This window comes from Silene latifolia, chromosome 1 (genome assembly GCF_048544455.1).
Source record: "Silene latifolia isolate original U9 population chromosome 1, ASM4854445v1, whole genome shotgun sequence".
Lineage (NCBI taxonomy): Eukaryota > Viridiplantae > Streptophyta > Magnoliopsida > Caryophyllales > Caryophyllaceae > Silene > Silene latifolia.
In genome coordinates this window covers 28,600,236-28,672,324 of record NC_133526.1, presented here as the reverse complement: position 1 = coordinate 28,672,324, position 72,089 = coordinate 28,600,236, and the positions used below count along the sequence as shown (strand labels likewise).

Genomic DNA, 72,089 nt, shown 5'->3' with positions numbered 1-72,089 from the left:
AATTTATTTAAAATGATTTTACAATTTAATTGGTAAAACGGCAATTTTTACGATTTAATTCTAAACCAAACCATAAAAATTGAAATAACTTAAAATAAAACTTTGTACATTTTGGAACAATTTCCAGGTGATAAAAATTCAAAAATTTTCGAGCCCAAAAATTAAATCAATATTTATTGCAAAATAACCATTGTTTACCAATTTTTATCAAATAAAAATCAATAAACTATCTAAATTAATCACATTAACTTAACGTAACTACTTATCTCATAAATAGAACATGCATATGGTATTTCTAAATAAATATGCAAAAAATTAACATGAAACCCAATTTAATTAACTCTTAATTAATTTTAATGCATTTTTATTCGATTTTATGCTATTTTAAGTTATTAAAAATGGAAAAATATATAAAAAAAATCAAATTTTCGTCCCATATCATCCTAAGACCAGATTATTTATATGCAAGACCATATTATGTGATAAAAATAATTTTAGTAACATAATATCAATTTTATTAATTTATCTCATAAATTACTAAAATCGTCTTAAGACAACATGCATGTATATAACAATGCTCTGATACCACTTGTTAGTTATTTAGACCAAATTAATACTCATATTATGATATCAAAATTACAAATTAATTTTAGGTGGTCTAAATCTACATGCATGCAAAGCAAAATATAAAAGAGATGGTATTAAACCATCTTAAGACAAAAATTTCTTACATTGTTATAAGGCAAAATGGGCACAACTCAAGGACTCCTTCCTTGATGTTGTTCTTGTGCTAATGAAATAAGGATGATCCTCCAACACCTTAATTACCAAAGTAGGTAATCTCCTAAGGTGGCACCCAAGATAAACCCAAAATACTACTAAAATACTAACTAGGTAAATGTAGTAGTAACCTTATTTATTTGTATATTTGATGTACTAATTAATATTATTACCTTGATAATATTATTAGTTTACTTTTATATGTGTTTATTGTAAAAGGATGAACAAAATAAGAATAAAAATATGGTCTATTGATGGTGTATATGAACCATCCACAACAAGCACACAAAGACCAATTTTTCTTCAAATTTCCAATCTTAGAAATGATGGAAGGACTTAGGTATATATAGGCATGCAAATGTATACAATTCACATACAAATGCTAGTGAGAAATGCCTACCTTTTCCACTCACAATGAGTGTATTAGTAGTGTATCAAAATCTGTCCAAATGGTCCCCTCCGGGTCCATTTCGATTTTTGACATTTGGCCCACAAATGCTTATAAGTCTTATATTTAATTATCTGACATAATTAAATATTAATTTGATTATTTAACACTTAAATAATATAAATTAACTACCAATGACTACTTAACTATTAAGTAATCGTAAGACTATTTTATCAACATACACAATATTATCCCAATTAGCTAATTTTACAACCTCTTGTAAAATATAAATAGCTAATTAATTCCACCTCAAAACATATACACATATCGCATAAAATTAGTTAATTAACAATTAATTAATAAATTCTAAATTCTAAATTTATTACTTAAATATCACATAAGTAAATAATAAATCTTCTCTGCCCGAGTTCGTAACCCGTCATCGAATAGTACTTTTACGTGACTAATTAAAAGTCAAATAATACAAGGAATTAATTATCTCGTATCTCATACAAAAAATTAATTCAATCTATTTGGGTGTCATCCTATAGGTGTGACCTAAAGGGATCAGCTGATCACCGCCATCACACGACAGTAATGTCAAACTCTAGTCAGCCAATCATTACCGATTAACGATGACCAGCTGACAAATAAAAAGATAATTCCATGATATTCCTTTTACGAGATTTAATATTTAAACACACTTATTATGGAGGACACTACTCCAATAGTAATTATGAACCACATCACTAGTCGACGTAGTTGCTTCCATCTTTTATTTAGGATACTCTATCCATAAAAGGCTGAAGCCAAGAATCGCGTGAAAGTGGAGCAGCTGGTGGTGGTATATTTGTTTGTTGAGTTGGTGTTGTAGTCGACATTCTGCGAATATATTACTACAAACAAAATAAGAAAGGAAATATTAACATTTATCGTAAAATTAACTTGATAAAATTTTAAACATGTTTTAATATGCATTTATATAATGATCCCTACTGAATTATATAAATGATTCCAAGATCTGTTTTTAATTAATTTTCGGAAACGGTGAGCCGATACATCCCAATTTTAGTTAAACTTAGTGAGTCAACGTTTGACTGATTCTACACCTAGAACTCATGGTCGAAAAACTTCTTAAATTTATCTATAGCCCCGTAACTGAGACTCGTCTCTGCATCCCGTTGAGAGCAACCAAATTTGACATGTAATAACAATTGTTACCCCACTTACCCAACGTAAAAAGGTTACACCTAGCTAGGGCGAACGTGCTCCTAATGAAGAAGGGATTCATAGGTGCTACTAATTGGTAAGGCTAATCTCAAATATAATTAATGTGAGAGACCTTCTCAATCAATCATCTATCACCTTTAACTGAACTAAAATAATTAATTCTAAATAATCATAAATTGACAACACTCGTATAAAACGATAAAATGCATGTTATGATGATTTGGCATGAATGCATAGAAATATCATGAAAAACAATAAATCCTAATATGGTCACCTAGTTAATCTAATTAACTAGACTATTAAACTTCGGAAACTAACTCCTTGGTCCCTCGAGTCTTCATTGGAACAGCCTACAAGGAACCACAGTCTTTTGGATTTCGGAACTCCTTTCCAAAATACCCGTCTTTAGGAAACTCTGTCTTCGAGAAAACTAGAACAATTAAATAACTAATATAATCAAATTACATAGCTACTCCTATTATACAATAATTTAAATAAAAAATTTAAACTATCAATTAATTACAAATTGGCGATACGAGGTCACATCTAATTTACAAAACAATCGATATATTCTTTCATTACGGTATTATCGATTTGTAACTATGGACATATTAGGTAAAATTACATTATTAACATAAATTAAACACATTCATCAACATGAATAAAAAGATGCAATAAATGAAATATCTCATGCCAAATCGTCCTAGTTTACCAACAACGATCATGTGAGCTCGGTTTTGCGAGATTGTGCAATTTTTTTTAACTATTATAAATATACTATTTCATCTTAAAAATTTTTTAAGGTAAACCAATCTTACTAATCTCGTCTAACTCTAAACTACCTTAGAATTTATATCCAATAAAAATAAATAATTTTATTAGTATTTAACAGTAAAAAACCATTATTTACCAATTTATATCCAATAAAAATCAATAAACTAATAAAATTAATCAAATTAATTTTGAAAATTCTAGTTATTATAAGTAAAACGTGTATGTAAGTATTTGTAAATAAAGATACTCAAAATTAACATGCAATATAATTTTATTAGTATTTAACTAAAATTAATGCATTTTAACTTGGTTTTAATTGGTAATATGTAAATATATGCTATAAAATTTCGAAAAAATCAAAATTTGGACTCAAATCATTTTCGGACCAGATTATTACATGCAAATTTATATTTTGTGATAAAACCAATTTTAACGTCCAAATACTCATTTTATTAATTTATCTCATAAAGCGATAAAATCGCCTTAAAACAACATGCATGTGAATAAAAATGCTCTGATACCATTTGTTAAAGTGTAAGACCTCCTTGTTACCCAACCAAGGTAATTTGGAGATGTTACCATCTCGGTTTCCCGAGGCGGTGAAATCGGAGTTGCAATTAAGAAACAATTAATATAAATAAAGTATTTAGTGGGTTACATAACCATGAATGAATAAATGAAATAAACGATATTACTCATGACTACTTAACTACTCTAATGAGATTACACTCGGCTCCAAGTCTAAAGCTCATCCCGTCTCCCACGTGACACCAACTCAACCTGTACACAACCTGCTCCCCATATGATCGGAAATATCATATGGATTGACACATGCCACTCCGGAAATAGGTGACAATTACACAGACACACAACACGCCAGTTTCAATACTTTAATATGAGACACAACATAGTAAATAAATATGCAGCATGCTAAAATGTAATTGAGATACAAATGCCGTGGCGGTACCGGGATACGCCTAAACATACCCAAATCCATCGGTGTTAGGGACACGCCCACGACACCACACCACACCATAATTTACTGGGACACGCCCAGACATACCGGGCCTGTAAACCAACCGGATCCCCAGCCAGACGTCGTGTCTAACCCACATGAGGCCCTCCTAACTCAAGGCATTAATATGGACATCCCCCATGGAGCGGGAAGCTCCAAGAGGCGACCCAAGCGTAAGCTCCTCAACAACCAAGTATCCCTACCAAAGACCTCCAACACAAGACAACCATAACTACATATGACAAATGGGAAACAACACAAAACATATGACCAATTCATGAATTCAATTTCAACATGTTATGAATTATAATCCCTCAAATACAAACATGATATACCAACCGGCTCATAAATGCAATAGTGAGGAAAGAGACACACAAATATGCATAAAAAAATATTAAAACCGAGTAGGATAAACCTACCTTTTCACATTCTTCATAAGCTACTCGATTCCGACTTGATTCCGTCTGATAAAACTGTCTCATCCTAAAAAAATCATACAATACTATCACAATGCATTCTACACTACCATAATATGAAACCCTTTATTATTATTCACTAATTACCCATATTACATAAGTTAATTACTAATTAATCTCCCCCTAATAAAACCCTAAGATTGAGATTAACATAAGACAAAGGAGAAAGATGAGATTTCGACTTACAAAGGTAGATCGGGAATTAGGAGGGATATTCCATCTTCAATCCAAGCTTGAAAGCCATGGGAGAGGTTTAGGGAGCATTTAGAGAGAGAGAGGAGTGTTTTAGAGTAAGAAGGAAGGAGAAGAAGAATGAATGAATAAGGGGTTTTGATAATGTGTAATCCCGAAATATCAGTTATCGGGTACTGCACAGTGTCATTCGACCGAGTGACTGGTTCACTTGATCGAGTGACTCGGTCCACTAGAAGTCTACTAGGTCTAGTGTAGGTTTTACTTGGTCTAGTGAATGGTCATCCTTCACATCCGAGTAGACGTTGGTCTCCTCACGTGTCCCGAGGTTATTTGTGGGTCCCAAAATATCCGGGTATTACATTAAGACCCTAATTAGACTCCTCTAATTAAATGTAAATTACAAATTAATTTTATTTAAGGTGTTCTTAAGTACATGCATGCATACTAGATGCTAAAATTAGTAAGATTTAAGATGTGTTCCTTACATTGCTGATAAAATGGAAATCTAAGGGAACGACACATGACTCCTTCCTTTGTTTTTCTTGAGCTTAATTAAATAATGTATGATCCTCCTTCAACCCAAAGTCACCAAAGTAGATGACCTCCTTTTAGTGGCACCCAAGACTTTACCCAAATAATCATAAAACTACTAACTAGATAATTTTAGAATTTACTAGAATAATACAACAAATATTATTACTATGATAATATTTGATGATTAATAATATATGTGAATTTGATTTTAGGTTTTGATGTTGAAGCTTAAGAAGAAAATTAGAACAATTTTATTTTTTCTTCTTTTCTCTTTACATGGCTCCAAGGGAATTTTGGGATAATTTTGCCACACTAAAAATTACCCTAAATGAATTGAGTAAGTAAGGTATATATAGACCACCAACTGTAAAGAAATGAAGAACAAAAGATAGTGGGGAGTCCCTAAACACGTGAAGATAATAATCGTCTCATATGTGGCGGCTCAATGGAGTCTTTCAAGTCCATTTTGATTTCTGACATTTGTCTTACAAATGCTTATAATTCTAATATTTAATTATCATATATAATTAAATATTTATTTGATTATTTAACACTTAAATAATACAAACGACTGACTAATGTACACTTACCTCTTAAGTGACATTTTACTATTTTATCAATATAAAACGTGTCTTATAAAACCCTCTTAGCTAGTTTTACAACTCCTTGTAAACTTAGTTAGTTAATTACCCCCGTCTCACAATATATACACCTACTTCAAATATTTAGTGAATTAACCTTTTAATTACTAAATCTCGTCCTATTTAATTATATTATTATATTAAAACAAGATATAAAATTTTATTACTCAATGATTATATAATTGAATAATAAATTTACCTGGCCTGAGTTCTAAACTCGTCTCAAAACTCAAATTCCCTTGGCCAACTATTAGTCTTATTATTCCAGTAGCTAATTAAATTTTATTTTATACAAATAATTAACTTTTCCATTTGGGTTTCATCCTATAAGTGTGACCAAAAGGGATCAGTTGAACGTCGCCGTCAAACGACACTAACGTTTAACTCTAGTCAGCTGAGTGTTACCAATATACGTTGATCAACTAACGAGTATAAAACAAATATTATATCCCTAACATTCCTTTTATGAGATTTATTATGTAGACGCACTATTGTGGAGGACACCTACTCTAACAACGGGCGGACCATGTCCACAGATTGACGACTCCGTTGGGGAAAACTGGGATACTTGTGTCTTTGTGATCTTTAGATTGTGAAACTCGAACGAGGTCGGGTTTAAAGTGCATTAATTGATACTACGGTCATAAGTCGGGTTCCTTGTTCCGGCCGACAACCTAACCTTTATCGACCATTTGGCTCGTCTCGTTGGCTTGAGTTTTGTTTTCTCATCCCCGCGTTCGACTCCTGATTACGTCAAGCATACTGTTGACATTACACTCTTTTATTTCGTCAAAGAGCTTTCACTTCTTACATGAATGAGGGTAGGGCACCAACCTTACACATTTTGTTTGGATTGGCATCCCTCTCGAAAATCGGGTATTGATCGCTTGGAGTGTAACCACCCTTATCAAACCAAAATCCGTGTCAGCAAGATTGATAATATAATGCGAGTTCTTATGTGCTATGTGATCATAGGTCCTTCTGTGTCATTTTTAAACTTACAAAAACACCTTTTCACGCCGTTATAATGGCTATTTCAATCATCGGTCTTTTGTCGACCGTTGCAAAAAACACCTTTTTTATGCCATCGTAATGACGATTTCAAAACCCGGTTTTTCACACCCGTTTCAAAAAATACTTTTGCAGCGATATAATGGACATTTCAAATCACGGGAACGGCGTACTATTTTTGAGACCATTTTAAAACTGGTTAGACTTATCGTGAGTCTCCAAATTAGTATTTTTATCCACTACAAACTCAAACTAGTAGCAAGTGTAAGTAGGGATCGATCCCACAAGGATGGTCTTTTTGTCGATTAAATGTGTGCAAATGTTAAGTAACCAGATGGGGGTTTTGATATGTTGCTTGATTTAAGTATACTAAAGTAACAAACTAATGCAATGAAATGTACAAACAATATAAATAATTGAATGTGTAAACAAATATGAGAATAATTTTTGGACCAAGTAATTTCACCCAACTAGTTATGAATTGATTATTGACTCTTCCAAACTATTTCATTAATGAATACTTTGCTATCTATGAAGTTGTTGACTTCTCATTCCACATAAGATTAGTTATTAGCTCAAAGCGTAAACAAATAACTCTTACAATATCTTAGGTTCATATACCTCTTATTAAACTCTTCTAATAGTGAACTAATTAACTTCTTAATATTTGTTCTTTAGATCTAGTGAATGCATAACAAAATAAGAGATTAATAAGGAAAAACAATGTCCCTTACATTGTTGAGTGGCTCGAAATTAAGGGCACAAATAAGGTCACCTTCCTTATTTGTTCTTGAGCTTAAATATGTTGGATGATCCTCCAAAATCTCAATGTAGAGACCCTCCTTTGATTGCACCCAAGACTAATCCCTTAAACTAGTATACTAATTAACTAGATTAATATAATAGTACCCTTAAAATTAATTCTAATAATATACTTATTACTATACTAGCAATCTTATATTGTGATTAGAATTTATGATGAACAACCTTTTGTTTTCTAAAACAAGTTTAGAGAGAGTAGAGAGAAGGATGCATGTAAAGATAGTGAATGAAATTGAGTAGTGAGAAAAAGAACCAAAACTACTCTTAAAAGAGTAGTATGGCCGGCTAGCATAGGGCCAAGGAAAGCATCTTTTGTTTTTTCTTTTTCTCTTATCAATATGCAGACTTATAAGGCTATATGTAGGTTAGGCAGCATTATGCTATTTTATCAAATAAAATAAAACAACCACAATCCATCACAATCCATCACAACTCCCTCCATATTTCGGTCCACCTCATAAAATGGACTACCATTTTATTTTGTCAATTTATCATTGGTCACACAATATGTCACATGTAGTATGTTACATGTTATTAATTAATTCAATGCATATTTATCAAATAAATATCATTTTAAAAATTAATTAAATTACATACAACAAATTGACTAGTGATACTTGATCACATAAATAAAATGGGTCATATAATTTTAACTTACAACATCTTGTGATTATAATTAACCATTCATTCTTATCTCAATTGTTTCACAAACAATAATCAATTTTAGTAATAAAGTATTTCAATTACTAAATAAATCTTATTTAATCCTATTAAAATAATATATAAACATTCTCTCTCACAATTGAACTATTCAATTTTAAGGAATTGATTAACTTGTATCGTCATACAATTAATCAATTTGTCTATTAAGGGAATTGTCCTTTAGGTGTGACCTTAAGGGATCAACTGATCACCACCGTCAAACGACAGTAATGTCAAACTCTAGTTAGCCAATCATTACCGGTTAATGATGATCAGTTGACTATATAAATGAATCATCCCTTACGTATTCTTAATATGAGATTTAAACATGTAATCGCACTATTGTTGAGGACATATATTCCAACAATCTCCCACTTGTCCGAGACAAGTGTGCGTCATCAACTCTCTTGTCCTATTACAATCTCCCACTCAATGCAAGGTGTCTCGCAGGTCGTACTTGCATTTGATCATATCTTGAGTGGTTTCCTCGATCTGGAGAGTAACTGTCTGACTGGAATTATCTACCATAGATACCTTCTGAGCGTGGCCACGCATTTTCAGTTCACTACTCCTCGAGTGGCCTTGAGATTTCAAATAACCCTGACAAGGGGGTGGACAATTCCTATTGCACTATTCCCTTCGTTTAGCCATAGTTCATCATAACCCAAAATATACTCATTTGACCTCAATTACGATAGTCATAGAGCATAAATCAAAGCCAATCAGAAATTTCACCTCAATTACGACAGTCATAAAGCATAAATCAAAGCCAATCAGAAATTTGTGCCAACTTGGGCGAATAGTCTCTAGTCAAAAGAATTGACTCATAAGAATACTATAGTAGCTCTTGCCATGACCAGGCTTTATGAATTACCAGAACTCTATAAGCGGTCACTACCCGACAGAGTGTCTCATACAATCTGCCTATGTGATCGACTAGTCATCCCATATGACTCTATGGCACTTGAACTTGCCATCAATCGCATCACACTCTAGTCACTTTGAGACGTCACCTTCTATAAGTAACTAGGGGCGAATACTATGTTAATCCAGTTCACTTTAATGGAGTTCAACTTGTCTCTATAACCCATTTGGATTTAACAAAGTAATGGGTGAGTTTAATAAAACTTAAACGATAAATGCGATTATCATATATGAATAGTCAATACACTATTACTACTTCGTATCTTATAATCTTTAGTGAATCTTTAACACTAATTGAATTGCAATAAAAGCTTGGCAAGTAGATATGCCAGATATCTATGTATTCCAACTTTATTATTGCCATTTCCTTTTATTCAATGTCATCTCTAATGACATGAATTTATCTAAGTTTATGTCTAGTCATTTAACTAGACTTGAGCTCTTTAACTTGAAAGATGCTCCCACTGTAATCACATAACATGTGATAAAGTCATTTACATAGGGATTCACTATTATACCCTATGTTGACCATTTTATCACAATTTACTTAGATTCCTTTTGTAGAATTTACAATGTACAAAACTAAAACACTTTTCTAGTTTCTCCCTCCTTAGTCAATAAACAGGATTTCGACAAATCCTCCTTGGTTTGGAAACTAAAGTTTGTGCAATCCTTCAACACATAACTTAGTTTATCATCAAAACAATTGAACAAGTCCTCAATTGTTCTTTAAGGCTTTCACAAGAACATCTTATGAATTAACCTGTTATTGACTTATTATGCTCTTAGCATATGCTTCATCACGGCGTGTGCGTTTGTTGGCATACATGATCATTCTAATGGCAGAATCATCAGCAAATGATTTCATGTGATCATGTAGATACCCAGTATCTGCTGAGACTCCAACATACACCCGATGATTATCGGACTATAACATGCTTTGGAATCGCGGCGTTTGATCGACAGTTTGTGTACAACTTTACGTCGGAAAACTTAAAATGATTTCGAAAATAAACCTTCTCAAAAAATTTCAAAAATACCTGGAGTGTTTAATGCACGGCGACGGGGTCGCAATGACACTAATTAGAGTCAAAACCGACACCGGACCAAAAACCGACTCAAAAATTCAAAATCCTGACTCCAACAATGAGTCAAACCGAGTCAACCACCAAAAACAAAACATTCAAAGCCCTCTATGTTAAGGTTTCCCGGAATCTAACATAGTCAAATATCAAACATGTTTGTTTGGGCTAAAAATAGCACAATAGAGAAGGCCCACTTAATAAAGTAAAGGCTATGGATAGAGTGATAAGGAGGAAGGGAGCCCGCGGTCAAGGGAGTGGGGAAATGGGCTTAAGAGAGATCAGGAGCCCATCATGGAAGGCGTCCGCATTAAGGAAAGAAGCGTCAGGGAGAAGTTAGGGAGAAGTCAGGGAGATCAAAGAGAATTGGCAAGGGAGTCCGGGTTTGGAAAGAGTCCTTATGGAAATTATATTCCCTTTCCATATTCAAGGTAGGACATATCTAGGGTTCTTACCCTATAAATAGCCAAGGGAGCGAATCAAGAATTCATTCATTCAAGACCCGCATTCATGCATCAACATTCAAGATCACATCTCGGCAAATAATACACGTTCATTCTAGATATTGCAGGCCTGACACCTAGGGCCAGCAGGATTAGCTTCGTGCCATAATTGTAATCATCCTCCTATTCATATAGTGCAATACTTGGCAGGGTACCGTCCCTCCCGCGGTTGTTCCCACATTGGGTTTTCTGCGTCACCAAATCTTACGTGTTAATTTACATTACGCACTTTATCGTTTATTTGTTTGCATACGAACGGACATACATCCAACCAACGAATATAGACTACAATGACCCTAATTAATCGACTTGGGTAAAAATACCTAAACAGTTTGGCGCCCACCGTGGGGCATTGTGGTCGTCAATCGTTGATATTCTAGATATACAATGGAAAAGCAAGCATCTGAAGCCGTGTCAGGGAGTAGGCAACCATCGCCACCCCCACCATCTACCTAAGATCCAACATCAACAGTGGCCACGCAGGCTCCCGGACATACCTCAAGAATTATGCCGACAACAAAAGCTTCTCTACCTCCTAAGACTCCTGTTGTCACAGCTCACTCCAGATCAGACAAGGGAACAGCAAGTTCAGGCACCACTTCGCCACCTAGTCCCACACAAATCTTACTCACTGGCGTGGAAAATCTTCAGAAAGCTATGGAAAACATGAGAGAAGACCAAAGAAAAGCAGACGCTGAGGCAAAAAGGAGAGACAGAGAGCTCTGGGCACAGATCGATATCCTAAAACAGCAATCCGTTACTCCAGTAAGCGGGACAGGTGAAAGAAGATCTCCTTTGATAGATCTGACACGGGGAGTATCGGGCGGCAGGCAGATACCAGCCGAAATAATAACAAGATTGGATTTGGCTACGGTACCATCAGATGGAAGAATAACCCCACGAGGGTTGGGATACCTCACACCAGATAGCTGGCAGCCGGCTAACTGCATAGGGACGCAAACAGGTGGCCTCTCCGTCAGCAGCCCCGCAGCAATTGGGCAGACACCTGTAGCAGGATCCGAGTCAAACCAGCAAGTGAACTGGCAGCAGGGGACAATCGTTACCACAACCCCCCTGACTGCCGGAGCTTATCAGAATCTTCAAGAACCCGGATCAGGAGGAAATACGCAGATAGCTGACAGACGGACCCCAGATTCGGCCAGTATAACTAATCAGCAGTACTTGGAACTAAAAGAGATGCTGAGCAGGGTCCCAGGGCTACCACCCCCACTCGAGAAAGCAGCTCTAGACAGTTATGCCGACTCACCATTCGTGGACACCATATCCATCACAGCCATGCCAAAGGGATTCACGAATCCAAATATGCCTCTCTTCGATGGCACAGCAGGCCCCTTTGATCATATCAGCCAGTATAAGCAGAAAATGATGACGGTAACAGCTATAGGGCAGGTTAAGTAAGCCTGCATGTGCAAAGGGTTCGGGTCCATCCTAGCAGGACCGACACTTCGATGGTTTGTGAGCCTGCCCAACAGGTCGATATCTACATTTGCTGAATTGGTGAACGCATTTACCCAACAGTTCGCAAGCAGCAGAAAGCCACAGAAGCACGCAGGAGACCTGTACAGAATCGTCCAGGGGGCAGGAGAGAGCATTGGAGAATACAATACTAGGTTCAACAATGAGAAGGTAGCAGTACGAGAGTGTGATGTCTCAACAGTAGTAGAAGCCTTCAGAAGAGGCCTCCACCACGACTCCGACCTATACAAGCAGTTAACCATGCATCCATGCCATAGTTTTGAAGCAGTACAGGAGAAGGTAGCTGCCGCAATTAGGTTGGAGGAAGATATCTTAGCCAGAGCCAGCTTGCTAAGCACGCCTAGTATCTCCAGTACCTCAGCCATAGAGAAATCAGGAAGAAAGCAAACCACCAGCAAGAAGGACGAGAGGTACAGACCATACGGGAGGGGAGTCAACAGAATCGAAGAAAATCAGCTACTCCCCACTCTGACAGAATACGGATTCACCAAGGAATCGGAGGAATCTTGAAGGCACTCAGGGAGATGGGAGATGGAGTCAGGTGGCCCAACCCACCAGTAGGAGAGCAGGCATGGAGGAAGGACAGCAAGAAGAAGTGTGAGTTCCACTGGGATATTGGGCACAACACTGAGGATTGCTATATATTACGAAGAGAGATCAAGCGCCTGTACGAACAAGGAAAGCTGAGCCACCTATTACCACGTGGGGGCAAGCAGCAAGATAAGGTAGGCTCCGCCAAACCGGCAGACCCACCCACATGCACCAAAATTATAAACGTGATAACAGGCGGCTCAGACTTGAGCGGACTGACATATTCAGCAGCCAAGAGACACGCTACAGAGACCAAAGGAGATAGGCCAGCCAATTCGTGCAGAATTTCTCACAGTGACCTGCCAGCAGTCAGCTTTGATGAAGGAGATGCATACGATGAGCGAGAACATCATGACGCACTTATTATCACCTTATCAATGGCCAATTGCACAGTTAGAAAGGTCTTGGTAGATACAGGAAGCTCGGTCAACTTGATCATGCTGAAAACTATAGAAAATATGGGATTCAACGAAAAGGATTTGCAGCATAAGACTATTCCGCTAGTAGGCTTCAGTGGAGAAACAACCAACTCGCTAGGTGAGATAGTCATCCCCACCTATGTGGGGGGAGTCAACAAGCAAGTCAGGTACCTGGTTATAGATGGCCCCTCTACTTACAACGTCATCTTGGGAAGACCATGGTTGCACCAAATGAAGGCAGTCCCCTCAACATACCACCAGTGCATAAAGTTCCCCACACCATGGGGAGTAGAAACAATAAGAGGAGACCAGGAGGAAGCTAGAGGCTGCTATAAGAAGGCACTCAAGTGCACTGCCAGCCCCCCCGCATAGCAATTACAGAAGCAGCCTATCCAGGACGAATACATCGAACCGCCAGCAGAAGAGCTGGATCAAATCAACCTGGATAAGCTGCACCCAGATTAAACCGTGCTCATTGGAGTAGGATGTACAGGAAGCTTAAGACAGCAGCTAATCAAGTTCTTAAAAGATAACATGGATTGTTTTGCATGGTCACACGATGATATGATAGGAATAGACCCGTCCATCATAACACATAAGCTTAGTGTGGACCCAAAATGTAAGCCCATCCAACAGAGAAGAAGGAAGTTTGCAGCGGAGAGAAATAAGGTAATCAACCAGGAAGTAGATATTCTCTTTGGCAAGCGAAGAAAATAAGAGAAGTAAAATATCCAGAATGGCTGTCCAACGTAGTAGTGGTGCCTAAGAAGAATGGGAAGTGGAGAGTATGTGTGGACTTCACCGATCTCAACAAAGCATGCCCTAAAGATCCATTCCCGCTGCCTCATATTGATGCAATGGTAGACGCAACAGCTGGACATGAGATGTTAACATTCCTGGACGCATGGAGTGGATACAATCAGATCAAGATGGATCCTACAGATCAAGAGAAGACAACATTTATGTCTGAAAGAGGAATATATAGCTACAACGTCATGCCATTCGGCCTAAAGAACGCATGCTCCACATATCAAAGGCTGGTTAACCGCATGTTCAAAGAACAGATAGGAAGAACAATGGAGGTGTATATTAATGACATGGTGGTAAAATCAGAAAAAGCCAAAGATCACATGCAACATCTGGCAGAAACATTCAGCACCCTCAGGGAATACAAGATGAAGCTAAATCCATCTAAATGCACCTTCGGAGTATCTTCTCGCAAATTCCTGGGCTATATCGTAACTCAAAGAGGGATAGAGGCCAGCATCGAGCAGATCAAAGCCATCTTGCAGCTAGAGTCACCTGAGAAGCCTAAGGATGTTCAGCGACTAGCCGGAAAGGTAGCAGCCCTGAACAGGTTCATTTCAAGATCTTCAGATAAATGCAGGCTGTTTTACGACGTACTAAGGAAAAGCCAGAAGTTTGAATGGATCTCTGAGCACGAGCAAGCCTTCAGAGAGCTGAAGCATTACCACAGCAGCCCGCTGCTGCTGTCAAAGCCGGAGCCAGGAGAACCACTATTCCTATACCTAGCCGTCACAGAGGTAGCAGTGAGTGCTGTCCTGGTTAAAGAGCAAGAAAGGGAGCAGAAGCCAGTATACTACGTGAGTAAGTCTCTGCTGCCGGCAGAGACCAGGTACACATCTCTTGAAAAGCTAGTACTAGCATTGGTAGTGGCATCTCGCAAACTGCGCCCCTGTTTTGAGTCCCATATTGTACATGTCGTGACCAATTACCCACTAAAAGCTATCATGAGGAAGCCTGAACTGTCAGGAAGAATGTCTAAATGGTCTGTACACCTCAGTGGGTACGACATCCAATATGACCCCAGAACAGCAATCAAATCACAAGCATTGGCCGACTTCGTGTCAAACTTCAGTCCTGCCATCCAGAATCTAGCAGATAAAGAGATCCTCACTTTAGGAGGGAGCAAGAAGCCAAAAGTCTGGCAGATGCACATCGACGGAGCCTCCAACCAAAGGGGGGCAGGCGTAGGATTAATTCTGCGGTCACCACAAGGAGACCTGATAGCTCAAGCAGTAAGATGCGAATTCAAGGCAACCAACAATGAGACAGAATACGAGGCCTTGATATTGGGAATGAAGCTAGCTTTGGAGTTAGGGGTCAGGCACCTGCTCATATCCAGTGACTCTCTGTTAATAGTCAACCACGTGAATGATGAGTTTATAGCCAGAGATTCGAAGATGATTGCATACCTAAAAGTAGCAAAGGAGTTAAAACAGAAATTCGAAACTTGCAAGCTTAAACAGATCCCCAGAGATCAGAACGTGGAAGCAGACGCCTTGGCAACTCTGGGGGCAACCTTCAAACCATCAGAGCTATCCAGCATTCCAGTAGCACATATGCTGGAGCCTTCCATCCAGAAAACAGATGAGATAGACAGGGGTGAACTGGAGGACCCACAAAGCGAGAAGGAGATCAAAGCAGTAACAGAGGAAGGTAAAAACTCCCAGCCAAACAGGCAGACGCCTGACCAAGTAGCCGAACCAGCAGACGACTGGCGCACACCTTACCTAGACTGGCTGCGCCATAACAAGCTACCAGATGACAAAAAGGAAGTGAGAGCTTTCAGAACGAAGGCATCCAGGTTGATACTCATTGATGATATATTATACAGAAAATCACTAGCAGGCCCCTACTTACGGTGCCTGGACAAGGAAGAAGCACAGACTGTGTTGCATGCTCTCCACAGTGGCGAATGTGGAAACCATGCAGGGGGCAGGAGTCTGGCAAACAAAGCCCTCAGACAGGGATACTATTGGCCCACAATGAAGGCAGATGCAGCAGAGTACGCACGGAAATGTGACGCCTGCCAGCGCTCAGCGCCCATGACCCATCAGCCAGCAGAGCCCCTGCACCCTATCCTTTCTCCCTGGCCATTCATGGCATGGGGCATGGACATAGTAGGCCCTCTACCACGGGCCACAGGAAACAGAACCTGGATATTAGCAATGACAGATTACTTCTCCAAGTGGATAGAGGTAGAAGCATTCACGGAGGTAAAACATAAACAGGTTATTTCGTTTATAAAACGAAACATCATTTGCAGATTTGGTATCCCATCAGAAATCATATGTGACAATGGCTCACAATTCATCTCAAACGATACCGAGGGATACTGTGCCAGGTGGAACATCACCTTAAAAAAGTCAGCACCTAGGATTCCAAAGTCCAACGGGCAGGCTGAATCCAGTAACAAAATCATCATGGACAATCTGAGAAGGAGGTTACAGGAGTTAGGAGGAAAGTGGGCAGATGAATTGCCACTAGTGTTATGGTCTGACAGAACGACACCAAAGATAGCAACAGGGTCAAACGCCCTTCAGCCTGGTGTTTGGCGCAGAAGCAGTCATTTCGTCAGAAGTTCTGGTTCCCACTCACAAGTATGAAAATATGACGAGGGAACTGAACAGCACAGAGATGACCAGAAGCCTGGACACAATTGACGAGCTGAGAGCAAGCGCGAAAATCCGTCTTGCTGCCTACAAACAGTCAGTGGCCAGGAGTTACAACAAGAATGTAAAAGTCAGGCTCCTGGAGGTAGGAGACCTGGTTCTCCGAGAGGTGTTTCAGAACACCAAGAATCGAAAGGCAGGAAAATTCGCCTACAAATGGGATGGACCATACCAGGTAGAAGGAGTTGTTGGCCATGGTGCATACAGACTGATGACTATGGATGGTCAAATCATACAACGCCCATGGAACATACTTCACCTGAAGAGATATTACTTTTAATAATAAGTAGACTTTAGCTTTCAGAATAATGTACTGTGAGAAGCCAAATCATTTTTTAAAAACAATATAATAAAATAAAAAACCGGTAGTAGGCATACTGCCAATTTCACTCTTATTTATGGTGTCTTTAGTTATTTATAAGACTTTAAACTACTATTGGATGGTGTGGTCTGGCAGCGTCCTGGGACCACAATTGCTCTGGTACCCCATGAGATGGCTGCAGGTACTTCACATCATTCTAATAGATTTTCTTATTTTCAGGCTTCTCTAAGTACATCACTTTGAATCCTAGTGTCTATGGTACTTTGAAAGGATGTCTAGCAGGACTGTCAACTGCCAACGCGGGGTGACAAGGCACACGGCACTCCAACATGCCTAACCTATTTTCTCCACAAGGAGCACCCTCACCAGGCGGACTGTGGAACATACGAAAGGGAGCCTGGTTGACAGCTAAACACGCTTATCCAGCTACCCCTGATACCACCCCCTGGACGTAGCTCGCACTAATCGCAATTAATCAGGGCCCCAGCATGCATGCACAAACGAACATAGAACGTAGGGATATCTGCGCTACCAGAATCCTGCAGTGTCTTCATCTGGTCCTAGAATGACGATAAACTTGCCTCAATGACGCCCCTGTTGGCTTAAATGAGATGAACACACCTTGCGTCATGAACAAGGTTAAGTAGTCCAAAACTGCGGCATACGCCTAAATCAGCCATCCCGCTGACACGGCAGCTAGCTTAGTCTGGATCAGTCTTTTCAGGCTGACCAGGCTGGTCTAAATCAGCCTCCTAGGTTGACACGGCCACTCCTCTTTACATTGCGGCATACGCCTAAATCAGCCATGAGGCTGACACGGCAGCTAGCTGAGTCAGAACGTTAGCCTCTTCAGGGTGACAGGACTCGCCTAAGTCAGTCAAACAGGCTGACACGGCAAAAAACTTCCTAAAAACAGGGAAAGTAAAACACACGATATGTAAGCTAAAACCTTGCCGAACTATGACAAGGGGCATTTCAAAATATGGCCAAGAGTACGGCCCAAAGTTTAAACCGCCACCTTGGCGGGGCAACCACAAAAGAACAAGTTTAAAACTTACAATGTCTGCCACCTCTGGGCCAGACTGCCAAAAAAGTTCACCAAAATATAAAAACTTAATTATCGGTCACGTTAATGACCTCCACCTCTGGCACCTCCTCTGCCTGCTGAGTGCTCATTTCAGGTACTGCACCAGCTTACATATCCTCAGCCGCCATAGCTCCCTGAGCTCTGTCAGCAGCATCCTGGGACATTCCATCATCACCCCCAGCAGCCTGCTCAGCCAATGCAGGAGAATTCACCTCACCAATCTCAGGCATCAGCACACTCAGATCAGGTTGGGTGGGGTAGAGCATCTCCAGCTGCTTCTCCTCTTCCTTTATGGCCTGCTGGGTGGGAGCCTCCTCGAGGGCAGCACGCATCCCGCTGATCTTACCCCGCCAGGTAGCATAGGCAACAATATTGGTGGCCAGGGAGATAAGCTCACTAATCTTCTCATCAGAGCGCTTGAGGGAGTCAGAGAAAGTGTTGCACACCGCCTGAGTACGCGCCAGCTGATCAGCCCCCTCTTTCAGTTTCTTCTTGGTGACAGCAAGCTCAGTCTTGCTCCACCACACGCTCCTTCGGATCGATCCATTTCTTGTGCCAAATCGCAACAGTCTCCTTGACTCCGGTTCTTGCACGGTAGCACGGCTGGTCATCCGCACTATATTGATCATCTTCTGTTGTAGAGTGCAGTTGGAGGGTGCAGGGCGAGAGAAAATCAAGAGTCGCAAAAGGAAGTCAGGAGGCAAGAATCTAAGTAAAACAGACAGACAGGTAGAAAATGAAGAATATTTACCATGAAGGCGTTGTGCACGTCATTTTCAGCCATCTCCTCTGGGGAGAACTCCGAAAACGTTTCCTCAACGGGAGGGAAGATCAGCTGATCAATCTCCGGCCAGTGGGGCACCTTGTCCACATTCCCAAAGCCCTCTGGGAAATGAGCAATAATGCCTCCACTGGATGAAGCCTGAGGACTGTCAGGAGGAGTAGGAGGATGGCGAGACAACGGGTTGACCTCTAAGGGCTCACGCGTAGTAGAACTGGAAACTGCGGGAGGAGTCTGAAAAGAGGCAGCAGGAGCACTCCTTTTAGAGGCAGAGGCCACATCAGGGCTGGCAGAAGGTCTCTTTCTTTTCGCACTTTGGAGGATGAGTTCCAATGGATCAACTTTCGAACCTGCAAGCGTACATAGTCTCAGACGACAGAATGCTTAAACATCAGCAGAAACAGCATGCAAATGAAAGTGGTTGCAGAAACCTTACCAGAAGACATACTGTGGGCTGATTGAGGAGGATTGGAGGAAGAAGCAGGTGAGAAACCAGGAAGCAGGTCTGGGAACTTTCTCTCGGATTCGAAATCTTTGAACGACTTCTTGCGGGGGGGATCTTGGCGCCAATACGGGTAAGGTCACAGCGGCCTGCACGAAGACGATGAAGTAAGCTAGTAAGCAGCGAGATAAAATAAATCAGGCGACAAGAAGGCTACTTACTCGAAGTCAGAACCCATTTCTCGAAAATATAATCAGCAGGAGGCTGGATGGAGTCCTTCCTCACGTAGAAGAAGTCCTCAAACCATTTATCATCACGGGATTTTGACGCATGTCTGAAGGGAGCCTCTCCATGGCCCCGGAATGAGAACTGACTCCTGCCCAGGGATCTGATGTTGTACATATGGGCCAGATCGCCCAGAGTGACAGATTTACCAGTATTCTGGCTAGCGGCCAGAGAATAGAGAAGAACTCTCCAAATGGCGGCAGAAATTTGTGCCGTGGCGAAATTGTTGGTGAAGATAAAATCTTGAATGAGTTTAGGGAAAGGAAAACGGAGGCCATATCTAAATGGGTACCGATAAAAACTAACCCACCCTGGACGGAGGGCGTCAGCTTTTTGTCCCGGTTCAGGAATGGCAATATTCACCCCGTCACCAAGACCAAGCAGATTCTTGATACTAGGAATGTCGGCCGGAGTTAAGGCGGAGTCACAGTCATGTGGGTGCTTAAACAGTCCCCGAGAAGGGAAAGTGGGGTCAAGATTACGGTCGGAGGGTGTGGGGGTTGACGAGGATTATCGAGTTTTACCCATGGTGGAGAGAGAAAAAGAAGATTAAAAGAAGAGGAGAAGATGGATTACCTGATGATGAAGACGGGGAAGGGGAACAGTGAAGCCGGCGAGGGGTGAAGGAGAAGGAAGGTTGAGGGTTTAAGAGAGAAGAATTTTTTGAAATAATTGAAAGTGATTAATGATAGTGGAAGAGGGACGTTGGAGTTATAAAGAGGAGAGAGGGAGTTGGGTGCGAGGAAAGAGGAGTAGGGCGGCTGGAAATGATGGATTGCATGGGAAGGAGTAAAAAGACGGCGTAGGGTTTTTAACATTTGGTTACGTAAAATTCCTTGCTCAATACTTGAAAGCGTACTTCACAAGAAATTTGGGGCAAACTGTTTGGGCTAAAAATAGCACAATAGAGAAGGCCCACTTAATAAAGTAAAGGCTATGGATAGAGTGATAAGGAGGAAGGGAGCCCGCGGTCAAGGGAGTGGGGAAATGGGCTTAAGAGAGATCAGGAGCCCATCATGGAAGGCGTCCGCATTAAGGAAAGAAGCGTCAGGGAGAAGTTAGGGAGAAGTCAGGGAGATCAAAGAGAATTGGCAAGGGAGTCCGGGTTTGGAAAGAGTCCTTATGGAAATTATATTCCCTTTCCATATTCAAGGTAGGACATATCTAGGGTTCTTACCCTATAAATAGCCAAGGGAGCGAATCAAGAATTCATTCATTCAAGACCCGCATTCATGCATCAACATTCAAGATCACATCTCGGCAAATAATACACGTTCATTCTAGATCTTGCAGGCCTGACACCTAGGGCCAGCAGGATTAGCTTCGTGCCATAATTGTAATCATCCTCCTATTCATATAGTGCAATACTTGGCAGGGTACCGTCCCTCCCGCGGTTGTTCCCACATTGGGTTTTCCGCGTCACCAAATCTTACGTGTTAATTTACATTACGCACTTTATCGTTTATTTGTTTGCATACGAACGGACATACATCCAACCAACGAATATAGACTATATTGACCCTAATTAATCGACTTGGGTAAAAATACCTAAACAATGTTCATCCAAAACCTAGGATTGAACAAATCATGATTGCACTTGTGTGAAAGCGACAAGTCACCTCGAAAAACCGTGACGTGGCTCGCGCCTCTTTGAGCAGCCCAAGTGGCCACGTCGCCCAAAACTCACACAACCACTCATTTTCCTATAAATACCCCTCAAATGCCCCCATTTGAGAACTTACGCGAGTGTCCGCCCTCTCTTTTCTCCCTTAAAATTCTCGACTCGACTTCTTAAGTCACAATCCGACGCTTTACGACCTACCGATCGTAAATACAAGCCTTACACATTGTTTGGTACCGTCATCGTGCATTAAATCACTTGACCAACCACTTCGACCATTACACCATCACTAATCTTAAATCACTCTTTTTTACTTACCAAAACGGTTTTAAACCGAGTTTTTTCCGACCAAACGAGTTGTTACACTTACGTCGGTCACTCGCCATAACCAAACATGTAAGTATTAGGATGTAAAAATCCTCCTTTTATCATGTTTTTATTTATTTATTTCATGACAATAACATGATAAAATGTGCATAACATGAACCAAAACATGGGATAAACGAGCCAAAACTGATTTTTGGCCTGGGACAGAAGCCCCTTGGTTCGCCGGCTTGCCGCGCCTAAATGGGGTGTCCAGGTCAGAACTCAACCGTGTTTGTTCTCGTCTTTCCCCTTTAATTCATTTTCATATTTGCAATCGGTTTTTACCATTTCAAATATTTTCGAATCTTTTTATTTTATTTTATTTGGTTTAACCATAAAACATTTCTCACCCTTGGTTCCTCATACCATGACGGTTAAATCCGTGTTTCGGTGATAATACTTGGTTAACGACATTTAAAAGGTATTTTAAAACCTCTTATTTCATTTCTTTACATTTTGGGAGGTATTTTAAGGCCTTCCATCATTTCTTTACATTTCATATTAGTCACCAACACAAAGTCATCCTTGGTTCTACATACCATGCCAGATTTTAACCCGGGTACGATGATGAGTATCGACTAATTACATTCAAGTGAACTTAAAACAATTAGTTCATAATTATTTTCAAAACTATTCATGTCAAGCTTGTCAAGTCGAACTCGACACTGAATATTATCAAAATAATGATGATTATTCGAGTCTAGTTCTTCAAATCAACAAATGCGGTCTAAACGACTCTTTCAAACCAAATCGGGTTCAAATACCCATTTCTTAACACGTTTTACAACGTTTTCTAAATGGTCAGAATACGGCATATAACCGTAGGTTGACCCGCGCCTAAAGCAGGCCCTTCAATTCTCGTTTTCAAAACCAGGGAGGGTCCCCTTGTACCGCCGGCTGGCTCGCGCCTCATGTAGCCGTCTGGTACAGGGCCTGTTCCCTTTTCCAGCATTAGTTTGGGATGATCCCGACTCCGACTAGCCCGGATATAGGACGGATTAGATGACTATTCGCTTATTCAAAATCACATTTGCAAAATGCCTTACTAAGACAAATGGATCACGTTATGCACCATAAACCTAATACGGTAAATGGATGTTTAATTTCCGTCTTGCATGAAATTCAACCATAAATCCAACTCGACATCTTATACTTGATACTTGGATTAAATCAACCGACTTAGAAAGCTCTCACATGTTAGGTTTAAATTATTGGATGCGCATTCATGCATTTAAACCGTTTTATCAACTTTTGCATTCAACCAACCAAGATCGATCAGTAGAGGCCGCTACCGTGGGAGGGATTGGGTGTCTGATTAAAGGGCTTCCCAATACGTACCTTCACCTCTTACTCAGAAACTTTGGATAGTGGACGACCTTATCCAGGGCTTACGAGAGTCATTCTAGAGATAGGATGCTAATGAGGGACGATTCGTTATCTTTAGTACCTATGCCAAACCCTGCTTTGTGCTTCGTTTGACCGAGGTATAAACTGGATTCGAACGGGTTCCAAGCATCCCAAAAATGCTTGGTGGCGACTCCGAACATCTCTAATCATTTCGAGACCCTTACCGAGATGAAACCGACCGATCTAAAACGATCCGGTCGAAAGCATTTTTACGCCGCCGAGCGTGGCTTTCAATGACCGATATACGTCCACAGATTGGCTTGGCGTGTAGGTGGCCATGTCCACAGATTGGCGACTCCGCTGGGGAAAACTAGGACACTTACGTCTTTGTGATCCCTAGATGGTGAGACTCGAACGAGGTCTTGGTTGGAATGCATTAATTGATATTACGGACACGGTCGGGTCCTTGTCCGGGCCCACAACCTAACCCTTTTCGACCAATTAACTCGTCTCGTCGGCGTGAGTTTTCTCATCCCCGCATTTCGAATCCCGATTGAGTCAAGCACGCCATTGACGTTACACATTTCTGTTTCGTCAAAGAGCTTTCATCACTTTCGAGCACGAGGCTAGGGCACCCTCCTTACACATTTTGTTTGGATTGGTATCCCTCTCGCAAAATGGAGTTTGATTGCTTGGTGTGTAACCCACCCTTCTAAGCTAAAACCCGTGTCAGTATAATGCATAATATAATGAACTGTGAGTGCTTATGTGCTACTTGATCATAAGTCCTTCCGCGTCATTTTCAAACTTTAAAAATCACCTTTTTGCGTCATTATAATGGCCGTTTCAAACCTCGGTCTTTTCGCCGACCGTTGCATGCCTTTCTAGGCCGTCGTAATGACGATTTTCAAAAACCCGGTTTTTATAACCATTTCAACACGCCTTTCTAGGCCGTCGTAATGACGATTTTCAAACCCAATTTTTATAACCATTTCAACACGCCTTTCTAGGCCGTCGTAATGACGATTTTCAAACCCGGTTTTTTATAACCATTTCAACACGCCTTTCTAGGCCGTCGTAATGACGATTTTCAAACCCGGTTTTTATAACCATTTCAACACGCCTTTCTAGGCCGTCGTAATGACGATTTTCAAACCCGGTTTTTCACAACCATTTCAATTCGCATTTTCACGCCGTCATAATCGCCGCGTCTAGACACGGATTTTAACCCGTTTCGCGCCGACAATGGCTCTTTCAAAACCCGAGGAAAGCACACACCCTTTTCTCGAGACACTTTCGAGATCCCGAGGACCATACACCGTCCCCGAGACCTCTTCAAACATTTCAAACTCGATTTTCAAAACATACAATTTTGAATTTCAAAAACCGTCTTGGGAAACAATACACCGTTTTCCGAGCCAACTCAAATTCAAACCGTCTTTTGCAAATAAACTTAACACAACCCTTTCAACTGATCGACTTGCAGAGATCTTTATCTTCGGAAGCCGTCCATAAAGCGACGAATGAATCTTTTTGAAAATTTCTATTTTCGAAAACTTCAGTCCACCATTCCAATTTTGCCTCGTGTCTATCGAGTCGAAGCGAATGTACTTATGGGTCTTTACTTATGAGTTGTCTCACCACGAGACTCGTCCAATGGCGTCACGCCGCTTAATTGGACACATGTGTCAAAAGTTCGGTCAACACCGTCACGTCATAAATTGAGTCAGCACCGAGGAACCACACACGGTCACCCTCGTCTTGTCAGGTCTGATCTTTGTCTCATCCTTCGTGTTGTCTGTGTTCAGTCTTTGAACCATGTCGGATTGAGTTGTAATGTGAGCCGTTTTTCTGCCTCAGAGCCATGGCCCTGTCTTCAACTTCGTCTGTCAACCACAACAACAATGATAACAACAGAGATGTCACGACTGATCAGCTAGCCAGCCTGCTTACCGCTCTTAAGGTCACCCTGGATCGCGTCAAGACCCGTATCGACGCCCTGGAGAACAAGGAGATTGGAGAACATAATACTCCACCTCTGACTGAAACAGAGAAGAGGCTAAAGCTCTTGGAAGAACAGCTCCTAGCCCGGGGTAACAATATCCATCTTGAGAACAACCGAAGGTTCGAACCTGTTGGGGATCAATTACCTGACAACTTTACCCTAACTGATGTACCTAAGTTCAAAGGAGTGGAGGACCCGCTCAATCATATCCGTGCCTTCAAAGACTACATGGCCATTAAGGGGGTCAAACAGGAACTTTTCACCCGGATCTTTCCGTCCTCTTTGGAACCGATCCTTTGCCAGTGGTACTACTCCCTTGATCCGAAAAACCTTAATACTTGGGATGAGGTTGCAGTTGAATTCGCCAAACAATATGCCGACAATGTTGAAATCCAAGCCAATACCCGTACTCTCGAGGTTCTAACCCAGAACGATAAGGAAGGGTTCATCGAGTTCTTAGCCCGTTGGAAAAGGGTGAGTACTCAATTGGTCAGTAAACCGAGTGAATCAACTTTGGTGGAAAAGTTCGTCAACAACCTCCGCCCAGTGTATGCCAACTTACTGAGGTATCAAAATATTAAGACCTTCCAGGATCTGCAAATTCTGGGGACACGCATTGAAGATGACCTCCGGAAAGGTGTCTTGGCCAAGACCACTGGCAGAGGCTACCAAGGATCCACCTCAACCGGATCCCGCCCCTACGTCCAAACGAACAAAATTGATGAAGTCAACCTCATTGAACCATCTGCTAAGAGAGCTGAACGCCCCCAGAGAATGTTCACTAATATAGGGTCGACTTACGCAAGTGCGTTAAAGAGGCTCATGAACCAGGGAAAGTTACAACCAATCGGACCCACCCCGGATCCGACCGATGCCAAGAAATCCCGCTTCTGGAACCCCAATGCCTATTGTCAGTACCATCAGGGGAAGGGGCGTGATATTGAAACATGCTTCAAACTCAAACACCTCATCCAAGACATGATTGAAAAAGAGGATATGCCTTTACCCCCGCCGACTAAGCCAAACAACAAAACAAACCCTCTGGGAATCCACGCTATCTCCAACGATGAGCCAACTATGGACTGCTCACACCTCATCCTGCCAATTGATGACGAGGTAAACGCCTTGGAGAAAGACCCATCAGACGGGGTATTTGTGTTCAGTGTTGCCACTATGCTCACTATGTTCCAAAAGGTTGAGGAAGCCAGAGCCAGTCTCTCCGAAAGGATCACCCGACTTGACGATGCCTACCGTCGACTTATCTTCAATCCTCCACCACCACGCCCGAGGGAGAGTCCCCCGAGCGCCCAAAACTACCCTCACCAGAATGGATTGCTCCCACGACCATTCTGGCATCCACCTCACAATAATCACCCCCACAAAAACTACCCTCACAAAAATCACCCTCACATAAATATCCCTCACAAAAACTGCCCACCAAGAAATACCTGTCCAAGGTGCCTTCGAGATCCTGAAATCAATGGCATCTGGAGAGATGATGTTGAATATGTCTATATCGTCCCAGAGAAAGAGAAACGGGTGAAGGAGATCGGTCACCTTACCCGATCTGGACGTCCCTATCAGAACCCGAACAATCCAACGGTCGCTCCAACGACGAACGACCAAGACGTCCCGGACGCGGACACTCAACCAAGAGCTCCTGAGAACTCAATCCTCAAACAGCTTCAGAAGGCAAAAGCCGAGATCTCGATTTGGCAATTGATTGCGACATCCTTTGAGCATCGACGGGCTTTGCTACAGGCTTTGGGAAAATTAACTGTGCCCTCCACCTCTTCCTCTGAAGAAATAGTGGCACATATGACAAGGGACGCCCCTGACTTGAACAACCCAGTCGTCTTCTCTGACGAAGATATCCCTCCCTTCGGAGTCAATCATAACCTTGCCTTGTACATTACCGTACAATGTCTCAAGAAGAATGTGCCCATGGTCCTTGTAGATGACGGGTCAGCGGTGAATGTCATTCCCCTCAAGACTGCTCACAAGCTGGGTATTAAGGAAGCTGATTTGGTCCCGACAAACCAAGGAGTACGCGCTTACGACGACACTCGCCGCAAGGTCGCGGGGCTTATCACTCTGACCGTCGCAACCGGACCACTGAAAAGGCAAACCAGTTTTCAGGTGGTCGACATCGACGCCTCCTTCAATATGCTCCTGGGACGTCCCTGGATTCACGCCGTCAAGGCAGTTACCTCAACTCTCCACTAGAAAATCAGGGTCCCCTTCAACGGAAAAACAATCACAATTCCTGCTTCCCCGATCAAAGTTGTCATGAGAAAGGGAATAGCCTCCCAAGCCATTGAGGAGGATGACAATGAAATGTAGGGTTTCAAAGCTGTGAATGCCATAACTGATGAATCAACACCCTTTGATTGTGACCCGTTTGCTAACCTCACAGTCAGCCGTATCATGATGCGCCAGGGTTACTTCCCGGGTTTACCCCTCAACCCACTGAAAAACACCTTACCTCCTTTGAAACAGGCTAAGGTCCCCAACATCCCCTTCGGACTGGGATATGAGCCTACCGATGAAGATATCCAAGAGATGAACCTCCTAATTCGAAAACGCAAGAAACACGGAGTTATCCTCCGTCCCTATCATCTGACCCTCAACGGATACTTTGTCCCTGAGGGAGAATCCGAGCTCTACCACGACTTTCCCGAGCCGATCTATGACTCTGTGGCTATGGCTAGGTACCCGGGTGTGGAAGTCTTTCAGGACTGCTACTTCATCCCTGACAACGCCGAAGCTGCTTCAACCGAGTCTAAGCCGTCGTCATGCCTCGACGGACAAGCTGTCACTCTTCTCTTTGGAGAAGATAACATCAAGCACCTCGACTATGAGGACATCATCAACATCGCCCTGAAGGACAATCAATTTGACCCAACCGCCTTGATCTTCGACACTGACCCGGAGAAAAGCTACACAGGGCTGGAGGAAGACCGTCAAGTGGACCGATCGCCAAGGCCGCATGCTCAAGATCACAACTGGAGAAGGCCCTATGTTCAAGTAGGGAAGTGAAGAGGAATCTGAATCTGAGTCTGAGTCGGAGTCAGAGTCTGTCATAGCTCCTAACACTCGGGGTGTCCCACTCAAGGTCCCCTTTCCACTATTTTATCACAAACTAGTGGCTGATTCAGAGGCTGAGTCTACTAGGGTCACCCCCACTCCCATGAACGATGACAACCTGGAGCCTGTTCCAGGAGCCACCTCCTCTGCTGTGTAGCCTCTGACTGAACACGAAATGTCTGTCCTCTCCGAGCTTTTCGCTCGTGTCAACTTAATGAATGCTAAGTTTGCTTATGACTCGTCTCAATTTAACTGCAATGCAATTCTGAATGACTATGAGGAATTTGACTTGAGTGACTACCCACCTCACTTAGCAAAGAACTTGACAAACGAGAAACCAGAACCCCCATCATTGAGGAGACCGAACCTATTAACGTAGGAACCGACAACACACCTCAAGAACTTAGGATAGGGACAACCCTGGACCCCTCGGAAAGACAACAGTTCATTGACCTCCTACACGAATACAAGGACGTGTTCGCCTGGTCCTACAGAGATATGCCCGGGATTGACAGGGAAATTGCAGAGCACCGGATACCCATTAAGCCCGGAGCTAAACCCGTGAAACAGAAGCTACGCCGAATGCGTCCTGAATGGGCCCTGAAAATCAAGGAAGAAGTGGACAAACAGTTCAAGGCTGGGTTCATCAAAGTGTCTGAATACTCCGACTGGGTGGCCACATTGTGCCCGTACCAAAGAAAGATGGAAGAATTCGGGTTTGCATCGACTTCAGGGATCTGAACAGGGCGAGTCCGAAGGACGACTTCCCTTTGCCCCATGTTGACATTCTGGTGGATAATACTGCCGAGCACGCTCTCCTATCATTCATGGATGGGTATGCCGGGTACAACAAGATTAAAATGGCTGAGGAAGACATGCACAAGACAGCATTCACTACACGGTGGGGTACATATTGCTACACGGTCATGCCCTTCGGCCTCATCAACGCCGGAGCAACCTATCAAAAAAACCGCTACCACTCTCCTACATGATATGATGAACAAGGAGGTAGAAGTGTATGTCGATAATATGATCGTCAAATCAAGAGAACGGGACGACCACATCACCGCCCTTCGGAAATTCTTCGCTCGTCTGCGGAAATATAACATGCGACTAAATCCTCAGAAGTGTGCATTCGGGGTCACCTCCGGAAAACTCTTGGGACATGTCGGCAGCAAAAGAGGCATTGAGATTGATCCAACCAAAATCAAAGCCCTTCAGCAAATGCCTCGGCCTAGGAACGAGAAGGAGATTCGAGGATTTCTAGGTCAGGTCCAATACATCAGCCGCTTCATTGCCAAGCTCACCATGATTTGTGAACCAATCTTCAAGAAGCTTCGCGCCTCCGATCACACCGATTGGGACGACGACTGTCCAAAGGCCTTCGATAGGATAAAGGAAATCCTATCCAAACATCCTGTCCTCATGCCACCTCAACCGGGGATCCCTTTATCTCTATACCTGACTGTTACAGACACAGCCATGGGAGCAATGCTTGCACAAACAGTCGACGGCGAAGAACAAGCCATCTACTACATCAGAAAAAAGTTCATTGAGTACGAGACGAGGTATACCCAACTGGAGAAGACATGTCTTGCCCTAGTATGGTCAACAAAGAAGCTGCGGCATTACATGCTCAGCTACACGGTCCACATCTACTCCAAGATGGACCCGGTCAAATATATCTTCGAAAAACCCGTACTAAACGGAAGGCTGTCTAGGTGGACACTCATGCTGTCCGAGTTTGATCTCAAGTTTGTACCCCTCAAGGTTATTAAGGGAAGAGCAGTTGCTGATTTCCTAGTAGAGAATCCCGTCAATGAAGATCCAACGACCGACACGTGGTCACTTCCTGACGAAGACATCCTTTGTGCCGATTCTGACGCATGGGACCTATAATTCGACGGTGCATCTAATCTGAGAGGTTTCGGGGTAGGAATCCTTCTAATATCACCAGAGGGAGAACATGTTCCGATCTCGGCCAAACTAGACTTTGCCGCCACCAACAATGCCGCTGAATATGAAGCGTGCCTCATCGGCCTACAAGCAGCCATCACACTTGGCATCAAGAGACTGAGGGTCCACGGCGATTACTCGCCCATCATCAATCAAGTGTCCGGATCATGGAAAATCCGATCTGAAAGCTTAGCTCCCTACCGAACAAAGATCAATCAAGAGGCCGAGTTCTTCGACCAAGTCGATTACTTCCACTTGCCACGAGAGTAAAATCAATTTGCTGATGCAATGGCGAAACTTGCCGCACTCGTCAACATACCTGACGACAAGGCATCAATGCCCCTATGTGTCGAGAGAAGAAGCAAGCCAGCTCACATTTGTGCCATCAACGATAACGAGGAAAGCCATGATGAACCTTGGTACCAAGCCATCTTCAACTACAAAACCAAAAACGAATTCCCTCCCAACTCTGACCCAAGAGGACAAAGAGCCATCCGTTTACTTGCATCACAATTCGTGATAAACCAAAATCAAATATACAAAAGAACACCCCAAGGAATTCTCCTCCTTTGTATTGACCATCACAAAGCCAAAAAAGTTATGGGAGAGGTTCACGACGGAGAATGTGGCCCTCACATGAGCGCAATGATGCTTACCCGAAAAATCATGCGGCTAGGTTACTACTGGACCACCATGGAAGCTGATTGCCGTAACTACGTCAAACATTGCCACAATTGCCAGATCTTCGCCAACATACAACACATACCACCATCCCTTTTATACACCATAACGTCACCCTGGCCTTTCTCAACCTGGGGCATCGACATCGTCGGGAAATTCAACCCGGTAGGCACCAAGGGGCATTGCTTCGTCCTCGTCGCCATCGACTACTTCACCAAATGGGTAGAAGCACAGTCATATGCAGTCTTGACCGCCAATCAAGTGGACAAGTTCATTCACAATAACATCATCTGTCGATATGGGGTACCCCATGAGATCATCAGCGATCAAGGCTCTCACTTGCGGGCGGAAACTCAAGCCTTGCTGGACAAATACAAAATCAAACGACATCGATCATCCCCTTACCGTCCCCAAACTAACAGAGCGGTGGAGGAAGCGAACAAGACTCTTGTCACCATTATCAAGAAGATGCAAGACAACTACCGCGATTGGCCGAGCAAACTCCCATTCGCACTCTGGGATACCGAACCTCCATTCGAACACCGACATGCGCCACACCCTTCTACCTAGCATATGGCACGGAGGCGGTTAAACCGGTAGAGTTAGAAGCCCCTTCTCTACGCATTCTACTGGAGAGTCAAGTCCCCGAGGCGGAATGGACCCATCGAAGGTACAAGCAACTCACTCTTCTAGACGAGCGGCGACTCAACGCCTTGCACAACGTCCAGCTATACCAACGACGTATACAACGGGCATTCAATAAGAAGGTCAAATCCAGGAACATCAAGGAAGGCGACTTGGTCCTCAAGTCTGTTCGAGCACCGTTACCCATCGATCCGAGGGGAAAATTCAAACCCAATTGGGTCGGGCCATACCTGGTCAAGAAAATACTTTCGGGGGGCGCAGTGAGACTGAGTGACCTAGATGGGGAGGCTTTTACAAACACGACCAACCTGGACCAACTCAAGAAATACTACCCTTTAACCATAGCAACCACCAACCTAAGCCTAGTTCTACAACTAGCAACCGCCTTCAAACCCTTTTCAAGTCAAGTTCCTCAACGTGTTCTGATTTGATATTGCATGTTTTATCGAGTCTAAGTTGCGGCACCTTGCCCGTTTCAAAGGTCCTTTGATCTGTCAAAGGCAACATCCATTTGCACTAAAACAAACAAAACCCCTGAACTACGAGCATGGTTTGATTTCACCGCTTCAGGTGGATACGTAGGCAGTCCCTCTTATGCATGAGGGATACAACCACAAAACCCAAACAAATCTACAAAACATTTCGAACTACGATCATGGTTTGATTTCACCTCTTCAGGTGAATACGTAGGCAGTCCTTTCTTACACAAGAAGGATACAACCATCCCCACAATAAAAAAACAACCATCCTCACAATCAACAAACAACCATCCCCATAATTAAAAAAACTCCACATACAAAAATCATCCCCATCAAAAAAAGAAAGGGAACAACATTCCCTTTTCCCCACAAGAAAATACAAAATGAGCCTTTCTCCCTTCCTCATAAAAATACCACTTTCTCAAGTGTAAATGTTTAGGATAATTCAAATCGAATTGCCTTTACACAATGGATGGAAGAAACAAGCGTTCACAATTTCGACACGAGCAATCCTCTTACTTAATTAATAATTGGAGGGATTACAATTTAAACAACAAATAAAGCTCGACGAGTCTACAACTTGTCAAAGCTAAGGCGTCGACTAAAATACCTCACATAATAAAACTAGCACAAAACACACAAAATATAGCTAGTACAACATAACAAAAACTCACAACAATAATACAACATAATAATAAAACGGGTAATGGAGGTCTTCACTCTTCCATTCTACCCTTGCCTTTTCCCTCGGGGTACATCTTCCCCTTGTTATTATTGGCCCGCCTAGCATGGACTTCCTCCTCGGAACGGATCCTCAACGGATCTAAAACGGCGACGGCCTCCGGTCTAGCACAAGACCCCATGTTCGATACAAAAAGAGCCAATGCACGGCCCACCATATTCTTGGGGCCGAACTCTTCCTCTTCGGTGGCCTCATCACATCGGGGGTAGCTCCATCAACATACTCCTCAAAGAAGGCACGGTTGGCCTTGCCAACCTCTCGATACTTCAAGTCGACAACCTCGTCCTTACGGAATTGGGATCTCTCTTCCAAGGACGAAGCTCTTGACCACTTGACATAAGCGGGGGTCACCCATGTTGTGGCAATGGGGTTTGGTACCTCCCAAAGCGGCCGAGTGGCCCACCATCTTTTAAAGACCTCCACAAGCTCGGAGTTTCGGAAAACATTCTCTTGGACAAGATTATCTTGAGCGGGCACCTTTTGTTGACGCCCCATTTGCCTCTTGAGCCTTTCGGGATAAATGAAGGAAGCAACCTTCAAACCCACCACCATCAAAGAACGAGGACTAGCACCCGAAGCGGGCAACCCCGTGAAGGACCTCAAGTGCCACCATGGCACCACCCAACGGATGTGAGGACCACCCTCCTCCGCCAATCTTGCGGCCCAATGAGCCTCGGTAGAAGCAAAACTATCCGAGTACAATTTCTTCCTCATGGTAAGGTGACGGAAGGAGTAAGAAGAAGGATTAACCGGAGGCTCTACATACCTTAGCCTCTCCAATAGCCACACTTGAAGGATCCTTGGAGACCCAAATGAAGGAGCTTATCCACAAGAGCCTTCCTTGTCCAAAGCTTGGATGATCTCGCCAAGCACCAACCATGACGGATCTCTACCATGCTCCATTTGCTCAACTACATGTATAAGGGTCATGCTACCATATCATTTTGGCCCCTCCTTCTCTAAAACATCAACAAAGAGGTACACATGGACAAGGCAAAAGGCAAGAGATCTTCTCCTAGCCACCTCCGAAAAATTGACATCTAATCGGTTTGAAAAGATGTCGATAAGAGGCAACATATTCACACCATGAGGAGCAAGGAGGAAGTTGACTTGACTTGTCGACAAACCCAACATGGAACGGAATTTCTCCATGTAGCACAACCGAGTCGGAGGAAGCACCGGAACACAACCCGGCCACCCACCAATGGCTCCAACTTCTTCGGCAAGAGGACAAATTTCTTCTTTCGGGAAAATGAAAACATGGTGTTTCGAATCCCAAAACCGAGAACATGCTTCAAGAAATGAAGGTTGCACCTTGACTTGACGGAGCACCAACAATTGACAAACTCCCATACTAACGAGTTGATACTTTTCGGGAGGCGACAAATCCCGACACCATTGTCGCAACGCGTTCTCAAAAGCATCCATGAAATATTTTTGTGGAAGAAGAAGAAGAAGAAGAGGTTTTGTAGAGATGTTTTTTTTGTGTTTCGGGTGATGAAACAATGAAGCGCAAACATCACTATTTATACAAAAATGATCAGCACGTTTTTCAGAAAAAGAGGAGAGCCGACTTCCATCGCCAGGCTGCTCGCGCCTCTTTGGGCCTTCCCCAGGATTCCCGCTGTTGACTTGTCTCTTTCAACTTGTGTTTTCTCCTGACACTTCAAACCTCCTGCCAAGACGCTCGCGCCTCTTTGGGATGATCCAGGACATTTTGTGTTTCCTCACTCACATTTCCTTGTTTTCGCGTTTTACGAAATCCAACACGGTTTCCATGACGCACCTTTAAACATATGGATTTTTCTTTCTTTTTTTAAAAAAGAGGGAAAGGGCTAGTCGCCCCGATCCGCGACGGATCGTTTCCAAGTCAGTCGAAATTCCAAAAGTTTTTCGCGTTTTCGAAATTCTCCATCCAAATTAAGATCGAAAATTGATAACACGACGTCAGTTTTCCTCAAAATTTCAAGCACTCACAAATTCGAGTCTTGACCTCAAAAATCAAATACACACGTAAAAATTGTCTTCTGAAATTCATCCGTGACGGTTTGAGTTTGAATTTTTCGAGTCACCAATCAAATTCAACATTTCCGATGCAATTTAATTCAAGACACGAGTTAATTGCTCAATTTTCAAATTAATTCCTTTTTATCTAAACGTGACGGCTTTTTGCAAACATTTTCAAATTCACTTCAAATTTCAGATTTCAATTTTTAACCTCGAGTCACCTTGGTTAAACTTTGTTTTTCAATCAAATGCATTTACGTGCTTACGTTTAGGCATATGTGCTACCTGCTGCCTGTTTTTCTACACTAACGATGCAGGAACTAGTGCAAAGCAAAAAGGAGAATTGACAGCCGACAGCGCTCCTCCGAAACACAACACAAAAAGCCAAAAATCACAAAATGAACCACAATCCAAAAACACATATATACAAACCGCCTCACGCAAAATGTAAATATGTACAAACAAGAGTCCGAGACACGGACCAGCTACTACAACTACTCAGCACCTCCCGTCGGACCAGTCCCGGTCTCACGAGATGTCGCCGCCAACGCAGACACCACCACCTGCTCAGGCTCCCTCTCTGGAGAACTCTCCAGCGTCTCCTGCTCCATCTCGACATGAAGCTCCTCCGCTGCAGCCAACTGAGCCCTAAGAGAGGCAATCTCCGCGTCTCGGCTTCGTAACTCATCCTTACGACGCCTCAAATCCTGGTCTCGATGGATGATCCCCAACTCCTGGGCCTCGATCGTCGACCTGGATGTGACCAACTCAGCATGGACCCGAGCAAGCTCCGCTGGATCCGCAGTACCCTACAAAACACAACACAGATCATCAAGATCTAAAAATGTGAAATGAAACACAAAATACACAAAAACGAAACACAAAAAGTACCTGAGAAATCCGAGCCTCCCTCGCAGCCAGGTCACTAGCAAGCGCCCTCCAGCGGTTAGCCATCCGCCACAAAGCCTGATAACTAACGGTCGTCACCTACAATCAAAAAGGTCCTTCAGTATAATGTAAGGCAAAGTATAAATGAGAAAAATGCTCAAGGTAGGAACTCACCCTCAGAACGATCAGGCTCCACTCCATGCCAACGTCGGTCACCTCGGCGGCCGCAGGCTCTGCTAAGCGTAGCTGAAGCTCCTTGCCGCCGGCCCCTGAAAGGTGGTCTCCCCGGGAAATCTGGGGGCTGAGTCCTCATCAGCAAGTCGAGTCCCTACCATTTGGATCCGTATCAAAGATGACAAACCCTCTTATCAAAAGGGGCAATGAAAACAAAAGAACAAAGGAAAGTATACCTCGATCGGGTACCAGGCAAGCCTCGACAACCGGAAGGTGTCATAGTCGACGTCCCGTAACAACAGCTCCTCACCTCCATGACCATGAAGGTGCTCCTCAACCTCATCAGGGGTCGACTCCTAGAACAACACCCTAGGCGGGTCGACCGGTACAACGAAAGTCTCGGTGAAGCACTGACGAGCCAAACGCTCGCCCAGGTACCAAACCGGCTCAATCGCCATCTCCAGATACAAACGCAGGGAGCTGCGAGGCTGCAAACGCTCCCTGACGGCAGCCGGTACGCTCGTGTAGTGCTCCCAAGGCCGCCCAACAAACTGCATTCAAGACAAATCTACTCAGCCGACTGGGGGCTTCATAAGCTACCTAGTCATCCTATCTCTATCTATTTCTATAAAGAAGAGGGAGAAGAGAACAAGAACTTACGTCAGCAATCCGAAGCTTGTTCACGCGACGCCTGCAGTCCTCGTAAGTCGACTTAATCGACTTCTTCTGAGCCACCGTCCAACCCTTCACAGCAGGGTAGGTCGAGGGGATACCACATGTGGTCCCCGGACGCAGAGAAGTGAAGTAAGCATACAACCAAGCCTGTAATCAAAACACAGCAAACACAAATCAGCCAATTTCTCAAAAATTGCCAAAATCAAAATCAAAATCGAACTCAAAAAAAACCTCAAAAATGCCCGTACCTCGAAGATGAGGCCAGGACCAACCAAAGCAGGGGCACTACCGTCCCTCACTGACTCCGGACGCACCGCCGCGTGCAACTACCGGGTGAAACTCGCCAGAGCCAGCGTAGCCCAGTCGAAGTGACCCAAAGTGTCAAGGTCAGTGAGGAGGGGAACCACTTTGGTCGACAAGCGCTCACCCTTGTCACCAAAGTACGTGGCACCCAAGAATTACCACAGCCACAACCGCGCCTCCTACACGTCAGCCTCAACCTCTGCCTCCGGACTCTCCAACGGCGCCGGAGTAACGCCTGCCACCCTTCCATTGAAGTGGTCCTTCACATACGAACTTGCGATCAGGTACGGAGTGACGTCGGAAGGCTCCGGCAAAGCAGTACTGATCAGACGAGTAACCGCAGGAGAGGACACTCTCTTCGGCGTCTCGGTAAACTCGACAGGCAACTCGCCGCAGGGAATTTCGGTTCACCATGGCCTAAGGGTCAGTCAAATAAAGTCAAGGTCTATCCAATACCGTCTCAGGATGTCAAATAGGTCCTCTAAGTCTCTATTCGAACTAATCCTCTCGGTCTTCTTTTACCCTAGAATGAAACTAGATTGCTTTCGCTCCACTAGTTTTTTCCAATTACTTGTAAGAAATGTAACTCCGCTAATCTCTCAATCTAGCAAGGGGTAAAATCTCACAAAATAAAATAGGGCCGGTACGTGTTCAACCTAAACTTAATAAAATCAACTCATGACGCCATGGATTCTCTAATTCCCAGCATAGGAATTTAGCTACGCATGATTAAGAATATGATAATTGCAAAATTTACGATATGGAATAAAATTGACATGATTGAATTAGAATTAGAACTAAGGGATTAAAACTAAATTGCTTGAATATAAATTGATAGAAACTAGAATTAAATAAACAAGAATCAGAGAAGATTGAAATCGAATTAAAGCTTACTAAAGAATTCGATGAACAAAACAATTGATTGAAATCCGTAGCCTTCACTTTTTTTGTTTCCAGAACTAGGTCTCAAACTTCAGTTGTTGAATAATAAAAACCTCTCCTAAATTATTTGTTACGTTCTACTAATAAAAGTTCTGCCCATAATATAAATTACAAGTGGGCTTTCAAAAGACAAACGCGTAAAAGAACCCGCAGCTTCGAAACCTGGTCGATCGACCAAGTGACACGGTCGATCGACCGCCCAGTACAGTGCTGGCAACACTGCGTCCTCTGCTGAACCCCATGGTCGATAGACTGGGGTCTCTGGTCGATAGACCAGTTATGTTGTAGCAGATTCCAGCCCTCCAACTTCATGCACGCATTCCGAGACGATCAAGTTCCGAGCTCCTAACTTCATAGTTTCCATAAAATGCCCCCGGGAACAGATAAAGGCTTGATTTAGCTTACTTCCGGTCATTCCTACAATAATGACATAGGAAATACAAAGTAAACCATTTCGGGAGAAATAATAGCTTAAAGCTAACAATTACGCATAGAAATACGTGCCAAAACCGCTAATAAAGTGTATAAAATATGCACGTATCAAATCTCCCCAAACCAAACCTTGCTTGTCCCCAAGCAAGCACTAAGACTCAATCTAAACACCTATTGGAACGGATTTCTTTCTCAAAACAAGAACGTATTATCATGCCCAACCAATTTAATGCAACAAATAATATCAAAGCATTTTGTCAAGCGCAAACGAGTTGAACATGTTCAAGAATTTACCAAACTTTCGACCTTGCAAGACTCGTGTATATCGGACTCTCACGGGTCGCTCATTCACTCAATTTTAAGAATAAGGTGAGAATTTAATTGTGCAAGATAGAAGAATGATTGAAATAAGTCTCTCACCTAACTACGACCCATAAAAACATGCCTGCAGTGTAACATGAATAAAATCTCTACAACCGTACATATGCATTCCAACCATTTAATGACCATGACACATGCCGAGGTGATTTGAGATTGTGAGGCTATGGGTAAGAAGGGGCTAAAACAAATTTGGATAAGAGGAGATAAAGCCGAGCAAGCAACTTCTAAATACCAAATTTCTTAACATTTCCCAACTTCGTACTCGAGAGAAAATCAAAACGGTGCTACTTAAAGCACAAATCGCACAATCTCCCAAAATAATAATAATTCCCCAAATAATTATAAATAGCAACATGGGAATAAAAATCATCATCCATAAATCAATCTAATCATGTGATTTTTTTCTTTTCTTTTCTTTCTTTTTCTTTCTGCCTCTCTTTTTTTTTTCAAAACCTGAACTGGCAGTCGATCGACCAGGTGATGCAGTCGATCGACCACCCCTTTGACCTGAACCTCCTCTGCTCAGTTCAGTTTCTTCTTCTTTTTTTTTTCTTTTTTCAATTCAACGTTTCCCTCATTTCCCAACATATCACCAAAACTGATGCATTTCTCACACGAGATAATAAAAACCAAATCGCAAAATAATATTCCCGAATAACTACCTTTACTAGCTCGGCTAGGGTGGCTAAATTTGGAATGTAGTTTATGGGACAAAAAGGCAAATTTGGCTTTTGTGGGGCTTATGGGCAAAATGAAATAAGGGAACCTCTTCCACATGTGTCAGCAAACCACAAAACCAAATGCATACAAGTATTAAGCAGATAAAATTCATGTTTATGCAAATTTATGTGACATGCCTTACGAGGGGTAACTACTCTCATTCCTACATGAAACTGGTCATAAATGACACCAATTTAAATAAGCTCTAACCTCAGAAATTTTAAGTAGTTTGCCAATATTGAGTCAAGTCTATTCGTTTAGTAAAATTCCAACAAAAACTCGTAGACTATGCAAGTGACATACTCAACGACATTACAAGTGCAAGGAAGGGCAATGAGACAATACGTAAAGCAATTTTATCATATAAATCCATCCATTCAGACTCGACCTACATGCTAAAGTAAACGTGATATTTTTGAATTTTTTAAATTTTTCAATTTTTTTTTTTAAATTTTCTGTATATATGAGAGAAATGAAAAAAAAACAAATGCAAACTGAAATGCAATAAACGTGGAACAGAAATGAAATAAATAACAAATGCAAATGTGATAGACATATGCATATACCCTCCCCAAACCAAAACGCACAATGCCCTCATTGTGCTCAGCAGCAAACTCAACAGCAGCAACAACAAAATTGGGAAGAATATAAACATCTACAGAAGAAATGGAAACTAATGAAAAAGAAACGTAAACTGACTAAATACGGCCTCCCCAAACCAACCATCAAAAAGGGGAGGCAGACAGCTGCTACTGGTCCTCATCTGGCTCATACTCAGAACCGCTCGCCTCATCTGACCCTGAGTCGTCCTCCTCTTCCTTCTCAGCAGCAGCAGTGGGAGTAGACGTCGTAGCAGGCGGAGGATATCCGCCCACTGGGGGAACAAAGAAGGACGGGTGGGTCCAGGGACCCCGTGGCCGGGAGCATCCCTGTCCGAGCAAACTCCTCATAAAATGGGTACATGGCAAGAGCCATGTCCATCCTGTGCTGATCAAAACTCCTGCATAAATCACCCAACACACGTGAAACCGCCCTTTGGTCCATGACCGCATGGATAACAATAGGTGCAGGGGGTCGAAAAGTGGCCGGGAAACCCGGCCCAGGAGTAGGAGTGGAGGAGGAAGGGACCCGTGAAGAAGAGGCGCGAGCTCCTCTCGAGGTGGAAGCAGTAGTGGTGTCTGCCCTAATAGGGAGCCTATAGCTAGGCAAGGGCGGTTGAGTCGCCCCCTCAACAGTAGTGAAGGGTAAAATAGGAGGGAGGGCAAGGATAGGAATGGGGTCGGAAATGAAAGAATCGATCTTCCACCGACCCCGTGTATCGAGCCACTTCACAGACTTGACGTAGTCAAGGTCCATGAAGCGTGCAGGAGGGTCGAGAGAAGCCTCCTCTCGAGAAAAGACAGGAACCAGACGGTGGGCTATACGAGTCACTAGCCCACCACAGACTATGGTAGTCAGAGAGGTGCCCTCACTTATAGTGTTTGTTTTAGCAGGATTTTCAGTGATCTAGAGCGTCCTGCCAGGAATTTATATGTAGGGTGATCTAACTCGAATAACTTGCCTGATTGGAATAATTAAATGTAAAGCAAACTAACAAATAATGACACAAGGATTTTATACGTGGAAAAACCCTGGGAATAAGGGAAAAAACCACGGGCACCAAGCCAGGAGTGATTGTTACTATGATTTTGGATAGCCTGACAGAGTATTGTTATATCAGGCGTGACAGGCGAATATATTGCTTAAGAATACAAAGTATATGAGTAAAAGTGATGATATCTCAGATGATCCTTCTTGTCTTCCCTTTCTTTCTATTTATAGGTGGTTGCTTTCAATCCCTTTGTGCCGTTTAGGTTTTCCTGGTAAATAGGGAATGTGCCCTATTTACCCGGAGATGGTTGCTTCTTTCTTAGCCGTTGCTTTGACTGCTCCCTATATCTTTGCCTTCTGGAATTGGTCTTCCTTTTTTGTGTGGGAACATATGAGACTGCTTGTTTGTTGCCTGCAATGGCCTGGTGCTTTATCTTTTCAGCCGCTTTGGTTATTTCTACTTTGTCTTCAATCAACTCCTGCTTAGTGCCTGTCAATCTTGGAGTAATGCCTGGTTTTGGATCTCTAGAGCCTGGAAGTTGTCTTTGGCTGTTGCCTGGCCTATATCAGGTCAGGCAGGATAATTTAGGGCCCAACAATTGCCCCTTATCTTCTTATTCCTTTATTGGGTCTGGCCAGGAATGAGGAGATAAAAATTTGGGCCAGGCAAGTGATTTGTGCAGGGACTTTCTATCGGATTCAGAATTTGAGTTTGCTTCAACTTCTTGTAACGGTTACTTGCCATAAATAGGGTAGGTTCACAAAACCCTAGGAGAGTCATGATTGATCTTAACCACTTGCTTTCCTAGCCGTTATGGTTTTGCGGCTATAAATATCTTGTTTGTTCCGTGTATGTCTTCACATTCCAATCTCTAACTTTCTTCTTTCTCTTTCTAAAAAATTCTTCCTTTGCAAAAATTCATCTTTTTAGAAAAAATAATATATGGCTGGTGGCAGGAGAAGGACAAAGCGACTTCAAAAGCTCCCGCCGAGGTTGAAAAAGTTCTGTTGAAGTTGAAATGGCTTCGCCGAGGTTGAGGGGGTCCCTGAAGTCATTCCTGAGGATGACGTGGTGGAGGTTGTTCCTCCTCCAGAGGTTCTGTCCATGTCTTATAAGGGGGTTGAGTATTCTCCTAATAAGGCTTTAGCAGTCTCTTTCCATGAGGCTAATCAACTGAAACCTGCTTTTGAGCATTATATAAAGGGCAGGGGTCTCATTCCTCATGGGGCTGAGGTTTGGATTCTGAGAATGGTCTTATCGGGGCTAATTGGAGTAGCCCGGGTTGGTTCTGTATTTTTGAGTGGGCTTTCCGGGGTGGTGGTCAACTTCCCCTTTCTCCTTTTATGGCTGAGGTGGTTAGGGCTATTAGGGTTCCTCCGTTTCAACTCATGCCAATGGTTTGGAAGATTGTCCATTCTATTGAGCATTTATGTTCTAAGCATAAGTTGGTTATTACTCTGGATGATTTTAAGAATGTTTATCATCCGAAGAGTCATTCTCTTTGGGAAGTTCAATTTTCGAGTCGGGTCAAAGATGGCTCACCCGATCACCAATTTTGATTCGGGGGATGATAAAGGCCGGGCTCGGACTTATATGTTTATCAAGGCTGATTCAATTGCCCCTGACCTGGACTATCTCAATTATCCAGCTGTTGAAGGAGGTAATCTTTCTTTCCTGCATAATTTTTGGTTTGGTAATAGTATTTTTTGGAGAGTTTACTTACTTTGCCCGTGTTTTCTTTTAGTAAATGATTGGGTGAATGATCCTGATGCTGAGGGGTCGGCTGACCGGATAGCGTTTATGGCGTTACTGAAGAGGAGAGGGCTTGGCCTGCCTGTCTGGGGCAAGCTGCTATGCCTCGTTTTAAGAAGGCTAAGTTGAGCACTTATAAGCCTGTGAAGAGCACTAAGGTTCCAGGGGCATCTTCATCAGGGAGTAAGTTCTTTTGCTTGTTTTGTCATTCTGTTTTCCTGTATTGGATCCATGCTTTTATTGCTGATTTTAGAAACTCGTCGTGCAGCTACCGGGGCTTCGCCGGGATTGCTAGTTTTGGTCTGTCTTTGGTGAAGGTGGGGTTTCTCAAATTACGGGGAGAAGTCAAAGAGCGGTGAGGCAACGGGGAGTGATAGTCTTGTTCAAATTCGGGGAACGTGCGGGGAGCTCAGTTGGTATCGCCTGAAAAGGTTGTGGATGAAAGTGATCGTCCTGAGAAGAGGAAGAGAGTGGATGAGCCTTTGGGAGGAGTTCATGAGGTCAGGGGAGTCAGGGCTCGTATGGATGAGGTCCAGTTTGCTAAGGATCAAATTCAGGCTCAGGCTTTTGTGGTTGATGATCCTTATTTCAAGTATCAGGCAGAGGAGGCTTCTGCTCGTGCTTTGGCTGCTATGTATCGTTCCAGGGATTATGCTGCCAACCTGGTTACCATGCTTCAGGAGGTATATATTTTTTTGTCTTTGTTTGTTGTGGGTTTTTGTGTGTGTTTTCTTTTTTGGTGGCTTAGATGGGCATTTTCTTTTGTTTTTAGAATGTTAATGATGTGCTGAGGAGTGCCTGTCAACTGGAATCAGTTCATGGTCTAAAAAATGCCTTGGATTGGGAGGTACAAATCTTGAAAAAGGATGCTGACAAGTTTAAAGCTGATTTGGAGGTGTCCAAGGCTGAGAATCATTCGTTGAAGGAGGATAATGAGGCAGGGAAGGCTCGGTTGCTTTGGTGGAGTCTCGCTAAGTGAAATCGCTCAGGATGCTTTGAAAGCTCTTCAGGCCAAGTTTGATATTGCCCGGGGAAGAATTGAAGGTGAAAAACAGGCTATGCAGGAGCAGGTTAAAGGTAAATGAAGAATTGGTGTGGAGAGGGACGAGGTTCAGGCCAGGTATAAAGATCTTGCGCCTGTATTTCTTTGGCAAGGGTCGTGTGGATGCTATGAAAGAGCCTGCTGAAGTCAGGCCTTTTTGGAATCCCGATCGGGAATTGGTGATCTCAATACCACGTATCCCGAGCTTTGTAAGTTGCATCTTTGATGAGGAGGTGGACTCTCCTCCATCTAAAGGGAAAAATAGTGATGTTGAAGGGGATGGAGATGAAGAAGAAGAGGCTGCGATGGGGATTGGCTCTGCTCTGTGTCCAAGGTGGCTTAGTTTGAAATATTTTTTGTTTTTTGTTTGTGTTGTTTTGGCCTATTCAGGGGGGGATGTTCCCTGAACAAATGATTTAGGATTTGTTTTGGTTTTTGTTGGCTTTGCCTGAATGAACGGTGTGTTCTTTTTGCACTCGGGAAGGATGTATTCTGGGTCGGTTTGAATATATATGTCCTTTCCCTTCTTGATTTTCTTTGATGTTTTTAATTTGTAATTTGTACCTGTATATTCATGTGATATTTTTGTTAGAATAATGCCTGTCGGGAGGGCTTATGGCCCTCATTCCTGTGTTTATGGGGAATGGTGGCTTTTTTCGCCCGCCGGGGAGGGCTTTTAAGAATGAGGGTGGTTGCCGGTCGGGAGGGCTTATGGCCCTCACTGTCGGGAGGGCTTTTTGACAAGTACTATGGTCTATTCCACCTTTGTACTTGTCTTTTTATATCTTGAGCTCGGTTTATTTTTCGGGTCAGGCAAGCGGGTGCCAAATTAGAGCATTTTTAGAAATCTTTGTTCGGGTTGGGTGGAGTGGCCCTCAATCCCGAACATTTGTTTAAGCCTAAAGTATAACATATAATAAGTGAAAAGAAGGCGTAAAACAAGTTTTCAGGATTTGAAATAAAGTTTTAGGTGAAATTAAGAATGATAGGCAAGTAATTTAGCACATAGCAGGTATGAAACTTAGCACATGTATATAGGGTGAGTAGTTTTACCGCTTCTCGGATATGAAATAGTTTTAAGTGGAGAATGTTCCAAGATCCGGGGATCATTTCTCCTTCCAAAGTTGTAGCCCTGTAAGCTCCTTGTCCCACTATTGAATCAATTAAGTACGGGCCTTCCCATGTAGGGGCTAGTTTGCTCGCATTCTTTTCTCGGTGTTGGGGAAAACTTTCCTTAATACCAGGTCTCCTTCTTTGAATACTCTGATATTGACATTTTTGTTGTAACTCCGGCTCTTGTCTGTTGGTAGGCGGCTATCCCGACTTTGGCCGCATCTCTCGGTTCCTCTGTTAAGAGTAGGTTATCTTGTAATAGGGGTCTGTTTTCTTCTATTGTGTTCAGGCGCTTCGGTAGTTGGCACATGAATTTCAGCTGGTATTCTTGCTTCACACCATAGACCAGGGAATATGGTGTTTGGCCTGTGGCTGTTTTGGGTGTGGTCTGTCGGCCCATAGAACTAGGGGAGCTCTTTCGCCCATCTTCCTTTTCTTCTTTTCAGCTTTTTCTTCAGCAACGATTACTACTTTGTTGCTTGATTCGCTTGGCCGTTGGCTTTAGGGTAGCCTGGTGTAGATGTGACTAAATTGATATTCCATTGTGCCTGACGAAATTATTTGTTCTTTTTCCCACAAATTGTGTCCCATTATCACAGACTATTTATGAAGGTATTCCATATCTACATATGATATTTTTTTGATGAATGATATGACATCTTTTTCTTTGACTTGCCTGTAAGAGTCCGCCTCTATCCATTTGGAAAAGTAGTCAGTCATTGCTAGCATAAAGACTTTTTGTCCGGGCGCCGAGGTAGCTTTCCTACTATGTCCATGCCCCATTTCATGAATGGCCAGGGGGTCGAGATGGAATGTAGTAGTTCTGATGGTTGATGGATATAGGGGGAATGGATTTGACAGGCTTCACATTTTGAGCTGTATGCTATGCGATCGGCTCTCGGGGTTGGCAGAAGTAGCCTGTCCGAGAATTTTGCTTGCCAGGCTTCTTCCACCTTTATGATTTCCGCAGTAGCCATTATGTATGTCTTCTATAACCTGGTTGGCTTCATTTGGTTCCAGGCAACGTAAGTAAGGTCCAGCCTGAGACTTTTTAAACAAGATGTTATTTATAATGGTATAAGTGGATGCTTTGATTTTCAGGGCCCTTGCTTCGTTTTTATTTGCAGGGAGTATCCCCTGTAGGAACCAATCATAGTAAGGTTTAGTCCAGGAATTTGTATCTTCCTGAATAGGACAAATTTGTTCAGGCTTTTCTATGGTTGGTTCCAGCAGGTAGACGATGGGTATTTTGTCAAACACAGCAGGGCTGAAATTTGATCCCAGGCTGGCTAGGGCATCCGCCTGGGAATTTAAGTCCCTTGGTATTTGGTCAATGTCAAAGGTTTGGAATTTTTTGCAAAGGTTTTTGACATATTCCAAATAGAGTATCATTTTTGAATCTTTTGCAGCATATACTCCTTTAACTTGATTGGAAATTAAGAGAGAGTCAGTTTTTACCATGAGGTTTGCTACACCGAGTTCTATACATACCTTTAATCCAGCAATCGGGCTTCATATTCAGCCTCATTATTCGTGGCTTTGAACTCACAACTAACGGACTGTGCAATCGGGTCTCCCTGTGGTGATTTTAGGACTAATCCTAGGCCAGTGCCTTTCATATTTGTTGCCCCATCTACATGGAGAATCCATTCCTGGTCTGTTTTTTGTGTGTCGAGAAGGTTGACCTCTTTTATGAGGTCTGGTTCTAGGGTAGGGCTGAATTCGACCCACGAAGTCTGCTAGTGCCCGAGACTTAATTGCCGTCCTGGGTTCAAAGGTTATATCATAGGTGCTGATTTGTCTTGACCATTTTGCCATTCTCGCACGACAACTCGGGCCTTCTCGGACAGATTTGATAGGCAAGTTGGTTCTTACAATGATTGGGTGACTTTCAAAATAAGGTCGAAGTTTAGTACAGGACATTACTAAAGCAAGTACATATTTTTCAAGTAGGCCATACCTGGTTTTCGCATCTAGGAGACTTTTGCTTACATAGTAGTAGACTGGATGTTGTTGGCCATCAATTTCTTTGGTCAGGACTCCACTTATTTTTGTTTTCGTGTGATAGGTAGGCGTCGGGGTTCTCCTTTTGTCCGGTTTGGCAAGTAACGGAGGTGTAGTCGGGTATGTTTTGAGTTCTGGAAGGTGACTCATGTTCAGGCAACCATTTGAATGCTTTGTTCTTCCTGAGTAGGTCATAGAATGCCTTGCATCTTGCGATGATCCGGAAATGAATCTATTCAGGGTCGCAACTCGTCTGTCGGTTTTTGAATATCTTTGACTGACTTGGGGATTCCGGTTCTAGTATGGCTCTTATTTGTTTGGGCTAGCTTCTATTCCTCTTTTGGTCACCATGTACCCCAAGAATTTTCCTGAGGATACTCCGAAATGGCATTTGGATGGATTGAGTTTCATATTGAAATCTTCCAGGATTTTAAAGGCTGTTTCCAAGTCCCTGACATGATCTTCAGCTTTCTTTGATTTAACTACCATGTCATCAATATAGACTTCCATGGTGTCCCCTATTTGATCTTTGAACATTGTGTTGACCAGGCGTTGGTATGTTGCTCCTGCATTTTTCAGGCCAAAAGGCATTGCTGTGTAGCAGTATATGCCTCTTTCGTGATAAATGCAAGTATGTTCTGATCGAGATGGGTGCATCTTGATTTGGTTGAATCCACTTGAGGCATCCATGAATGTCAGGAGTTCATGTCTTTGTGGCATCCACCATTGCATCTATGTGTGGGAGTGGAAATGGGTCTTTTGGGCAGGCTTTATTGAGGTCTGTGTAATCTACACAGACTCTCCACTTGCCATTCTTCTTTTGAACCACCACTACGTTGGCTAGCCGGTGGGGTACATGACTTCTCTTATCATCCCCATGTCCAGTAGTTTGTCTACTTCTTCATTGATGATGGCATGTCTTTCAGCGGCAAATTTTCTTTTTTCTCTTTGGAGGCTTATAAGACTCATCAACATTTAGTTTATGTGTAATAATATTGGCATCTATTCCGGTCATATCAAAATGTGACCAGGCAAAACATGAAGATTTACTTTTAAGAAAACTTACTAATTCTGGCCTGATATTGTCAGGGACATCAGATCCTACTAGTACATGCCTGTCAGGGTACTCAGGGTCTAAAATTACTTGATCAGTTTCCATTTTGGTTTCTGCCACATGAGTTGTCCTGACAGGGTACTGTAATTGCTAGGCGAGGGACTTGTCTTGGAAGGCTTCAATGCCTCAGTATAACATTCCTGGGCAGATTTTTGTTCACCTTTAATGGTTGCTACTCCCCATTCTGTTGGTATTTTGATGCATTGGTGATAGGTAGAGGGTATGGCTCTTATGTTGTGGATCCATGGCCTTCCCAATATAGCATTATAGGATGACAGGCAGTCCAGGACTCCAAATCTTTCATATGAAGATACTCCTTCCACATATGTGGGTAGGTGTATTTCTCCTAGTGTGTTTCTTGTTTCTCCACTGAATCCTACTAGGACATTAGATTTCTTTATGATTTGGTTCTCATCAATCTTCATTGCTTTAAGGACATCGAGCATGATCAGGTTTACTGAACTGCCTCCATCTACCAGGATTCTCATGACACGTGCAGTCCCTATTTGCATGGTGATTACCAAGCTGTCATGGTGGAGGTCTGGAATGCCCTGCATATCAGTGTCGTCAAAAGTAATTTGAGGTAAATTGCTAGATTTAAAAGGAGATTTCATTTTTGACTCCCTGGCAATTTTCTTAGCAGCTGAACTGGTCAGGCCACAAATTTTTCGATCCTCCATTGATGAATTTGACTTCATAAATGGGTGGTGCAGGGGGTAGGTCACGTTCTTTGCCTTTCGTGTTTCTTCTTGTTCCGTCATCTTCCTTGTTCTTTGTTTGCATCAAGTCTTTCAGGTATCCTTTCTTTAGCAGGTAAGCCACTTGTCTCCGTAATCCCAGGCATTCTTCTGTTGTGTGACCTATGTCCATGTGAAATTCACACCACCTGGTGGTGTCCTTTCTTGAGTTGGGGTTATCTGACTTCTTTGGCCACTTGACAATGTCTCCCATGTGGTCAAGCCTCTTGATTAATCCTGCAATGTCAACAGAGAAGTTATATTCCTGGACAGGAGGATAAGTATAGGAGTTACCTCGTTGTTCATGTGTATAGTTGACTTCGATCCGTCGGGTCTTGCGTAGGGAGATGGCCAGGAACTGCTTCCTTTGTTGTTAAAGCTTTTCTGTTGGTTTTGTCATATCCCGAGTTGTTGTCGGCATTGTCCGCCTTGTAGCCTTTGTCTTCTTCCGCCTGATATAGCCTATGGCTAACGCTTGGACATCTTCAAAGGTATGACAGGGCTTCATGGTCATTTCATCATAGAAGTCTGTCCGGGGGTAGCCCTTGCTGAAAGCTTCAATGGCTGTTCCAACATCACATCCGGGGATTGACACTTTTTCTTTGTTGAATCTTGTCATGTATGATCTGATTGATTCTCCAGGCTTCGTTTAACCCCGTACAAGTCACTGGATCTCTTCTCTAGTTCCCCGCTGGCAAATTGATGATTGAAAGAATTGACCAGGTCAGCAAAGGACTTGATGCTTCCATTTGGCAAGTTTATGTACCATTGCAAGGCAGTCCATTCGAGTTGTTCCAAATCCTTTACACATGCAGACTTGACGTAGTTCACTGGGAATTGATGCTGCCAGCATTCTTTGCTTGTAATAGGCAACATGGTTTTGTGGATCAGTGGTTCCATCATAGATTCTCATTGAGGGAATCACAAACTTCTTTGGCAGGTCTGTTTTTGCTATTTCATCCACGAAGGGAGAATCAGCATAGCTTTCTGGATTTGCTTCTTCAATTGGGGTAGGAACTCCTGGGATCTTTTCAAATCTCTCATGAAGTTTTTGGATTTCCTGGAGCATAGCCATCATAATGGCTGTGTTAGTCTGATCTTGGAGTTCTTGATTTTGGAGTTCTCCTGAGTCCGTTTCTTCTCCTGCTTTGGATGGAGTTGGAGTACCAATATTGGAGAAGTCAATGTTCCTTATGATGGAGGAGAATGTTGTGCCAGGTTGGACTTTCAATTTTGATCCTGAAGCTTTTTCTCCCAACTGTATCTTTAGGTTGGATTCTGATTCTTTCAATTTTGCCACTTCAGCTTCAGCCTGGATCATTTTTTGTTTCAGTTGTTCCATCTCCAACAACTGTTGTTTGGCAATGACTAATTGTTGCTCAATGCTATCTCCTGCCATTTTTTCTTAGTTTTTTGTGGTATTTTGATGGTGGGCTTTTGATTATTTTTGAGTTAGATGCCCCACGGTGGGCGCCAATTGTTTTAGCAGGATTTTCAGTGATCTAGAGCGTCCTGCCAGGAATTTATATGTAGGGTGATCTAACTCGAATAACTTGCCTGATTGGAATAATTAAATGTAAAGCAAACTAACAAATAATGACACAAGGATTTTATACGTGGAAAAACCCTGGGAATAAGGGAAAAAACCACGGGCACCAAGCCAGGAGTGATTGTTACTATGATTTTGGATAGCCTGACAGAGTATTGTTATATCAGGCGTGACAGGCGAATATATTGCTTAAGAATACAAAGTATATGAGTAAAAGTGATGATATCTCAGATGATCCTTCTTGTCTTCCCTTTCTTTCTATTTATAGGTGGTTGCTTTCAATCCCTTTGTGCCGTTTAGGTTTTCCTGGTAAATAGGGAATGTGCCCTATTTACCCGGAGATGGTTGCTTCTTTCTTAGCCGTTGCTTTGACTGCTCCCTATATCTTTGCCTTCTGGAATTGGTCTTCCTTTTTTGTAGGGAACATATGAGATCGCTTGTTTGTTGCCCTGCAATGGCCTGGTGCTTTATCTTTTCAGTTTGGTTATTTCTACTTTGTCTTCAATCAACTCCTGCTTAGTGCCTGTCAATCTTGGAGTAATGCCTGGTTTTGGATCTCTAGAGCCTGGAAGTTGTCTTTGGCTGTTGCCTGGCCTATATCAGGTCAGGCAGGATAATTTAGGGCCCAACAGTGTTAAAGTGAGAGGCAGTCAAATAAGCTATGTTATAGATGCGGGCTACCCAACTCTCGATGTTCAGGTAGCCTGCCAAGATGGACAATTCAATTGTATTAATATTATTTGACTCTTTGCGGCCAAATATGGTGTTGCCCATTAGCCGGAAAATGTAACGAAAGGGGGGTAAGTGGACGGAAGTGCCCTTCCTCTTAGGGGCGTCCGGGTCGGATATGCACGACCACATAACCCTGTGCACATCAGAAGATCCGAGGTGTTACCCTCGAAACAAAGACCCAAATAACCAGCAAACTTAGCTAATGTCAAGGAGTAAGTGACATTAAACAGCCTAAAAGAGATACATGAGCTACTTTTATTAGTTTCAAAAGAAGCTTGGTCGAAAGCAAAAGAAGAGAAAAACTCAAGGGTCAAAATACGGAATGTGAACTCAGCCATGTCCACCAACCCTGACATCCCATTCCCATTTAGCAGAGAAACGGCGGATTCAAGACACCCAAGTTTTTCTAAAGTCGGTTTATGCATAAAACGGGTTGCTTGAACTTTCGTTTTTTCGACCAAAGTGAGGAATTTAGCTCTTTGTGTAGAGGAAGAGAAAATCACCTGCGGATAGCCAGGTAGACTATCCGTAGTTAACTCGACCATTGGCGGCGTAATCCGCGACCGTTTAGACACCCCCTGACTGCTTGTCTGCCCACGGTCCACTGCCTTTCCTTTTGTCATTTATGCTTCCTGCAAAACTTAGCCAGTACAATTAGATTTCCCCAAACCCGAACACTCAGACACGTAAACCCTAAAATTCAGACGGAAAGCAACATACGAATTAGGGTTTATAAGAATTGGGGAAAACGAAATTAATTCCTTCTAGTTGCTAAGATGGCTCGAAAATCAAGGGAAAAGGGATAACAAACGCAATTAAAGCACAAATTCGACAAGAAATTAGCCCTAAATCGATTTTCCCCAAATCGATTTTTTTTCGAAACAAGGTGAGATTGCTCGAATTTGGGCATAAGAATTCAGCAAAACTCGAATTTAAAGGACTAAAAGAGGATTACAAACATACCTTTGATGAAACCTTAGAGATTTTGAGCAAGAAAATCGAAATTGAAAGGGAGATTAGCACGAAAATCGCGATGGAGGAAGAACTAGGGTTTTTTTTTTTTTTTCGTTCAAGTGAGTTATGAATGAATGAATGAAAGTATGAATTAAAACATCCCTATTTGTGTGGCCTCTGATTTCGCGATGTGGTCGATCGACTAACAGACACAGTCGATCGACCGGTCTTCCCCTTTAACAGCTCCTGACTTTTTCTCTTCAGTCGATCGACTGATATTCCTGGTCGATCGACTGCAAGTACTGGCAATTAAGCTCAATTACGTTAAAATTTTCTTTTTTTCAACTTAATTTTCCGTCTGTCTCTCATCGACATTCAGCAAATCACCCTACGCACTTTGCATAAAATAATTACCTGCAAACATTCTCAAAGGCGCACGTCTTTCCATAAAAGTAATTGCTAACTAAACTAAAATAAATCTAAAGCTCGTAATGAGATGTAAGCTAAAAAAAACGGTAAAGTTCCTAATTACACAAGAAAATTACAAGCCGGGTTGCCTCCCGGTTAGCGCTGGTTTAAGAGGTCCCGCACGACCTTCTTACCTCAATTTGCAGCTTCTAAAAGTGGGTCAAAGTATAGTACTTCGACCTGCCCAACAAATTCGTCTGCACCATGATAGTGTTTCACGTATTGACCATTCACTTTGAATTGGTCTCGGATGAGGTTTCAATTCAATCGATCCGAATTTTGTAACCGCTGTGACCGTATAAGGGCCACTCCACCTGGATTTCAGCTTACCAGGAAATAAACGGATACAAGCATTAAAAAGGAGTACCTTATCACCGACATTGAACTCGCGCTTGATGATCCTCTTGTCATGCCATCGCTTCGTCTTCTCCTTGTAGATCCTATTATTATCATAGGCCAGCAGCCTAAATTCCTCTAACTCATTCAACTGCGTCATACGTTTCTCACGAGAGAGGTTAGGATCTAAATTCAAATCACAAATAGCCCACCAAGATTTACGTTCTAATTCAACAGACAAATGACATGTTTTACCATAAATCAATCGGAACGGTGACATCCCAATTGGCGTTTTAAACGCGGTCCTATAAGCCCACAAGACATCATCCAACTTAAGACTCCAATCTTTCCGTGATTTAGAAACAACTTTAGCTAACATTTCTTTCAATTCTCGGTTAGAAATCTCAACTTGACCACTAGTTTGGGGATGATACCCCAAACCTCTACGATGTTGGACGCCGAATTTAGTCAACATAGCACAAAGTTGTTTTTCTTTAAAATGCATGCCTCCGTCGCTAATGACAACCCTAGGGACACCAACACGAGGGAAGATTATCTTTTTAAACAGCTTAATCACGGCTTTTGCATCGCAATGAGGGGTAGCAACAGCTTCTACCCATTTGGACACATAATCTACGGCTACGAGGATATATTTATTACCTTGACTTCTCGGAAAGGGTCCTTGATAATCAATGCCCCAGACATCAAAAATCTCAACCTCTAGAATGCCTACCTGTGGCATCTCATGTCTCTTTGAAATATTCCCCGATCTTTGACAAGCATCGCACTCAGCAACAAAATTCCGACTATCTGCATGCAAAGTTGGCCAATAGAAACCAGATTGGAGTACCTTAGCCACGGTCCGGGACGGACCATGGTGACCACCATAGGCAGAAGAGTGGCAAGCTTCTAGGATATCCTTGACCTCCCATTGAGGCACACATCTCCGGATAAGACCGTCTGCACATTCCTTGAAAACAAATGGATCATCCCAAAAGTATTGTCTAGCATCATAAGCGAACCGCTTCTTCTGCACGCCATGAAAGCTTGGGTGGTATTTTACCCGTCACCGCAAAATTAGCAGAATCAGCAAACCACGGAGGTGGATAAGACCCCAAATTAGTAATAGCTAACAGACTCTCATCAGGAAAAGAATCATCAATGGGTAACGAATCTTCCCTTTCGCACCGCAGACGAGATAAATGGTCACCACCACATTCTCTCGCACCTTTTTATCTTTAATCTCCAAATCAAACTCCCGCAAAAGGAGTATCCACCTCAAAAGCCTCGGCTTCGCATCCTTCTTAAGAAAGAGAGTATTCAGCCAGCCGCATGGTCGTATAAACAATAACCTTAGAACCCAACAAATAAGACCGAAATTTATCTAAGGCAAAAACTACGGCTAGAAACTCCTTCTCAGTTGTGTAATAATTAACTTGAGCCTCATCCATAGTTCGGCTCGCATAATATATGGCATTCAAAACTTTATTTTTCCATTTGTCCTAAGACGCACCAATCGCATAATCGCTAGCATCACACATAATCTCGAATGGGAGGTCCCAATCAGGCGTCTGAATGATTGGCGCAGAAACTAAAGCCTCCTTTAACCTGTTAAAGCTAAAAGGCACTCATCGGTAACTCAAAAACAGCATCTTTAAGAAGCAATTGTGTAAGTGGTTTAGCAATTTTCGAAAAATCCTTAATGAACCGCCGATAAAAACCAGCATGGCCAAGGAAACTCCTCACTCCTTTAACATTCATAGGAGGAGGCAGTTGCTCAATCACTTGCACTTTTCCTTTATCAACATGTATGCCCTTATCAGAAATCAAATGTCCCAACACAACTCCCTCATTGACCATGAACTGACATTTTTCCCAATTTAAAACAAGATTAACATCAATACAACGCTGCATGACTTTATCAATGTTAGCTAAACAACGATCAAAGTCAGTACCATAAACTGAGAAGTCATCCATAAATACCTCCATAATATTCTCTATATAATCAGAAAAAATCCCCATCATGCACCTCTGAAAGGTAGCTGGGGCGTTACACAATCCGAAAGGCATTCTGCGATACGCAAAAACACCCTGTGGACAGGTAAATGTGGTCTTACTCTGATCATCCGGATGAATAGGGATCTGAAAGAACCCTGAATATTCGTCTAGAAAACAGAAAAATTTATTAGAGGCTAGTCTTTCGGTCATCTGGTCAACAAAAGGGAGGGGGAAATGGTCTTTCTTTGTGGCGGCATTTAACTGTCTGTAGTCAATGCACATCCGCCAACCTGTTACAACTCGAGTTGGTATTAATTCATTTTTCTCATTTTGTACCACAGTGGTCCCTCCTTTCTTCGGGACTACCCGAATCGGCCTAACCCACTTGGAGTTGCCAATGTATAAATAATACCCGCATCGAGTAGTTTCACCACCTCGGCCCATGACAACCTCCTGCATCTTCGGATTCAGCTTTCGCTGACCCTGTTTGTAAGGCTTGTGACTCTCCTCCAGCTCAATTCTGTGCATACAAATGTCAGGGCTGATGCCCTTAATATCATCCAAAGAGTAACCTAAAGCTTTCCTATTTTTCTTAGTTACACACATCAAAGCAGAAAGCTGGTTATCGTCAAGCTTAGCACTAACAATAGTTGGGTATTGCTCCATATCATCTAAAAAGACATACTTAAGATTTGGAGGAAGTGGCTTACGCTCTGGCACCTTTACCTCAACAGCATAGGCAGAATCAGCTTCAATGGTATAACAAGTGTTTACCAAATTCTCGTTGGCCAGGCTTATGATCATCTCATCTTCTTCCTCTGTGAGCTTGTGGTCTTCCATTACTGCTTCCAAAACATCCAGCTCATCAGTATTCTCCGCCGGATTAACTGCACACTCATCTAAACGGGTTAAATCAGCTAAAGGATCCTTGGCTAAGGATTCCCTCCGATTACAATTAACAGCCACATCAACAATATCAACGGAATAACACGTATTATCATCGTAGGTTCGATCGCGGTGCGAGCAAGATCGAACTCAATTGTGTCATCCCCTACCTCCAAGGTCAAGACTCCGCATTTGACATCTATCACGGCCCCAGCCGTATGTAAAAATGGTCTACCTAAGATAATAGGTATCTGACTATCCTCAGCAATGTCTAAAACGACGAAATCGACAGGAATAAAGAACTTACCCACTCGAACAGGTACATCTTCTAAAATTCCTAAGGGTCTCTGAATCGATCTATCTGCCATCTGAAGGGTCATATTGGTCACCTTAAGGTTACCCATATTTAACTTTTCACAAACAGAATATGGCATAACACTTACACTGGCCCCTAGATCACAAAGAGCTTTCCCAAATTCATGGATACCTATAGTACATGGAATTGAAAAACTACCCGAGTCTTTTAATTTGAGTGGTACGTTGCTTCGTGAAAGAACATTACACTCCTCCGTGAAAGCAATAGTACCAACATCATTAAAATTTTTCTTACGAGTCAAAATATCCTTCATAAACTTAGTGTAAGAAGGTACCTGGGTAATTAAGTCAGTGAAAGGAATGGTTACCTCAAGATTCTTGACAATCTCCAAAAACTTACCGAACTTATGCTCCAACTTTGTATTCTTTAAACGCTCCGGATACGGGACTGCAACACTTGTCGTAGGGTCGACAATTTTCGTCTTCCGAATGTTTAAAATCTCCATCAAATCGTCACTGGTTGAGGTATGTTGCAATTCAATTGACGGATTTTCGTTCAGCACTGGAGACCCAGTCGATCGACCATGGGGCTCGGTCGATCGACCAAGTGCACTGGGTTCGAATAGTTTCTGGTCAGAAACTTTTTCGTCATGAATTTTGGTCGATCGACTGATGTTGTTGGTCGATCGACCACTGGCACTGGCAGTAGAGTTCGTTTTCGCATCAGAATTTAAATCTGACTTTTCATCATTTTCCGAGTCTTTTCTTGGCTTATCAGGACCGTCATATGAGAGACCACTACGGAGGTGAATTGCATTAAGTGTCTCGATAGGAACCTCACGATTTCTTGAAGAATTAGCGATTTGGTTAGCCGCTAAAATCTCCAACTGCTTCTCGAAATTCCTTGCAGATTCAATCCCAGCTTCTTCTATTTTCGTAACTTGAACCAAAAGAGCTCGGATTATTTCTCTCAATTCCGCGGTCTCATTTGAGTTATGAACAGGAATTTCAATTTTCTTCTCGGAAGCCTTAGAAGACTCGAACTTTTCAAACCGGGCATTAATAGAAGCTTCAAGTGCCGCAACGACACTCATTTCATCACTTGGCTTTCGCGAATTCCCACGCGAACTCCCATATTCAGCTCTATGAACTGTCATCTCCTCAATAGTGTTCCAACCTTTATCAGAATCCACATTGTTTTGGAACCTACCATTTGCAGCCGCATCAAGAATGACTCTGTAGTCATCGTACAAGGCATTATAAAATTGGTTGCAAAGATACAACTGCTGAAAACCGTGGTGAGGAACAGATCGAACTAGTTTCTTGAAACAGACCCATGCTTCATGTAATTCCTCATCGGGTCCTTGCTGGAAATTTGTAATTTGACTTCTCAAAGCATTTGTTTTCGCAGGCGGATAATATATTTTGTAAAAAGCCAAAGCTAGAGATGTCCAGTTTGTAACTCCAGCTGCTACCTTATTAAGGTAGCAGTACCATTCACGCGCAGAATCTTTCAAGGAGTATATAAATAATGTCTCCTTTACTTCATCTTGGGTCACTCCAGCCGGTACAGATATGGAACAGCAATAATCCGTGAAGATCTCCATATGCTTCCCGGGATCTTCATCTGGTAATCCCCCAAACAGGTTCCGCTCCACTAAAGAGATGTGAGAGGGGCGGATGTCAAAAGTCCCCTGTGTAGGAACAGGGAGGCTAAATCCCTAAGGAATATCTTGTACCTTTGGCTGAGAATGATCATATATTATTGGCATGATTGTAGCAAAATCGGGAGTACTCAAGTCTTCCTCTTGAAATCTTCTTCTAACTGTGCACAAGCAAAACTAGAAGGAAAAGGTAAGCAACGGCCTCAAGGAACCAAAGTTCCTTGAGACAAGAAAAACAAATAAACTAAAAATAAGCAAACAGAATTACACCGTCTCCCCGGCAACGGCGCCAAAATTTGATACCGTCGTTTTGTATCAAAATTAAATTTGTAAACCAAACTAAAACTATAGCTAGTGATAGTAAGGGTCGAACCACAGAGAGACAAGATCAATTCTATTTGCTATTTTTAATCTATTGTAGTAACAATTATGGGGAGGGGGGGTTGGTTGATTGATTCTAAACTAATTACTGAAATTTAAATGAAGTTTAAAATAGATATTAAAAAGCAGCTAGGAATTTCGGTTCACCATGGCCTAAGGGTCAGTCAAATAAAGTTAAGGTCTATCCAATACCGTCTCAGGATGTCAAATAGGTCCTCTAAGTCTCTATTCGAACTAAGCCTCTCGGTCTTCTTTCACCCTAGAATGAAACTAGATTGCTTTCGCTCCACTAGTTTTTTCCAATTACTTGTAAGAAATCTAACTCCGCTAATCTCTCAATCTAGCAAGGGGTAAAATCTCACAAAAGTAAATAAGGCCGGTACGGGTTCAACCTAAACTTAATAAAATCAACTCATGACGCCATGGATACCCTAATTCCCAGCATAGGAATTTAGCTACGCATGATTAAGAATATGACAATTGCAAAATTTACGATATGGAATAAAATTGACATGATTGAATTAGAATTAGAACTAAGGGATTAAAACTAAATTGCTTGAATATAAATTGGTAGAAACTAGAATTAAATAAACAAGAATAAGAGAAGATTGAAATTGAATTAAAGCTTACTAAAGAATTCGATGAACAAAACAATTGATTGAAATCCGTAGCCTTCACTTTTTTTGTTTCCAGAATTAGGTCTCAAACTTCAGTTGTTGAATAATAAAAACCTCTCCTAAATTATTTGTTACGCTCTACTAATAAACGTTCTGCCAATAAAATAAATTACAAGTGGGCTTTCAAAAGACAAACGCGTAAAAGAACCCGCAGCTTCGAAACCTGGTCGATCGACCAAGTGACACGGTCGATCGACCGCCCAGTACAGTGCTGGCAACACTGCGTCCTCTGCTGAACTCCATGGTTGATAGACTGGGGTCTCTGGTCAATAGACCAGTTGTGCTGTAGCAGATTCCAGCCCTCCAACTTCATACACGCATTCCGAAACGATCAAGTTCCGAGCTCCTAACTTCATAGTTTCCATAAAATGCCCCCGGGAACAGATACAGGCTTGATTTAGCTTACTTCCGGTCATTCATACAATAATGACATAGGAAATACAAAGTAAACCATTTCGGGAGAAATAATAGCTTAAAACTAACAATTACGCATAGAAATACATGCCAAAACCGCTAATAAAGTGTATAGAATATGCACGTATCATGAAGCCCGAGAAAGTCCTCTTTGGCCGATCTCCTGAAATCAAAAATAAACAACGTCAGAACGCCTATTCAGGCCTGACACCTCAAAAGTGACAAAAGTTCAATCAAGGGACACGAATCACCAAGCCCTCGTGAGCACGGTAGGAGATGTGCCTATCCAGTCGAAGCAACAACTGGCTGCCGTCAAAACCCTCGGCCCAAGCAGCCGCCCCCCACAAGTGCAACCCCCGTGGAGCTGTAGCCCGTCTAGCTCTCCAACTCGCGACGTCGGCATCATCCTCGACTGTCTCCTCCCTCCGTCTCTTCTGGCCACGAGACTCAATGTGGTGGATAGGGCCCATCTCAACGACCCTGGTGACATTCTGTAACGTCCGTCTGGTCGCCCGAGGACGACGCTGCCTCGTAGAAATCCTCCTCCCGGAGGTACCAGCCTCAGACCCAGTCTGAGCTCTCCCAGTGCCAGTAGCCCCAACAACGGGCACCTCACGCTCCTCAACGGCCCCTGCAGCCTCAACAGTCTGCTCAGGAGGTCCCTCCTCCTCGCTAACATCCTCCACTACCACGGCGGGCGCACTAGCCGGAGTACTAACCGGCCCCGTCCCAAACAACTCCTCAAGAGTCGCAGCAAGAGACTCAGCCTGTCCCGAACACTCTCCTGCAAACAAAGAACGTCAGCCGAAATTTCGGCATTACGACGGCGTAAAACGGACAAATCCAAAAAAAACAACAACCTGCAAAGCAAAACAAGGGCAATCCCGCCCAAACCCAGCCAAACAAAACACCTCACAAAACAATTCACAAAAAAGCGCACAAAAAACGACTCGCCCCTCTTTTCAAGCAAAAGACGAGTCAAAACTACAAAAAAAAAACGGCATTTCAAGACCCATACAAGGTCCGCCAACAAACCAAAAATACATTCCCAATGCAATGGGAAATTTTTCTACGGCTCAAAACGGTAATTCATACGCTAATTTGAGCGCAACCGGTCAAAATTCAAAAACGACCAAAAAAGGACAAACGTGATTTTATCACGCCTCAAGGTGGCCTAAACTACAAATAAGGTCCATTTCAAGGCAAACTGACTCAATCCAAGCTCAAACAGGCGCTTATTTTGTCAGACATAAGACCGTCACAAAAGGCAAAAATTCCAATTTTGCCCGCAATACCCAACAAAGGTCCATAATGGCGAATATGGTCTTTCCCGACTACAATGCAGCCTAGTGGGACCCACTACCCAAGAAAATAAACTTGGCATTGTGAAATGAGACGGTTCCTCCGCCTCACTCACGTTTTTCGAGCATAGGGAGCAGGAACGGGGACCAAAATGCAAACTAAAAGCACCCTTATACTCCTAAACAGGTTTCTAACCTAATGCAATCATCAATTTCAATCGAAATGGGCTCAATCATAAATGCCCAAATCGATTTTCTAGGGTAAAATTTCGCCCTAATTCAATTAAGCTAAAGACCAACAAATTCAAATGGATTCAAGAGGAAATACATACCTTGAGATGACATTATGGTTGATAGCACGAATGGAAGCTAGCAAAAGTCCAACAATGGCGATCTTTTGCGGGTTTTTGTGTCGAAGGTTGAAGATGAATGGGGAATAAAATGCAGCCGAACCTCGCGTCTTTTACAGAAAAAAAGGGAAGTCCATTTGGTTCGCAAGGTGGCTCGCGCCTCAATCAGGCCTCCCCTTGCTTTTTTATCGAAATTTGGGCTTTGGACCAATTTCCCTTATTAAACTTCGAGTTTTCATTGACGACATTAAGGACCGTCATTTTTCAAATACACAAACAAATGGTGAAATCAAAAGTCACTATTTTCCTTCAAAAATTTCAAACAAACGGCGATCAAAACCGCCATTTTCCCCTCAATTTCAAAATAATGGTGAAAATTCAAAATTCACTATTTCTTTAAATTTCAAACGACGGCAATTAAAACCGTCAATTTCAAAATAATAGTGAAAAATCAAAATTCCCTATTTTCTTCAAATTTCAAACGACGGCAATTAAAACCGTCAATTCCAAAATAATGGTGAAAATTCAAAATTCACTATTTCTTCAATTTTCAAAATAATAGTGAAAATTCAAAATTCGCTATTTCTTCAAATTTCAAACGACGGCAATTAAAACCGTCATTTTCAAAATAATAGTTGGAAATTAAATTCCACTATTTTCACCACACATGTCAATGGCGGCACATAAACCGTCACTTCACTTAATAGTGAAGATTCCAAATTCACTATTGTAGATACCTTATTTCTGCACCTCCCGCAAACCACCCGGGGATGATTGGGCCGCATGTTTGGTACGCGGAATGATTTGTGACAGTTCGTAAGTTTATCGTCAAGTGATTGCTCAAACAGTTATGTCTACCTCTTAATTGTCATCTACGTGCCGATACGGTCGTTCTGACAGTAATTAGAGTACATTTGGAGTATATGCCTAAAACCGTCTTCATTTTATGACAACCATTAAAATGCCGAGTCGGAATGTTCTGGAATGTTCCGGATATTTCTATTCCATATTTTATAAATCTTTTAATCTTTGGTAAATAATTTCCCGTAATATTCACACAAAATATTAAGGAAAACCAAATTATTCCGTTATTCCATAAACTAAACACGGAAATCTTTCTTCCGCAGGAGGAAACCACTTGGGAAAGGACGCAGCAGTCTTTGCGCTCTTCCAAGAGACGCAAATGCTGTTGCGCCTCTTCCCAAGTCCTTTTCTGCGTATTTTTCGTATCTTTTCATATCTTTTCGAGATTCACTTCCAAAGTTTCTCCGAAAAACCCTACTTCCTCCACGTGATTAGTATAAATAGAGACCTTCGGTCTCACATATTTCTCACGCGAGTGTCCGCCCTTCTCTTCTCCCTTTGCATTCTAGACCACGTTCTTACTTTTTGGCGTCTACGTGCTTGAACTTTCGACCACGTAAGCTCGGATCTTTCTGAGTACCAGCCACGTTTTGCATGACCGACCAATTTGACCAACTCCACCATAATCAACTTTAATCAATCTTAATCTTTTTCCTCTTACGAGGGCACTTTCGTCTACATTCGAGTCGAGCATCACTAATCGTAAACTTAGTTCATCTCCTTTCATCAAACATGTAAGTCTGAGGGTGTAAATCTCTCTTTTATTATTGTTTTTATTTTTGTAATCATAATGTAAGCTTTATGTCGAAAATACAATTAAAATCGATTTCTAAAACCCTTTGTTTAAAACCCTTTTTACGGATTATCAGAGGACAACCGTCGAGAAAGTACGCAGCAACTGTTGCGCCTCTTCGAAGGGACACAGTACCTGTTGCGCCTCTTCGTGAGGCTGCCGCAGTTCCTGCTTCCTTTCTTCTTCCTTCGTCTTTCGTTAATTCGTTTGTTTTCTTTTCTTTTGCTTTCATTCGCTCTTTGTTTTAATATAACAATCTAAACATAATAATTTGACATATAAATTGTTCATCACCATTAGTAACTTAGTTCATCTCATTAATTCCCAACTTAAATCCCAAGTTATTAATATTTGCGGGTTTTCGTCACTAAAGTCAAATCCGGGTTGTAGAAATTCGATTCATTCATATTGGGTTTCTGGAATTCGATCTTTGATATATTCTCACCTGTTTATTATCATATCATCATTAGTCCGTCATTAATTCATCGTATTTAACCTAATTAATTAGTTAGTTCATCAATTCATTAATTAACCCTTATTAATCTTGTAAATAATTAGTTAATTAATTTCATCCATGTTTATTGTTTTTATCACCCCAATCATATGTAAATAACCTATTAATCACTTTCATCAGAGTAAATAATATTAATATCGATCATTAAAATCACCAACGAACATTAACGATTTGCAATTCCGGGTTCACAGCCAGAACTGAGCCAAGGAACGGACGCAGCAACTGCTGCGCCTCTTCCAGAGGGCGCAGCTCTGCTGCGCCTATTCCTGGTTGATTTCTGTCTCTGAACTCCCGTTTTGCCTTGAACTAGTTTATTAATTACGTATTTAATTAACTATTAATCGTATTATCGCCCCTAATTCCTGTTCGTTCATTCATTTATTCTTTCTTTTTCAAATTATCCGTTTTAGATGTATTTTCGACATAAATCATTAAACCCGATATAATTATTGTAATTTTCATTTTCCTTTATTGTATTTATCATTGTATATCTTTATTATTGCTTGTATGCTTTTTCATGTAATTGAATCTAAATCCCAACTTTGACCCAATTGTATGCTAAATCAATTGTTTACCGACTTAGTTAATTTTCACATGTTAGGATTAAAACGTTGGATGTTGCATTGCATGCATATAATCGACAATATATCGAGTATAGACAATTTCCCTAATCATTAGTAGAGGCCGTTATCGAGGCGGGCGGGATTAGGTGTTCGATCAAAAGAGCTTCCTAATACGTACCCTCATCCCTTACTCCAGATCTCTGTGAACATCCGTGTTCATTGGCATCCACGAGAGTCATTCTAGACATACAATGCTAAGGGTAACGAGTTCTTGGTGTTCATGTCACTACTTTGTGTCTTGACATGGCACGAGGTATTCAAACGGTTTCCAATTTTCCACAATAAATTGGTGGCGACTCCACAAATGGAAACGCTTGTTTCCCAAGCGCCCCCGTAGCCCATGTCCACAGTTTGGCGACTCCGCTGGGGATTAATACACTTACGTGTAGCCAAGGGTGAAACTTGAACAACGTTAGGGAATAGTTTGTACAAGACAATTGTCGGTTTTCATAACTCGGTCTTCCTAGATCATTTTTTTCAGCCTTCCTAGGCCCAACCCAACCCATTCGACCAATCATCCCGTCTAAACGGTCCTAATTCTTATTTGGGCCTAAGGATGGATAGCGATTGACGTCATCCATACCATGGTGCTTACTCTTGTTTGTATCAAGGACTTTCACTACTTGAGGAAATGGACTAGGAATCGGCCTTACTCTTGTTTGGTACGAGCCTCTCTACAGACTTCGGGTTTGATTGTTCGGTATGGCAACCCACCCTTTAAACCAAAACCCATTTAAATGCACTCAGAATCCTGTTATAATGCTTGTATATTGTTTGTACCATACGTGATCACCCTTTTCTAAACAAAACCATGACGATTTTTGTAAAGTTCAAAATCCTTCTTTAACATGTAAAATTTCTAACTTAGGCCTAATATTAGCGCAAAACAAGCCAAAACCCTATCCAATTGTCGAGTCAAAGTTCGGGCCTCAAAACCCATTTCAAAACTTCACTTCGAGTCCACTCCTACAACTACACTAAAGTTGACTAGGACCAACATTTTTTCAAACTTTGTCATTTCTTCAAAACTCACTAACACAAGTGGCACACTCCCACTTCACGAGTCCAAATATTTCTTTTCAAGTAAGTGTGCTAGAGTGGTCGATCGTGTTTTGATTCATCGTCGATCTCTTATTCAGTTTCCAAGATGCCTGGAACAAGCGACGTGAACTTCAATAAACTCCAGAATAGTAATGATCAAATCCTGACCGCGCTAGCTCGTCTCCAAGTTACTCAAGACCAAGTGTATGATCGCCTTGACACCATTGAGGGCCGAATATATGCCGTGAAAACGAGGATGCCTCCTCGAGAAAGTGAAATCGATGATGACTTCGTGAATGACTTCGGGGACGAAAATCCTCCCATGGGTATGACTGCAGCTGAGAAACGACTCCAATACTTAGAGGAGCAATTGATGTATCTTAAAGGGGATGACATTTATAGGGAGAATAATCGCAAGTATGAGGCCGTGAGTTCCAAGTTGCTAACCAACTTCAACATGACGGATATCCCTAAATTCAAGGGGCATGAAAACCCTTTGAACCATATCCGTGCCTTTAAGGATTACATGTCTATCAAAGGCATTAAACCCGAGATGTTCTTAAGGATCTTTCCTTCATCTCTTGACACCATCCCAAAACAATGGTTCTATTCGCTAAATCACAAGAAAATCGCTACTTGGGACGATGCCGCAATCGAATTTGCTAAACAATATGCGGATAATGCTGAAATCCAAGTCAACATGCGCACTTTAGAGGTTCTTACCCAAAATGACAAAGAAGGTTTCACCGATTTCCTAAGTCGGTGGAGGAAGACTAGTACTCAACTTGTTGAACGTCCAGATGAGGCTACCCTTGTGGAGAAATTCGTGGACAACCTAAAGCCCATCTATGCAAATCATTTGAGGTATCAAAACATCGAGACTTTCAAAGATTTGACCGTACTAGGGACAAGGATCGAAGATGACATTCGTAAAGGGCTCTTGTCCAAAACGATAGGTCGTGGATACCAAGGCTCAACAAGTCGTTCTTACGGCTCTACTAGCAAGACTGATGAAGTTAACCTCCTTGAGCCATCTAAGAAGAGTACCCCTCCAAGGAAATTCACAAATCTAGGGGACACATATTCCAACGCTCTGAAAAGATTGATGAAACTCGGGAAACTTCAACCCATAGGCCCTACGCCTGAACCAGAAAAGAAATCCAAGTTCTGGGATGAGAATTCGTACTGTGAATACCATAGAGGTAAGGGACATGATACAGAGAAATGCTACAAATTGAAAAATGTACTTCAAGACATGATTCAAGACGGTCGCCTACCAATACCACCTGGAGGTAAGCCTAACAACACTAAGAATCCTCTTGGAGTTCTAGTGATTACAGATGAAGAATCTACCATAAATTGTTCACATCTCATTTCTCCAGTCGAAAATGAAGTTCATGCAATAAAAAATGAAGGGAACTACTCCACCATTTCTCCAACCATCACCAATTTCATCGCATGGGCAAAAAGTGTGGATATGCAAGTCTTGGAACTAGAGAGTGCAGTGGCAACCTTACGTGGCCCCAACGCCACACCTAGAGAACGTGCACCACTAGTTCTTTCTCAAAACACTACAATGCAAGAAGTAGTAGCCATGGTTGATGAACTAGTCGACCAAATTATCCAATTAGAAGCTGAAATCACGAGAATGAAGAAGCTTGCTACTCTCAATGGAATATGGGCCGACGATGACGAAGATCTGTATCTCACTGAACACTACTTAGTCAAACTCAGTGAGGAAATAGTCCAGAATTGTGAAGATCAAGATGTAGATCACCTCACTCGTTCAGGGCCCATACTAAAATACTTCTCAAAATGGTCCCATAGCAAACGGTCCAACCAATGTAGTCACACCAAGTGATAATGAAGAAGGCTTTACCGACCATCTACTAAAGCAACTACAAAAGACAAAGGCTGATCTTTCAGTTTGGCAACTAGTATCAAGCTCATTCCCACATCGCCAAGCTTTACTGAAAGCTTTGGCCAAACTAAATGTGGAACATAACTCCACACCCGACGACGTAGTCAACTTGGTTTTTCAAGAATCACCAAAGCTAAGTAATCCTATTACTTTCTCGGATGAGGATTTGCCACCCTTCGGTTCTAGTCATAACTTGGCTCTTTATATCACCGTTGTTTGCTTAAAGAAGAATGTGCCAATGACCTTGGTAGATGATGGCTCCGCGGTCAATGTCATACCCTTGAAAACGGCATACAAATTGGGCATGAAAGAATCAGATTGGACTCCTACCAATCAAGGTGTTCGCGCATATAATGGTACACGAGGAAAGGTGGTGGGACTTGTTGACCTAACTATAGCCACAGGGCCAATTGAGCGAAAGGTCAATTTCCAAATAGTAGACATTGAGGCATCCTTCAACATACTTCTGGGAAGACCTTGGATTCACGCTTCCAAAGCGATAACATCCACACTCCACCAGAAAATCAAAATCCCACTAAATGGTAAGGTGGTGACGATCACTTCGTCGCCCATCAAGGCAATCATCGAAAAGAAGTCAAGCAATCAAGTCCTTGCAGATCCAGTACATGAACTTGGGGGCTTCCATGTCATAAACCTCATAGAGAGCGAATTGGCACCATTATACTTCAATCCCTACTCTAACCTAGTGGTCAACCACATACTCAAAACCCAGGGATACTTCCCGGGAATGCCTTTGAATCCTATCCGAAGGAGCACCATTTCCCCCTACAAGGAGGGTAATTCACAAAGAATACCCCTTGGATTAGGATACAAACTCACCAAAGAGGAAGTCCTCGAGATGCTCGCTCAAATTCAAAACCGTAAGAATGTGGGAATCCAAATGTGACCCTATCTCCCTACCCTAAATGGATACTTCGTTAGGGAAGGAAGTTAAGAATTCTTTCATGGATTTCCCGAACCTTGGCATTATCTCGAAAGGAAGCTAGCCGGAATCGAGATCTTTCACGATTGCTACTTCATTCCTCCAAAAACGGTTCCTACCGTCAGGACTCGTCAAGCACCTTGCCTAGACTAACAAGCCGTGAGTCTACTATTTGGAGAAGATCGATTCATTAGAACCGGGCAGGATGAGATCATTACTACGATACTTCAAGATGATCACTTCAACCCTACCGCGTTAATCACGAAAATCAACACCAATTAGCAGAAAGGATGGAGAAAATCGATCAAGTGGACAAACAATCAAGGAAGGCTATTCAAACTCACTACTGGAGAAGGAGAGATGTTCAAAGGTGAACCAGAAGACGATGAATTCAAGTCAGAGTCAGAGTCGGAGTTAGAGTCGAAGTCTAGAGAAGTTCCTAGAGAGTCTCCTCCTGCCGTCATTCCCACTCCCCTCGTTTCTCCTAGCCTAGTGTCTAATAGCAACGGTAGTCAGGGAAGTGTCCCAACCACTGTCCCTTTACCGCCACTGACCACAGATCAGATGGCTTCTTTGTTTCAACTTTTCTCAAATCTTAATATGAATAAATCAGGTTCTGCTTACTCTTCGTGTTATCTTGAATGCAATTCTGTTTACGATGATGATGAGAATGACCCAGACTCTGACTCAATCGAGATACCTCCCTACATAGCCAAAGAAATACTACAAGAGGGGGAAGGGGGACCAGTGATAGAAGATACTGAACCCATCAACGTAGGAATTGAACTAGAACCCCAAGAACTTAGGATAGGGACAACCCCGAGCCCAACCGAAAGGGCCAATTTCATAGACCTCCTACACGAGTTCAAAGACGTTTTTGCTTGGTCTTACAAAGATATGCCAGGGATCGACAGGGATATTGTAGAGCATAGAATCCCAATCAAACCAGGTTTCAAACCCGTAAAACAGAAGCTTCGAAGAATGAGGACAGAATGAGCTCTTAAGATCAAAGAAGAAGTCGATAAAAAATTCAAAGCCGGGTTCATCAAAGTTTCTGAGTACTCAGACTAGGTAGCTAACATAGTACCCGTACCCAAAAAGAATGGGAGAATCCGTGTTTGTGTTGACTTTAGAGACTTAAACAAAGCAAGCCCTAAGGATGACTTCCCTCTACCATATATCGACATATTAGTGGATAATACAGCGGATCACGCGTTGCTATCCTTCATGGATGGATACGCGGGATATAACCAGATCAAGATGGCCTTATAGGACATGCATAAGACCGCCTTCGTCACTCAATGGGGAACCTACTGTTATACGGTCATGCCGTTTGGGTTAATCAACGCCGGAGCTACATACCAACGAACCGCAACCACGCTCTTACATGACATGATGCATAAAGAAGTTGAGGTATACGTAGATGACATGATTATCAAATCCAAGGAAAGAGAGGGACATATTGCGAACCTTCGCAAATTTTTCTCAAGGCTACGGAAGTACAACATGAGGCTCAATCCTCAGAAATGCGCATTCGGAGTGACATCTGGCAAACTCCTGGGATACGTGGTTAGCCAACGAGGTATAGAAATAGACCCTTCAAAGATCAAGGCTTTAATCGAAATGCCGCAACCTCAAACGGAGAAAGAAGTTAGGGGATTCCTAGGCAAGGTACAATACATCACTCGATTCATATCGAAACACACCATGATCTGCGAACCCATATTCAAGAAGTTAAAGAAAACAGATCACACCATGTGGGATGATGACTGTCAGAAGGCTTTCGATCGAATCAAGGAAATACTAGCCAAACCGCCAGTGCTCATGCCACCCCAATGAGATCAACCTCTTGGTTTATATCTCACGATAACTGAAACGGCCATGGGCTCCATGCTAGCTCAAACCGTAGGAAAAGAAGAAAGAGCCATCTACTACCTCAGTAAGAAGTTCTTGGAGTACGAGTGCAAATACACACCACTCGAGAAGACATGCCTCGCTCTTGCATGGGCAACGAAGAAGCTACGCCACTACATGCTTAGCTACTCCGTTAAAATATTCTCAAAAATGGATCATGTTAAATACCTCTTCGAGAAACCCGTTCTCAATGGACGTCTAGCGAGATAGACTTTGATGCTCTCTGAGTTCGATCTCAAATATGTACCTTTGAAAGTCATAAAGGAGCGCGCTGTTGCCGAATTCTTCGCAGAAAATCCCATCAATGATATACAAACGATAAACACTTGGTCATTTCCGGATGAGGATATACTCCAAACAGATGTAGACTCCTGGGATCTCTATTTTGATGGAGCATCGAACTTAAGAGGATTTGGAATAGGGGTGTTGCTCTTTTACTTGTCGATCCACGAGGAAAATTCAAACCCAACTGGGCCGGGCCATTCCTAGTCAAGTCCATACTTCCAGGGGGTGCGGTTTGGATCACAGACCTAGACGGGAACAAATTTGCCAACCCAACAAACCTTGACCAATTAAAACGTTATTATGCCTAGAGTAGGAGCAAAAAACGCGCCTCGCGTAACCTCACGTGTCGCTCTTGTGGCACGAAATAAACGGCCCCTGGCCAAGCTGAATCAAGCTAATGTCACCTTGCTCTTGCATTTTGACAATTTGTCATTCTCATATCATCAAATAAACTAAATTGCATTTTCGGAGTAAGTAAAGCACATGCTTATTTTTTTCTAAAAGTTCATTACAAGCTCTTGCTTAGAACAATTATTCTTTTACATTTACTCGAACTACGCGCAAGGGTTTGATTTCATTTTTTTAATGAATACGTAGGCAATCCTTCACGGGATACAACCCACTTAATCGCTTTAAATGTAAATAGAAGGACATTTGCAAATGCATTTGAAATTCGACAAGAATAATGAAAAGAAAACCACAACGGTTTCATAGCCAATCAACCTCTTTTATTTCATTCCTAATAATAAGACGTTACATAAAAAAATCATAATAAAAATAAATAGGCTAGGATTCTTAAAACACCACCTTCTTATTGTAATAATAATAATAATAAATAATAATAAAAGACATAGGCTACTCTTCCATTTTTCCTTTGCCTTTGTCATTTTTTTCATACTTCTTGTCACGACCTCGAGTAGGACGCTCCTGCGCCACTTCCGACCTAATCACCAATGGTCTCTCTCGTCGTCTTCCTTTGCCATTCTTGCCAACCACCATCTCGACGGCAGGAGAAGTCTTCGATTTCTTCGAAGGATGAACAACTCGAAACCCGGCTTCCTCTCCCTCGGTCAGATGCTTCTCCTTCTCCTCCTCCACCTCGCGAACCTTGTAGTCAACAGGTTCACGCTTCCTCAGTCTCTCGCGTTCCTCCGGAGTAGCAGCTTTTCTCCACCGCATATAGGAATCTGACACCCACAAAGCACTAACAGAAGAATTCAAGAACCAAATGTTCCTCTGAGCCCATTTGATGGCCCACTCTCTTCGACTCTCAGTAGTAAGCGCCACGGCAGTCTGCGGGACAGTGTCAAGCTTCGGGATCATCTGCTTCAATCCAACCTGCCTTATCAACCTCTCCGGGAAGATGCATATCATAAACTACAAGCCGGGAATACGAACAGCTCGGGTAGGATCCAGGGAAGATACTCCAGTGACAAATTTGAGGTGCCACCATGGTACGATCCATCTAATTAAAGGGTCGTCTTCACTTTTCAACTTGTTTTCCCAGTAGTTGCACACTCGAGTGAAGTCCACCATGTAAAACCTTGTCCTCATTGCAATCGAACGAGCATGGTAAGAAGGAACATTAGCTGGGGGCTCGATCAATCGAAGACGCTCGATAAGCCAAACCTACCAAAAGCGGGTATTACAAACGAAAAAAACAACAAAAAAACAACGAAAAAAAAAAAAACGAAAAAAAAAAAAGAAAAAAAAGAACAAAAAACATTCCTTTACCAGCAAAATAATGGGACTCCCCAAATAAGGTAGGTCGCGATTGGCTTTCCTGTTATCCAAGCCCAATAGGATCTCTCCTAAACACAGACAAGCTGGGCTCCTGCGCAGCTCCATTTGCTCAATCAGGCTCAAAAAACGAGGGTTGCCCCTCATGTCCTCATCAACATGTCCTTGAAGGACATATACATGCAACCGGCAAAACCCGAATGCCCTTCGCCTTGCAACATAAGAAACAGTAGGATCAGCCTTATTGATGAAGCGATCGATGAAATCCAACATTCGCACTCCTTTAGAAGTCACAAGACGGTCAACATCAACTCTGGCCAATCCAAGCAAGTCTCTAAACTTATTCTTATACCCTTGAGAAGTGGAGGGAATAGCAGGCAAATGTTCCGGATCCCAACCACCACTCGCAGCAATCTCCTCAGGAAATGGGCAAATATCGTCTCCAGGGAAGACAAATACGTGATGATTAGGGTCCCAATAGTCAAGACAAGCATTCAGAAATGGTTTGACTACCTTGATCAACTTCAAGCTCAAAAGTGCTCCAAAATTATAAGCACCCATGTCATACTTCTCCACACTAGAGAACTCATTTGTCCATTCTTTTAGACGAATCTCAAGAGTATTCATGATGTAGGCTTATTTTGGG

The 72,089-nt window shown here is 42.4% G+C and overlaps 1 protein-coding gene across 1 annotated transcript; it reads left to right on the top strand.

Annotated features, from left to right (window-relative positions):
* The first annotated feature begins 15,947 nt into the window (after positions 1-15,947).
* LOC141642859 (uncharacterized) lies at positions 15,948-43,750 on the top strand. Its single transcript, XM_074451823.1, has 4 exons — positions 15,948-16,044; positions 43,025-43,071; positions 43,185-43,454; positions 43,544-43,750. The coding sequence occupies exons 1-4, from the start codon at positions 15,948-15,950 to the stop codon at positions 43,748-43,750; spliced, it is 621 nt and encodes a 206-aa protein (XP_074307924.1).
* Positions 43,751-72,089: the final 28,339 nt, after the last annotated feature.

Coding starts and splice junctions, on each gene's coding strand:
- LOC141642859 (XM_074451823.1), top strand. CDS start 15,948: ATGCTGGAGCCTTCCATCCAGAAAACAGATGAGATAGACAGGGGTGAA. Junction 43,072..43,184: donor CGCCGGGATTGCTAGTTTTG/GTCTGTCTTTGG, acceptor CGGGGAGCTCAG/TTGGTATCGCCTGAAAAGGT. Junction 43,455..43,543: donor TGGTTACCATGCTTCAGGAG/GTATATATTTTT, acceptor TTTTGTTTTTAG/AATGTTAATGATGTGCTGAG.